The sequence below is a fragment of the Bidens hawaiensis genome, unplaced genomic scaffold (genome assembly GCF_021521415.1).
Source record: "Bidens hawaiensis isolate Kalapana, Puna unplaced genomic scaffold, B.hawaiensis_p1.1 tig00040682_1, whole genome shotgun sequence".
Taxonomy (NCBI): Eukaryota; Viridiplantae; Streptophyta; class Magnoliopsida; order Asterales; family Asteraceae; genus Bidens; species Bidens hawaiensis.
In genome coordinates, this window is record NW_027497196.1 from 46,638 (window position 1) to 118,726 (window position 72,089).

General features: G+C 35.9%; 1 protein-coding gene, 2 non-coding genes and 1 pseudogene across 3 annotated transcripts; 2 read left to right on the forward strand and 2 right to left on the reverse strand.

Annotated features, from left to right (window-relative positions):
• Positions 1 to 2,601: 2,601 nt before the first annotated feature.
• LOC143592309 (transcription factor bHLH148 pseudogene) lies at positions 2,602 to 3,594 on the reverse strand (annotated as a pseudogene).
• A 26,310-nt stretch (positions 3,595 to 29,904) lies between these two features.
• Positions 29,905 to 32,586, reverse strand: LOC143592308 (uncharacterized). Its single transcript, XM_077072258.1, has 4 exons — positions 32,494 to 32,586; positions 32,291 to 32,395; positions 32,096 to 32,182; positions 29,905 to 30,715 (listed from the first exon to the last, which is right to left on the reverse strand). The coding sequence occupies exons 1-4, from the start codon at positions 32,584 to 32,586 to the stop codon at positions 30,251 to 30,253; spliced, it is 750 nt and encodes a 249-aa protein (XP_076928373.1). The 3' UTR covers positions 29,905 to 30,250.
• An 11,549-nt stretch (positions 32,587 to 44,135) lies between these two features.
• On the forward strand, positions 44,136 to 44,223 carry LOC143592313 (small nucleolar RNA snoR118). Its single transcript, XR_013145895.1, has one exon. It is a non-coding gene; the product is annotated as a small nucleolar RNA snoR118 (small nucleolar RNA).
• Positions 44,224 to 44,440: 217 nt separating this feature from the next.
• Positions 44,441 to 44,517, forward strand: LOC143592312 (small nucleolar RNA snoR53Y). Its single transcript, XR_013145894.1, has one exon. It is a non-coding gene; the product is annotated as a small nucleolar RNA snoR53Y (small nucleolar RNA).
• Positions 44,518 to 72,089: the final 27,572 nt, after the last annotated feature.

The following is a 72,089-nucleotide window of genomic DNA, read 5'->3' on the forward strand; positions in this document are numbered from 1 at the left end:
TACCTTTTACAAAATTACTAAAAATTTATAGTAGATATTTGCAAACTGCAATGAAATATTCTAGAAAGAATTTTTTAAATAATGTTTCAATATACCCAACAAATTATTGAAAGATGTCGTTGTCGTTTTAGGTTAAACAAATAAAAACATTTTAACAATGCTCATTCATTATTTTAAAAACAACCGCAGTCCGCAGCCAGCTAATAAAGGATTATATGGACGGTGCAAGTAAATTTGGTCAAATGTCATCTCTCCCTAATGTTTTGGATCAATATTTTGTTACAAAAGCTACCAATCAGATTTTGACTAAACACACTAGCTATAAATTTTGCAAATACAAGTTGCTTTAGAAAAAAGAGCATAGTCAATTCATTATAAATATAATATACTTTAACAAAATCCAAAGATTAAAAGTAAAAATACTGTAAAAAATAAAAGAAAATTCAAAACTTGGGTTAACACGTTTAACCCATTTTCAACAATGAGTTGATGTAATACACTCACATTTTAATCAAGTTTTCAATCTTGGGTGAGTGTGATGTAACTAGCCAACTTCGTAACAAGGGTGGATAAGGCTTGAGACTTGAGCAGATAGCCTAGATGCTAGTGGATGGTGACAATAAATTTTCACATGTACTAAACTGCTATATGTTATGATAACCATATTTCTGGTTCTAAATGTTAGGAAATAGTTCTACCTTTTGTTGCATGTACATGGATACTTGTCTGATATTTCTTAATGACAAACTCACTTACCCTTAAATAAACATTTATTTGTTCACAACAAGACTTGACACCGGTTTAAGAGATACGCCATTTCAACACCTTGATACCATTAGCATACATGTATATATTATTAGAAAAATTGACAGAAACTACACCTCCAACCAAGGATGTGGTTCCACTAACAATTTTGTGTGTATATATAATTGTTATAACCATTTATAGAAAGAAAAGAAAGATAGAGAAAAGAGGACATGGTAATATAGACCCATGAATACCACTACCCATATCTCTGACTATGGAAACTTGGATTCACAGAACATACATTAATGTTTCACTATCTATTCTTTGCTAAAAAACACCATCTGCAACTCCAACTACCTTCCAAAACACAAAACAAAACAACTTTGTTTTGCAGTAATTCCATTAATATCTCTAAGTTTATAATCAGTCCTTCAATAATAACAACTTTTAAATGATTGGGATTCAACATTAATTTCTTTCCATTCAATCTACTATAGCTCATCTAATCATTCCTCATTAACTTCAAAACTATTGATCAAAGATAACATGAAATACGAGCGTATAGTACGATATCCAATAGCCATCAGACGTTTGGTATGGTTGTCAAAGGGTTTTCCCTTAGAGGTTTCCTCTTGTGGTGGTTCTAGATTCGAATCTCTGGAGCATAAATCATAATAATGGATTAATGAAATTTTGTTTTTGGGCTCGAACTCGGGTATTGGTGATTGGTATCTCTATGACTTATCGTGGAGCCGAAACACTATTAAAAAGTATGATAACCAACAAAAAACTACAAGAAATCATGCATACATTATACAAGTGTTGGGATGAGATCAAATACAAGTGAAATTAATCATGTGAAGCATACAAATCGAAGAGAAAAAAAAAACACAATGGCGGTTATCTTACAATTACACCGCAGCTTACAAGTGGCATAATTTTTTTACGCCACAATTTACAATTAGTGTATAATTATTACGCTAGTTGTAAATATGCGCACCATTGTAACTATTACACTAGTTGTGCCAACGCGTCTTTTTCTTCCCTCACTTCACACATTTTACATACCCACCATAACTGATCCAAACACTACAACTGTTTATGTGATTCTCATATTTATCTATTTCTGTTCAGAGTTAAGTGCCATTTTAGTACCTGTGATTTGGCCAACTACGCAACTTTAGTACCTATTCTTTATTTTGTGCAAATGACTACCTCAGCTTTAAAAAACTTGCATTTTTAGTACTTTTTTTCTAACCTCGTCTATTTTTTCCGTTAAGTTAGGGATAATTTGATAACTTCGTTATTTTCTTTGTTTTTTTCTTTTCTTTTTAACGCTTATATCTTGTAAACCCTAAATCCACAAATCATAACATCAAAATCAAAATCAAAATCCTAAATCCTCAAATATCGTCAAAATTCAAACTCTATGATGATATGGAGAAAGGGTTTGTGGATTTAGGATTTGGATTTTGATGTTATGATTTGTGGATTTCGTGTTTACAAGATATATGCGTTTAGAAGAAAAGAAAAAAACAAAGAAAATATCGAAATTACCAAATTATCCCTAACTTAACGGAAAAAATAGACGGGGTTAGAATAAAGTACTAAAAATGCAAGTTTTTTGAAACTGAAGTAGTCATTTGCACAAAATAAAGAGTAGGTACTAAATTTACATAGTTGACCAAACCACGTGTACTAAAATGACACTTAACTCTTTATGTTCATAATAAACTTATCATAACAAAAGAACATATAAATTTCTTGATAATAATGAGATTTGGATGGCTAAATTCTATACTTCCAACCAAAAAATAATAATAATAACAAATAATAAGAGTGGGAGAGAAAATGTATTTTAACAGTGACATAGACAGTAAGAAAAAAAGTAACAAAGACAGTAAAAATAAAAAAATAGAAACACAAAGAGTGTATCAATATTACAAGCGCGGTAGAGGCTGACCCAAATTACCCGAGCCAGACCCAGACCCGGAAGTCGACCCGCCAGACAGAAGCTCAACAAGAGCAGCCATGGCTTTTACCTGCATCTCAAGAGCCGGTATATAATCAATAGTCTCTTCCAACACAACCGGCAGCGGCTGTTTTTGACAACCCGGAACTAACCCACCAAGCACACGAGACTTTCGTTGCACCGCGGGTAAGTTCTTCGTCTGCAACCGCAGTATACTCACTCTTGGTTTCTTCAACCGGCTGTTTCCAGCCGCAGTAGCAACCAATCCCCTCTGTCTTCTGTTATTCTTCGTTAATTTAATCTTAAGTTTATTCTTCAAAATCGCTCGGCTCCACCGCGTGCGTCCTTTGGCTGTTACGGCTAGTATCCGGTCAGCCGCCTCACGGACGTCTCGTTTTTTATTTCCGGACGTTTGGCGGACGTGACGGATAGCTTGTAACAGCTTTGAGCTGTAGATGTTTTGTTGACATTCTGATTTCCAAGGCGTAATTGGATTATTATTATCGTTGCATGAATTATGAGTGTTATTATTGTTGTTACCGATTGATTGCGTTTGAATCTTCTTCCGTTTTCGCCGTTTCGATATGTCGCGTGCTCTGTCTGTTGTGTTTGTTACCGGATTTGTAACCGCCATAACAGAAAACCGTTACGGAATTTGTTATTCAGATCGGATTTAGTTAATCTCGATGACGATGACGATGATAATATTATTAAGTTCCTGTAGATTCAAAGGAACTTGTCATAAACAAAAGTTTTTGGTATCAACAAATTTGTATTCTGTAATATTATCCAAATCGAATATCAACGAAATCGGAAAAATTCAACGATCCATGTCCGATGATGTTTTAATCGGTTTCAAGGAGCAAGATGGTATTCCAGGATTGGTGTCATATGACACCTTAGCACGTTTAAGGTCTGGGTGTCATATGACACCTTAGCACGTCGTAAGACACGTTACACAGATATAAGGTGTGTTACGACAGTGCAGGATACCTTATCACACCACCGTAAGATGTGATAAGGTGTCCGGTCAGAATGAAAATCACAATCAACAAACAAAACCATCAAAACAGAATTAAAAGTAAAAGAGCAGATTGATTATTACCTGTGAACCGAACTGGAATTGGAAAAGATGGATTATGAATAATGATATGATTAATTGGATTGGAAGAGAGATAGAGAAAGGGGTGGTGGGATATAAAGGAAATGAAGGAATCACATGGGAGCACGCCTTGGACAGGTCTTTAAAATTAAAATTAAAATCAAATTTTGTAAATATTATAGTTGAAGCCCTCCCACGTTCATTGCTTTACGGAATGCCCCCCCCCCCCCCCCCCCACCACTTTTGTTTCTTTATAAATTTTGGTAGTGGTGGCATGGGCCCACCTCATTGCCCATTAGGTCGCCTAAACCTCGTGCTCTTCCTACGTTACTTGCCCCGCCCAAACCACCAACATCATCTTTATTATTATTATTATTATTGAAATAACTTATATTTTCAGATGATGATATGTTTAATGGAAAAGAGATTGTTTTAGTGATGATAATTGTGTGGAGTTCTTGATTACAAGTGTGTTCGAATTTTGGGATTCGATAAGTTAGGAAAATAATTCTTGTGCGTGTGAAAGATGGTGACATTTAGGTGAAAAGGATTTTGGTCATGTCATTGTTTATAGGTGAAACTAAGGGAGGTTTAGATGGTATGTTGATCCTATCACTTGCAAAAGTTTCTATCGTCTACTTCTTGTAATGTGACCACCCCCTAAGTTATTTTGTGTATGATAGCTGATTGTATTATAGTTTAAACAAATGTAAAAGAAATCGATAGTAAAATCTAGATGTAAAGGTTTTGTTCCTGAAGAGGGTGTTTATAGATAATTTTGCCGTCTTATGTACTATCATTTATACAAAGAGTATACATAGCTGTTTTTGGTGTGTGTTTTTTCTGATTATTGTAATAGGTCTCATAGTATTGGTTAGTATGTAGTTAAGCTTCCATATGAACTTTGGGGAGTATAGTACTATCGTAGATGCTTGTGAGTTTGTTTTTTCAAGTTTTTTAAACGGTGTCCATTTGATTTTTGATATTTTGGTGAGTTGATAAGCTAGGAAAATAATTTTCAAGCATGCTAAAAAGTGAAAGATGGTGACATTTAGGTAAAGAGGATTTTGAACATGTCATTGTTTATAGCTGAAACTAAAGGGAGGTCTAGATGGTATGTTGATCCCATCACTTGCATAAGTTTGCATATGACGTTGTTCGTTTCTTGTCATCCCCCCCCCCCCCCTTATCGCTCATATGATAGTTGATTTTATTATAGTTTAAATAAATATGCAAGAAATCTATCAAAAAATCTAGATGTAAAGTTCTTGTTCCCCGTGAGAATGTTTACAGATACATTTTGTTTTCTTATGTATTATCACTTATACATGTAGCCATAGTAGTTTTCTACTGATTACCATTTATTCTAATTATTATAAATGTAATAACTTTGTATCATATCTCATTCAACATTGAATTTTACTTTGTCTAATAATAACTTCTTTGTAGAGTTCAAGATATGGACATACATAGATATGGTCACATAATGTGATTTTGCTCAGACCAAAGATACAAGCTCTAATCGTCCTAAATACTAAAGACTAAAATTGTAGCCTTATTTAAAGTAGAAATTGCACAACATGGATATATGCTCGATGTTTAGGATATGAAGAATAAAAGCCAAATAATTACATTATAGGTATATGTTGCTACAAGTTAAATGAGAATCAGAATGTGGTACTCAATATAGGGCCTTCGTTTGGAGAATTGGAGAGTATGGACCTTTTATTTGCTAAGAAAGATTTGGGGTTGTATGGTAACCTCTTTAAGAGATAAGTCTTAAGTCTGAATGGTTAATAGATAACCATCAAAAGGTAGCCTATTAATCATTTAGACTTAAGGTAGCCTCTTAATAAGCATTAAAAGACTACCAAACAACACCTAAAGTCTGTTAGTCTCACCACACGAGGGAACCTCTGACGATCGACATTCGACATGAAATTTAGTGGGGGTTTCTCTTGTGATAAATTATTCAAAGAGAGAAGTAAGAGTAGTACTATAGTAATAAGCTGAGTATGGATGGAATGAATACCTTTGGAGTTCTAGTCACGTATTTATAGGCTGGAGGGCTGAAGGGTGACATCGTCTACCTTCCGAGGATGGTCTGCTTGCCTTAATTGGACGCGGATTCCCTCCTAAAATGTAGTGGCCGTATCTGTATATTTTACTTAAAAATTGACTTTGCCTTCTGTAGGCTTTCTTCAACCTTCCATAGGTCATTGTTCTCCTAAAGTCCGTCTCCTAAAGTCGGTTGCCTTGGTAATTGGATCCTTTTTGTATGTCATAGGTGATTCCTTCTCGACTGAAGAAAAAACTCAATTATAATCTTTGATCGTATCATTTTTTGAAATGAGACCCCATATGCTCAAATTGGGCATCTTCAGGTTAGGTGTGCTTGTTTAAGACGGGAAGACAATATCGACTCCGCTGATGCAAGGTGTGTTTGATCATGCAGGAGGGCCAAATCGACCGTCGGTGGTGCATATTTAGGACTAACCTGTCATCGATATTAATACTTTATTCCAACACCGGGGAAACATGTCATGTGTGATGTGTTTCCACAATATTCAACAAACTAGTATGGTCAAATGAGGGTTATTCATAATTAAATTAGTTGTGACTATAGTTGTGAGAGGCTTTTAAAGATCATCTTCATCTTATCAAAGTTTCACTATTAAATGAATAAGAATACTCTAAAATGAATCAAGAGAGTATGCTCTTGTAAATCAAGTATCTTTGGTACTTTTAGGTGCTGTTTGTTTTTCAAATGTAAAATGTCAGAAGACTGCGAAACCACATCTGCCAACATCTGTAGCAGAAGAGGTGGACCAAAACTCTGCAGTCTGCAACAAGAAGACTGTTTGTTTTTTAACATCTGCAGACTGCTAAAATAAGCTGAAATTTAAATAATTAAAGAAAAATAAGTAGTATAAACGATGATGGTTCGGGTGAAATATATGACTCAAAAATCTTCAAATACCATCATCTATAAATATCAAAAGAAACTAAAACTTGAAATTCATCAATGATTTAATAATCACTATAAAGAGGCTCAGACCTATCGAAACATTGGTGCAAAAGGTTCAAAGTGCCATGGCTGCAAGGGTACCTGCCATCCTGCATTTTTGCCACGCCAGGCACATATCCTGAGCTGATGTTAACTCGAACAACATTAGATCATCACAGCCACAAACCTGATTTCATATTTCAAACAACCATCCAAAAAACCCAAATCAAATGTCAATCGACATCGACAGAGGCGGCAACCGGCGTCAGAAACCGTGGATTTAAAAGCCATCACTTCCCCACACCGGAATACAGCCACCACACCGAATCCGGTAACAATCAGAGGTCATAAACCCTAGATTTAACAACCGTAATTTCCCAACATCGGAGAGCTGCCACCACCACACGATCGCTGCCTAGGGTTCGTAAATCAAACCCGGTAACAATCGGCGATGACGGCGGCAATCGATAGAAAAACACAGCCATAAACAAAGATTAAGGTGACAACAAATGAAAAGAATAAAATGAAGAGTGAAGAATTGCTGGTGGAGTCATCAGTAGCAACTTGGCTCATCACTTCTGGGAGAAGAGGTTAAAGAAGTAATAATACCAACACTTCTGGGAGAAGAGGGCGCGCAGACGTTTTTTAATGAAACGTCTTCGAAAAAACAAACACACTGCAGAGCCCAACGTCTGCGCGCCCTCTTCTCAGTGCAGACAAAAGAGGTGGAGAAGTCCTTCTGAGGAAAAACAAACAGCACCTTAGTGTGAGGGTCTGAGAGGATTACTAACAGTAATTCTTTTATGATTCCATAAATTCATACAATTCAATTAAAAGGTTTGTTTAAATTCAATGAAATTTTATATATTCCCCACCACAACACTTGCAATCATGTGGATTTTCAGTATATTTCTGTCCCCTTATTAAAGATATCTGAAAAATAACAACAAAATTTAAATTTGTTTCTTTCATTTATTTCATATATATATAGGGGAAGGTTTAGGAGAGAAATGAAATTATTTCGAGAAGTGCGAGAAGTGATCTTGAACCTATTTGGTCAAATCAATGATCCAGATTTATAGCGGCAATTGTGTAATAAATTGGAAACTGATATGGAAAGTTTTAATGACGAAGGATATAATGGTAAATTTTTGTTATTTAACCTGCTAAATTTAATTAAACAAACATAATTAGATTAATTAATTAATCTGACACTTTCACAAATTTAGCTTAATTACATAAATAATAATTAAAATTCATATTTTATGTATAAAATATATACAAACTTATGCATGATTAATTGTGTGTAGGTGGAATGTAAGATTGTTTAGATACAAATTTTATTTTTTTACAAGGATTATTAATTTAAGTATGTTACAATCAATCTGTGTAGGGAAATTTTTAGTTGCGTATGTATATGTGTTGTAAATAGAGTTTTGTTACCTATAAAATCATGTTTGACAAAAATGTGAATAATATGTAGGTTAATATGAATAATGTGTTGGTTAATATTATGATTAGTGTAGGTTAATATAATGGTATGTGTAGGTTAATATGAATAATGTGTAGGCTATTATTATGATCGATATAGATTATATTATGATCTGTGTAGATTAATATGAATAATGTGTAGGTTATTATTATGATTGGTGTTAGGCTTTAATTAATGCGAGTTAATTCTTTCCAAATTTTAAAAAATTTGAATGTTTACCATTGTACCCTAGTAATTAATTAAAAGAAAAAAAAGGAAAAATTTTGATTGGTTGAGATAACTTTTCGCACTAATATGATTTCTCTCCTGAACTTAAACATATATATATATATATATATACTAGTTTTTGGCCCCTGTATTACGGGGGGTGTTTTATATTGTTTATTCTAATATTTATTTATTTTTTAAATTTATATTTTTTTATTGTATGAAAGTTAATAATATACTTATGGTTTGATGATAATTTTTTTCACAAATAAATGAGATGTTATAACCCGGTTTAAAAGCTATATGGTTTTGATGAGACCCAAGACCCGTATATTTTTTTTACTATAAAGTTGGTTTTTTTAATTATAAATAATATTTATGATAGCTAATAATATACTTATGGTTTGATCGGACGTTGTTTTATATTGTTTGTTCTAATATTTATTTATTTCTAATTTATATTTTTTTATTGTATGAATATTAATAATATACTTATGGTTTGATGATAAATTGTTTCACAAATAAATGAGATGATATAACTCAGTTTAAAAGCTATATGGTTTTGATGAGACCCAAGACACGTTTATTTTTTTTTTACTATAAAATTGGTTTTTTAATTTAAATAATATATATATATATATCTTTTTTAAAATAAATAAGATATTAATTTTTAGTATATCCTATTTTATAAGATTTTCACATCTATAATTTGGTGAGAATAATTTTTAATTTAATGAGATGTTATAATCCGTTTAAGGAATATCTGGGTTTGGTAAGACCTATACCCATGAATTCGGGTCAAATGAATGAGAAGCCTCCATTTAAAAATCAAGCAAATCTGGTGACTCCAAAAAAAAGGGGGAGCGACCACATCGCGACACATAGGATTTTTATGTTTTCGTTTATATATATATATATATATATATATATATATATTATATATATATATACATATATATACTAGCTTTTATCCCCGTACTACGGGGATTATTTTATATTATTTGTTTCTAGTATATATATATATTTTGAATTTTAATTTTATTTATTGTATGTTAGTTAAGAATATACTTATGGTTTGATGATAAAAGGTTTCACAAATATATAAGATGTTATAACCCGGTTTAAAAGTTATATGAGTTTGGTGAGACCCAAGACCTATTTATTTTTTTTTACCATAAAATTGTTCTTAACTATAATAATATATTTTAAAAATAATCATATATTAATGTTTAATATATCCCTATTTTATAGGATTTTTACATCAAATATTTGGTGAGATTAATTTTTAATTTAATGAGATGTTATAACCCGTTTAAGGAATATCTGGGTTTGGTAAGATCCATACCCGTGAATTCGGGTCAAATGCATAAGAAGCCTCCATTTAAAAATCAAGCAAATCTGGTGACTTCAAAAAAAGGAGGAGCGACCACATCGCGACACATAAAATTTTTATGTTTTGTTTATATATATATGTGTGTATATATATATATATATATATATATATATATTTGTCTGTTATAATTATGTATTATGTTTCTCAATGGAAAATATATTTATATTGTACAATAAATAAAATTGAACAGAAGTAATTAATGATCACTTGATATATTACTCAATTTATCTGGTCATATAACTTAAGAGAAATGTAAAATAGTGTAATTATTTTCTAACAAATGTCACATTCATCTACTTTACACTAATAATATACTATAGTTCAGGTTTAAACTTGAGACCTTTCTAAGAGAAATAGACCTCTACCTAGTGGGTTAGCATAGGGATGAGCTTGGCAAAAAATTAATGAATACCGGTTCCGAACTGTACCAGTACCCTATTGATTACTTTATTTAATCCAATCATAATGTTTCATACGTTGTAGTTGTACATAAACAAAACATTAACATTGAAATGCAGAAAATGAATATCATTCTAGTAATATTTCTAAATGAGTTGCAAATGGATATGACAGTTCACCAATCATTGATGGTTCTAGAACCACTAAGGCTGCATTACATGCAATAATACCTAGAATTACAACCAAGAAAATACATAAAAGATCGTTAGGCCCTTGCGGGCTCGCCATAATAATTATGACCCGTACCTTTAGCCAATTTAGCTCTTAATACAAGACATTTCATTACCGATCCCCAAATCTCAAATAGTTGGTACTGAATCTGTACTGAGGATACTTGTTTCAATACTTGTTCAATATGGTATTATTCATTACTGATACCCGATATCATTTGCTCAACCCTAAGTTAGCCACATTTTAGCCATATAACTTAAAATACATAAAAACATACGTAATATGACATCATCATTTGCTAAAAATGAATAAATGGCACTCTTTTTTATAAGTTACTAAACCCTGTTATTCTGTTAAAATTGATTTTTATTAATGATATAATAATTTTAATTAATGTTAATACACATCTTTTACACATAATGAAGTAAAACATAATAATTCTAACTAATCTCTAAGTCATCACCACTTTTGTGGGTGGGATGGTCAACGAGGTTTTGCCTAAAGGTTTCGAACGTTTCATCCCTTGGGAGGTCACCACTTTTGTGGGTGGGATGGTCAACGAGGCTCTGCTGGGACCTACCTCTTCAAGTCACCCCAGTCCAATGTTCTTCTCATGAATGTTTAATAAAGTGAGGTGAACTTTTGGACTTAAGCAAAGGGTTTTGAAAAGGGTTTAGTTTTAAGGTTTTCCATGGGGATTCTTCCCGCGGAAGTCCTTGTCACTTGCAGAAATTCCCGACTTTCCTGCTTGATCTTTGGGTATGATGCGGGTATGTCTGTAACCTCCTCGCAAGTCAGGAGCGTTGAGTCCCACTTGTGTGGATTCTCCATGAGGTTTTGGTAGTTTTGAACATAGTGATCAATTATGTTAAAACCACCAATTCCATCCTGGAGCTTCAAACAATGTAGTTCTCGACGTTCCCGCTATGCGGGGATGTTATTTCCGTTTCCGCAAGCATTGCCCAGAAGATCCTTCTTTGTTTCAATTCCCTGCGGAGCGCTAGGTATGTGAAGGGTTTTGCCTTAACACTGTACCCGCGTTCGTCTTACGGTTACTTTACTTCCAAGGTATTCCTGGCGTCAATTCCCTGCGGGTGCTAGGTATGTGAAGGGTTTTGCCTTAACACTGTACCCGCACCCGTCTTATAGTTACTTGGTTGCCGAGGTATTCTTGGCTTCAATTCCCTGCGGGTGCTAGGTATGTGAAGGGTTTTGCCTTTACACTGTACCCGCACCCGTCTTATGGTTACTTGGTTGCCAAGGTATTCTTGGCTTCAATTCCCTGCAAGTGCTAAGTATGTGAAGGGTTTTGCCTTAACACTGTACCCGCACCCGTCTTATGGTTACTTGGTTGCCAAGGTAAGGGGTATTTTCCCGCTTACTTTTGAATCTTTTTGAATTTTTGAAATTCGAAAGGTTGGTGAAAGGATAAGAACAGTCCAAACCTCTGAAACGTCGTGCGACGGTTTCTTCTGACTGTGTCAGGACGTGCAGGAAGTTATGGTGACGTGACAGTACATGGTCATTCCAGACGCTTTTTCAGGCGCGTGGGCGCGATTTTTCGGGCGCGTGGCCGCGAAATTAATGGTACGCGTCCTTTCAACAGTTGTTGCCAGCTTGCTTTTTGCCACGTGTCATAGTTTCATTGCACCTTCGATTTCTCTCTCTTCCGCATTAAATTCATCGCATTAATTGCGATTAGTATATAAAGGGGGAGAGGGTTCTTTGTAATCCACACTTTTCACTTTTCTCTTCATCTTCTAAACGATTTCCGGCGAATACTCACCTTTTCAGGCAAGCATTCTCTTGAAATCGTTTTCTTCTTTCATCTGTAAGATGTCTTCTCATGATCTCCAATCTACAGCCGATGACAAGAGTACCGCTGGCGAGTGCCAGTGTGCTCTGCCTGTCGATCTGTATCAGTACGTCGTCAGGAAGTTCATGCTCGAGTCTCTCGAGCCTGAGTTTCTTGAACCCCATCAGACGGTGTACGATGCCCCCAGAGGCAAGATCGGGGTATATGCTGCATTCTTTGTGTATGGGAATCTTAGGTTCCCATTGACAAAGTTTGTTTACCGTGTCCTTGAGAGGCACGGTGTGCACCTAACCGAGGTGCATCCAATGGCGATTGCCAAGATTCGCCACTTCGAGTGGGTGTACCGGATACTGGGCATTGAGCCCTTTGTCGACCGCCTGATGACCTTCTACTCCTGGAGGTGCATCCAGGGGTGGTACACGTTGATAACCCGTATTAAGGGTTTGAAGATTTGCGCAACCGAGCGCAGTCTTCGCTCATGGAAGCGGGAGTTCTTCTTTATCTCCGCTCGCGCCATCCCCTTTGCCATGAAGTTCAAAAATGGGCAAGCACTTCCCAGCCTTCACGCCTCCAACTACCAGGAGGCGGAATGGTTTGCGAAGATATCCCGAGTCCAATCTCCGGTTTACCGGTTTGCGGAGTCCGGGATGGTGATGCTGGGGATGAGCCGGGTGTGGAAGGATGCGGATGCGCAAAAGATCCCAATCGTCCTTGAATACGGTTCGAACTCTGTTCCTTACGGTATGCTCTGTTTCTTTTTGTTAATTTATAATCTCTTCTAACTTCTTTCCTGTTTATTTCAGAGAGGAACGACTTGCAGTCGCTCATGTACCCGCGGGAGGCTGACGGTCCCGCTCGGATGGGTACTCGCGCTCTAGACGAGAACGAGTTGCCCATCCTAGAACAAACGGCGGATCGGTTCGTGGAGGTCTACCCGCTAGGCCACGAGATCCTGAGCGCCAGGCGGCCAGGTAAGGCGCTATTCAACCCTCGACCCCTCAATGTTGAAACCTCGGCTGGAATTCCTCTAATCGTATGTTCTGATGAGGAATCCGCAGATGGTCCTCCGTTGGTGCGGAAGAAGAAGGCTGCCGGCGGGAAGGGGAAAGAGAAGGTGGCCTCCACTGCCGATCCAGTGCCTCGGTCTGACTCAGAGGCCGAGAGCGAGGAGGTGGCGGGGAACCCCGGTGGTGATAAGACCACCGCTCCGGATGCTGCGACTGTCACCTCCGGAGAGCCCCGGATGACGACGATGAGCGGCGCAAAAAGGCCCGCTCCATCTGGTTCGTCCCCGCCTGTCCACACTTTCAGGCTCAAGAAAACCCGTAAGTACAGACTATTTTATCTTTTGACTTCATAGCTTTTTGTCATTAACACTTTATCTTCTCTGTGCAGGCGTGGATGTTGACGCATTCCAGGGTGGAGCGGGGAGGAGTACCCCCCGCCAATGACGGTAGGCCCGGTCAGCCTACCTGAGGCGACGACCCAGGCGGCTGCGCCTGCGCCTGCTTCCACTGGTTCAGTTGCTCATTCCGTTGAGCCGACTGTTCCAGCTGTGATGACGTCACCGCCGGCCGTCAGTGCGATATTTACCGCATCTTTCACTGAGCCGGCGGTTACTTTTGCTGCGGATTCCGCGGCGGCGACCGCGGCGGCTTCTACCATGCCTCCGTCATCGGCAACGACGGCCGATCCGTCAGGTATGCATGGGGCTTTTCGCCAACCTCTGCCTCCTTCCCATCTGCCTGACTTCTTGGATGGATTTCCCTTGGGTTCAGGTGATGGGTTTGGCGGCTATCGGCCTGTTATTGACCCTACAGGTGCGTAGGGTTCTTTTGGCCTATTTTATATATTTTTATCATCTTTTCCTAACTGCTTTATGTTTTTTGCAGTGTCGGATTCCAATGAAGTGTATGTTCCACGATGGAACATCCGCCGAGGAACAACCCTACGCACCCCTGTGGAGTGCGTGGAGTGGGATCGTCACGCTGCTCCCAGTGGTGCGTTGGGGGAAGCCATGGCTAGATACCAGGAGGGTAGGCTAACCAATGAGCTTCGGGTTCTCCTGGCCCGGATGCAACAGCGCGTCGAGCTGCTTTGTCGTGAAAACGACAAGTTAAAAGCAGCTCGCATTAAAGAAGTAGCTCAGGCGCGGGCTGTCCGGGAGGAGAACCAAAGGCTTACCGCAGTGGCTGCGGAAAAGGAACGCGCCCGTAACGAAGCTCAAGCTGCCCTCCAAGAAGCTCTGGTTGCCAAGGAATGGCTTCTTCGAGAAGCGTTGTCTCAGGTATGCTTTTCATTTCTTTACGCTTTTCTTTGTAAATAGAAAAGGTTTTGACACTTGTATATTTTCTTGTAGGTTGTGCATCGAGTCTTTGCTGATACGTCTTATGACGATGCTATGAGCGCATCCCTCAACGCTTCTCACGAGGATGGGGAAAAGGCCGGCTTCCTGCTTGGTCTAGGGTTCGTTGAGAAAGGCATCCCGCCTTCCAACTTCCCTTTGTATAATGTAGATACTGAAGCTGTTTACGACCAAGCAGTGAATCAGTATGCCGCCTTCCCGCATCCGGTGGTGGAGAAGGTGAACCAAGTTGCTGCTGCTGATGATGGGCTAGCTATCCTTAAAGCTTCCCTTGAACCGCCACGTTCTACTGATGGTGCGGGTCCAAGTGGAAGTGGCCCTGAAGCCTGATCCTGAAGATCCATTCCCACTGCTAGGATAGATTTAGCTTGTATAGATTTATTTTCTTGTAGGCGGGTAGTTACCCGGCCATTCTTGTAATGAATCATTGTGAAATATAAATCTTTGTGCGGGTAAGGCCGCTACTTTCTCTGGATTCCTTGCTTTATAAACGTTATGACTTGCATACTTTAGTTTAAATTAGCAATTTTCCAAGTGTAGAATAAGTTAACCTTTGAACGTGGTAGATAATAGGTTGAAGTTTTGCTTCCTCTTTAGTGATTGTGCGGGTAGGACCGTCACTTGCACTTAGTAGGATGGCTAAACTTTACCTACGTCTGACCTGCGTGGAGGTTTTCCTCATCTTTTTGAAATTTCTAAGTGTTTAGGATAAGTTAACCTTTGAACGTGGTAGATAATAGGTTGAAGTTTTGCTTCCTCTTTCGTGATTGTGCGGGTAGGACCGTCACTTGCACTTAGTAGGATGGCTAAACTTTACCTATATCTGACCTGCGTGTAGGTTTTCCTCATCCTTTTGTTAGAAATTCTCTTGAATAAGTTAACCGTTCGACGCGCGGTTGTCAATAGGTTTGGTTTCCTCTCATGATTTGTGCGGTTAGGACCGGCACTTTCATTTAGTTGACCAAAGTTTACATATGACTGACCTGCGTGAAGGTTTGCCATTTTTTGGGTTTATGCGGGTTTTGCCGCCTTCCCCACGCAACGACTTTCCACGTAATTATGCGGTAAAAACCGGCATATCCGTGTTGAATAAATTAACCGTTCGACGCGCGGTTGTTAATAGGTTAGTGTTCAGTTTCCTCTATCATGATTCATGCGGATAGACCGGCACTTTTATTTAGTGGGATGACTGAACTTTTCCCCTTCAACTGACCTGTGTGAAGGTTTGCCGTTTCTTGGGTTTATGCGGGTTTTGCCGCCTTCCCCACGCAACGACTTTCACACATGTATGCGGTGAAAACCGGCATCAGTGTTCATAAAGTATTAAATGTAAAATCATCAGCGTCGATGTTCTAAGGAGAATCATTTCCATTAGAAGTGGCTCTGGGCCTTTTCTTTACAAATTTGGAATTGATCTACATGCAAACTGTGTAATTGATCTCCCTTCCATGTTGGGATGGGAGTGCCATCGAGCCGATATGCACCTGGTTCGGGATCTCGTTGTTTGCGCAGTATGTAGTCTCCAACATTGAAGCTGCAATTTTATTCGTGTTTTCCCCAAGTGGGGTTCTGCACGCATCAGCCTACTCAGCGTTCATTGCGCCACGAGGTGCGCGAGCGTCCCATCTCTGACAAATGTTTCGACCATGTCCTTTACGTCTATGCATTCTTCAGTGTTGTGGCCTTTTGTCCTGTGATAGTCACAGTATTTGCTCCGATCAGCATTGTGACGATGTCGGATTATTGGAAGCTTTGGCCATGGGAGCTCCTCAGTGGCGAATATCTCGGTGACGCTTTTGGTGAGTGGCGTCCATCTGGAGTTCTGGTTTGACTGTACATTATCCCTTCCGCCTAACCGATGTTGCAAGCCGGATGTGGTGTCAAAGTTTACCCTTGACTGCCAAATGCCTAGCTTCCGCTTTTTATTTAATCGGGCGGTAAGGACGTTGTCTTCTCTTGTTCTCTGGGTGTAGAGGTTTGTGCTCTGTGGGAGATCTCTACCCAGTTGCCTCTCAGTTTCCGCAAAGTGTTTTGCTGCTGTCATGATGGCATCCCATGTGGATGGCATGCCATCTTTACCCGTTAAGGTGCGGATAAGCTCTGGGTCGTTCGCGCCCTGAATAAAAGCAGCGCGAACAAGGTCTTCGCTAATGTTACCCAGACTTAGCTTCTTTGAGTTGAAGCGAGTGATGAAGTCTGGCAAAGATTCATCTTCCTCTCGAATGCATTTGAGGATTGTCCATTGCTCCTCGGTATACTTTCGTTGTTGGCTGAAGTGTTGGCTAAACTTCTGTTGGAAGTCTGCCCAGTCGTAGATGTGGTTGACCGGTAGACGATCGAACCACGCTCTAGCTGGCCCAACAAGCGTCATTTGGAACATGTAACACCACGTAGGTTCCGTCCAATTGCTGACGGTTGCCCCCGCTATGAATCTGTTCAAATGATCATCTGGGTCAGATATACCATCATATGTGCCTATGTTGGACATTTGTTTGGCACTTTTTGGGGCAATTGCTTCCGCAATGTCCCTTGCAAATTTGGACGTTCCCGCATTTGCAACAGTTGGTCTAAATGTTTTGGAGAAGTCACGTGGGATTCCACCTGTGTTTTTTGGTTTGAAGGCTTCTCCAAAACGCCTTCTCGGTTGGGAGTCCGTTTCCTTACGCTTCCCTTTTGCCCTATGGCGAGGGTTCGCGTCGGTGTCGGATTCCTCCGAGTCATCGTACAAGTATTCTTCGAATTCGTCAGCCTGTTGGACGGAACGCAAGCGTTCGTCCAACTCAGCTTGGAATTCCCTCTGACGTGCCTCCGCCCATGCCTTAACTTCATCGAGTGTTTGGCGGGGGAGTCTTGTTCGTTTCTCTAACTGGGTATCGGTGAATCCCAGTGAGCGATTATTTACTGCACTTGCCCCAGCTTGGGTAACTGGGGTAGTGTTCGTAAAATTTACTTCACTTGCCCCGGCTTGGGTAACCGGGGTAGTGTTTGTAAAAACTGTGTAGTCGGTATTCCCCCCAGTAGCTGGGGTTGTGGTTACCGGAGTTTCTTTAACCATCTTTCCAGAAGTTTGAAAAAACTGAAAAGAAATGTTCTAGCTTTTATGCACGGATGGCGCCAATGAAGAAACACTAACCGGACCCCGGGCAGATTACGGATAACCTGGGGGTTAGATAGATGTTTCCCACGAGGGGTTAGACCCGGTAAAGATGGTTCTTCTGATAACCTGCAAAACAGACACCGTGAGCTTGTCACTGAGAAGGGGGGTTCCTCCTTGTGACCACCCTCCGGCGTGAGAATCAGACTAGATTGCTCTTTAAATATAAATGTATATTAAGAGATTGCTAGAGCAGATATCAGGTATAATATGATGATAATATGATAAGATCATACCATTTGGGGTATTTATAGCCGAAGGTAGGTTTCCAAGGAGGTGTGGCCGGCTGAATAGTATTCCTGTTCCACCAACTGTGGCCTACGCACGTGCCCTGCTGGTAGTTGGTGGGTAGGCAGCGGCTGACAGTGACATACAGTACAAGAGCATGCTGCTCGCCATACTGTTGTCAATAAGCTGTCGTATCTTTGGTCAGATCTTTTGCCCATACCTCGTCAGGTACAGTACAGAAGATCTTCCCGTATCGTACGGACTGGCTTAGTTGGGCGGGAGTATTCCCCCTCCCGCCTTTGTGCGGGATTGTTCCCGGCTTTGCTCATTCCTTCAGGTGACACTGAGTGATTGAGAGCTAAGTGCCTTGTGCGTGTAGCCTTGCTGCGCGGGTGGCCTTCCCTGATGGCTTGTATCCGCAGCTGCGGGAACAGGCAGATTACTTCACCATTGGGAGGCATTTCCTGCGGGAACAGCTTGCGTACTGCGCGTAAGGACGTCACGTCTCTGAGCATGGTTGGTCCTGCGGATCCAGTTGGTTTCTGCGCAGACGTCCCTCTTCAAGGTGAGTCTTGCGGGTCCAACTGGGCTCTGCTGGGACCTACCTCTTCAATACATGTAACTTTTTACCAGAATAATCTAATATTTTACATAGAAAGTGAACTGGTAGATAATACGTTAAAAGATTGATTATGTTAATTTATTGGAAACTTGCTAGTGGCTATGTAAAGTATGTAATGATGTATTAAAAGCTTATATAGAATAAAAGTCATATTTTCAACATGATACCATAAAAAATTAATCATGGAAGTGGGTTATCAAATATGGATATGATGGAGTGCAGGAATATGAAGTAGTTTTGGTTGATGTTTAATGATCTCAACTTCTCTAAGGCTTCAGAATTTTAAACTATATATGATAACTGCAGGTCTTGTCACCAAAAACATTTCCCCGTTGACAGGACGTTCTGCTACTGACACTTGAAAAAGCTGCTTTCAAGGTCTCGTGGCTTTGGTGAATCACCGTGAGAGAAGCAAGAAGGTCAACCTCTTTCAAATATAAAACATGGATTCTGGCAATGCAATGTAGTTTGAACTCTCATGTTGATCCGGACGAATCATCCTTTCCATGAAGGCAAATCTTCGCCTATATAGAAAATTTAAATTTTTGTTAATTACATAGGCGTACGTATCATGTGATTCATTTTGACGTAACAATCTAACATCTTGATACGTTTTTAGTTTTAGGTTTGAGAGAAACATACTCGAGAAAGGTATTAGATATCTAGAGAATGATATGTGTTCGGTATTTTTATTTCTAATTGTGTTAGGTAACATTTTCAGGTTAAAGTATCTTGTCTTTATTCTAGATCAATAATCGGATAAGACATAAGTGTTAGCAAGAACAAGATATATTGTTATCTGAAAATCGAAGTGTTAATTCGTTTTTTTGAAGAAAAAAAATGATTTCCTTTATATATGGGTCCAAACATCACAATGGTTGGGCGAAACATCGCAACTCTTCGTGAAAGCGAATGATCGTTAGAGTGTGACCGCTACAGTTACATCAATGGATATACTTAACTGAGAACTTCGTTAGAGAATTACCGTTGCTCAAAACTTTTCACTTGATGACTTATTCCTATCATCTCCTATGGCTCAGCAGTAACATACTACAAAGCTTATTTGCTACTAATCAAAGTTACCACTTATGCTAAGTAGTGCCCGTTTGAACTAATCAGGCTCTCAAAAATGTCAGAGTGGAAGATTATATAAGAATCGTATAGGCACAAACGTGGAAACAAAAACTCATGTGTATTTGTATGAAACGCTTTTTTTTTTTTTTTTTTTTGGCATGTTTTATTAGGACGCCCATATTATTCATCTCCCAAATCCCTAAATCTATTTCTTATAAAAGTGTTAGCATAATTAAGTAGAATAAAGTTAGATATATAAATATTAGTTAGTTAGTGGCTTAATATTGGTTACTAGTGATGCTTAACTAGTGTAAATAAGGTGGTATAAGTAGGTGGTGAGTTGTATTAAATCATTATAAGAAAAATGCATATCAATAGTCCATGTTAGTTTAATGAGAAAATCAATGGACCATATTACATGGGCGAGTCATGGTACACATCACATGAGGTGTCTCTTAATAGGTGGATAGATCAATGATCCTTATTTGTCAAAAGTATGATTTGTCGCATACCACAACTTTTGTACTCTTAAGGTCACATATATAGTTGTGGTCATCATATGTCCCTCCATGTCTATCCCATGATGAACATAGTTGTGGCCTTCCTCAATGAATGTTATCATCTATTGAAACCCTAGGTACATGTTATATTACCTAATTACATGTGATTAACACGTAATCTTCAGTTATCGTACAATTATTTAGTTTTTTTTTTCGTTTTCTTTTTATATGTATGTATATATGACTTCTGATAAATAGTATAAACAGTCAGTGAAATATTATTTAAGTTTGAAAACCGTCTTTCTATTATACATACTGGTTATGAATCACTATGCATGGCATACTCTTTTCTTCGATATTTCTTTTACCATAAGTTTCATTTACTTTTTACAAATTTAATTGCTATAAACTTATGAATGATATTGGTGAATGGTGATCCACACAAGACACTTGAGGAAACATGATGGGAACATGTGATAAAGAATAGAATGTTAAAGAAATAAACAAAGCAGTATGATCTGCCAGAGTATTGGCCCCCTATAATGAGACCGCCATGTGAAAGGCTAAAAAACATCAAATAATACAAAAAAGCCTGAACACAAATTGGTGTCATAGTGACTATCAATTAAATTATTATATTATGGGCAGGTAAAACAGGTTAATCGTGTATTTAATAAGTCATTCACGGCGCGATTAACACCCGTGTCAAACATGAATACAACTCGTTTGACCATTGTATATCTCATGTCTATACATGGTGTATGTTTCACATACCAAAAAAAAAATTATGGAGGCTAGCATACTAATTTTAGTTATTTTAGAAAATTATAAAATTACGTAGTGTATTTGTTTTTTCCTTAAACATGTTTAATCATGTTTTAAACAGGTGAAGAATTGCCAGCTGTTGATCATCCTGTCAAACTGCAGCTTTCTCTCGAGCTAAAATTAAGCGAGTCAGCTAGACTTGTAAACATTTTATCTAGCAGAAATTTAAGCTCAATTGGAAAAAGGACTTTTTGTCTACCTTATTTTCTTCATTTTCCTTATAAATAACTCAATCAAAATGCAATTATCTTAACGGAAAGAAAATGTCTATACTTGACTCGAGTTTTGATAAAACACAGTTGATTTGGTTAAAAAAAGATCGGAGAAGGGAAATATTTTCTTTTGGTGTTAGAACAGTGTTGTCGAGGGGGCCATTGTTGTTGTTCTCGGCGTGAGGTGTTTGGTTATGTCACTGTTGCTTAATTAAAATAATGCAACTTGCTTAAATGTTATTTTAGGTCTTAATTTGAATAAGAAAATATGCAAATGGCTTATAGAATTCTAAAAATGTGCGCCAAATAAACACATAATAATATATGCACACATGTATAAAGGTTCTTGACTTCTTGTAAAGACAATTGAATGTTTGCAGTCGTCCTGGATGAATGGTAGTTAAAAATTGATAACTTAACAGCAATAAGTATATATAAAATTATCAATTACATGTAATAACTAGTATGCAAGTAGGTTAGAGAGATGGTAGCGGTTCGAATTTTGACGAGTTTAGTTTCAAGTCCAGTTATAGAGTTATAGAATCGTATCTTATATTTTTCATCTAGTACCCGCTTAGCTACATGTAAGTTTTACAAATTTTCCTGAGTGCATCAACTATTCTCATTTATGGTCTAATGTGATTAATATTACTAGTTGGGACTTCTATTACCTGAAACATGATCTTAAAAACCGCTTTAAATATCAAATATACAATTACAATTCTATCAAGCCTATACAAGTTTTAAGTTTCAAAATACAAGTTATTAAAAGTTTTAATGTGAAATCATATATCTGATCTAATGCCCAAGTATACTCATCTAAAATGTTTATATATAATTTCATGTTTCCCTCAAGTTCGAATTTTTCAACCATCCAATAACTAATGTGTTTATGGTCCAATTTTGACTAAAAGGATTCATTATAATAGAGGTGCTCAGATATTCGTAACCTACCATGTTCTCTCTGTTCATTGATAATGTGTCAAAAATTATATAAGAATACAAAAATTATTATAATTTTAAAAAGAAATAGAAAAAAGTAAAAAGGCTTAAGATGCTTGATGATTTAAATTAAATTAAATAACATCAATAAAGGGTTTATTTAATGAACAAATGGACCCTAAGAATTAAGAAAGACAGGTTTATTTCACAAGTAATCGAATAATTATGCACTAAGGATGATTGATGAAACTTAGATTAGCAGCAAGATAAGGTTCTATAGAGCTTCAAACATAAGCTTCAATTTAACTCACTAAATCATGAATTATCTAACTCACATGTTTTAATTTTAAAGATTCAAAAAATAAAAGCATTCTATATATAAGAAACGTGTAAATTTTCGAGAAAAAAAGACACGTAAATTTACACTACGGAACTATAGGGTGGGTGGGTGTGTGTTGGGGGGGGGGGGCTCGAGTCCCTATATATAAGCTTTGCCCATGTGTAATGCATTCGGATTTGTAATATGTTATTGTATAACTAATTTGGTAGCCTGATATCTGACTCACGTATATATTAACACATCTTGACTTTTTTTAGTTATGAAAATAATCATTTGACTAATCTAACTTTCGTAATTTTCATTGTCAACTAATAACAAGTTATCATTTGTTAATTTGTTAAAAGTTATCCACTAGGATTTCCATACGTGTTTCTTGCTATTAAACTTTTATAATTTTATTATCAAGAAAATTAGAAACATATAGTTTGTATAATGTTAAGACTTATGGGTATTATGGTTAGGTACTTAGGGTAATTGAATATGTGTGGATTTAAGTAATCAACCGAATACCATCCTGTTTCATATACATGAAACTTTTAAAACTAATCACGTGCTCAAGCCCATACAAAATATATGTTCAAAATTTTTCAAGTTTCAAGCTTTTGCTCATCGTGCTCGGTTTCATCTACCATCCGTAGTAATCTATTGTTGTTAAGAGGGTGAAACGATAAATGAAACTATAAATTATTCAGTTTGGGCTAGTGATATGAAACTTGCATTCCTTGTGAAAAATAACCGTTTTTTTTTTGGAAAACAGATCTAGAAAGTAGAACCTAATCATACCGTCTTGAGTATACAATGGGATATTGGGATTGTGAATTGTGAAAATTATACTATCTTGATTGTTAAAAACTAAAATTCAAGGTCCAATGAATCTTAATTCTTGTTGTAGAATGGTTATGGTCTTTTCTTGGACATACCAAAAGTTGCATATATTCACTATTCTACTTTTCCTGGTTTGGGTGTAAAAGGTTTGCAAATCATATGAATCACGACTATTGTCTATTGGGATATTCATATATGTCACTAATATTGTTTTATTTTCATTATAGGCAACACAATTATCAAGAAAATAATGAATCATGAGCGATCGAGATAAAGAACTCGTGTTTGTGGGCTTGACTTTGGTCATGAAAACAATAATTTAACACGAAAATGACAGCTTGTTTAATCATTATTTGTTTATTTTTACGTATCATAATTCCAAAAATTATAATTAAATACAAGTTAATATTTATATATGATTAATGTAGTTAGACTTAAATAGCTACTAGCTCTGTTAGAGAGTGTCAGGTTGGTGACAAATAATAAGGTATTACCAATGAATAATTCTAGTTTTAAAGAGTAAGTATACCACCATAGACAATCTTATCAACAATTCTATCGGATAATCAAAATTAATAGCCTCTCGTGTCAATATATTTCTAGTAATTATTTTGTTAACTGTGTTTGACTTGTAATAAGACTATGTGTTGTGGTTTAGTTAGTTAAAACATTACATCATTGACACACAGATGGTGGGCTTTAACAAAAATGTTGTGGTTTAACTAGATATTAAAAAATAAAAAAAAATATTGGTTGAATTTGGGTGGATCACACCTTTTTTAAGCATTGACTTCTTAGACGGTAGTGGGATGGCAAGCAAGGGACAAAAAGTTTGGTGCGGGGGAGGTTTTGCGGTTTGGTGGCGTAATAGGTGAGGTGGTATGGTTGGCGCCCCCGACTACAATCACAGAGAACAATCTAAAAACCATTAACTCACATTAGCACAATCATAGAGGTTGTTACTTACATTAAGAAAAAGCTAGACATGCTACATACAAAGAAGCAGCAATTGTACGCGTAAAACTTGCATTACTATGCAATTTATCATTATCTTATATTATTATTATTATTATTATTATTATTATTATTATTATAGGCTGTCTTTAATGTAGTCGTTTTTTCGGTTAGGAAGAAGTTGTCAATACTTGTCATACCAAATTGGTTGTCTATTAGATGTCTTCGACCTCTTTGGGTCATCCATTGGATTGAGACATATTTAGTGTTATAAATGCTTAAAATTTAAATACTAAAAATCTAAATTAACTCTAATGATTGTATAATTAATGGTTTTTACAACCAGACCAATTGTTTCATAAGTCCATTGGCCGTTATGTAACTAGTTTTCGGACCGGGCATAAACGAAGTGAGTATAATAGATTAATAGAACATTACGAGTTCAATCCAGAATAGAAATCTGAAATTCATAGCTTGGTAACTTACAATATTATCCTATATTTATTCATCATGTACGAATATTTAAACATATTAAAATGATTAAACACTTATATATCTTTTAAATGTGTTGAATAATGAATATGGAATCCAAACTAGATATTGTTGAGTACGTCTATAAACTGATGACCCTACTATCTTTCGGATTCATGTTCCTTAACAATAAGACTGTTTTCTATGGTGAGGGGCATCAAAGTCTCTTTACAATGACATGTCAGCGCCACGTGAGCATCGGGAACATCGAAGCCCCAACCTATAATGTCCCGCTGTTGTTTAAAGCCCCTTGGGCACCCTATTATATATATACATATATATATATATAAACGAAAACCCCAAAAATTCTAGGTGTCGCGATGTGGTCGCTCCCCCTTTTTTAGGATTCACTAGATTTGCTTGATTTTTAAATAGAGGTTTCTCATGCATTTGACCCGAATTTACGGGTATGAGTGTCATCAAACCCAGATATTTCTTAAACGGGTTATAACATCTCATTAAATTAAAAACTAATCTCACCAAAAATATTTGATATAAAAATCCTATAAATTAGGGATATGCTAAAATTAATATCTGATTTATTTAAAAAATATATATTTTATTATAATTAAAAAACCAATTTTATAATAAAAAATAAACGGGTCTTGGGTCTCATCAAGCCAAGCCCGTATACCTTTTGTGAAACATCTCATTTATTTGTGAAACAATTTATCATCAAACCATAAGTATATTATTACCTTTCATACAATAAAAAATTAAAAATTCAAAAAATAAATAAATATTAAAAACAAATCATATATAAACAACCTCGTAATACGGGGGGATAAAAACCAGTATATACACACACACATATGTATGTATGTGTGTCTAAGAGATGAAGAGAGAGAGGGCCCACCAAAATTACCCAAGCGGGCCCATCGTTGTGACCCCCCCCCCCCCCAACCAAGGCGCCCCATAGCGATCTGTCGAACTAGATATTGATGTTAACGTGTATTTACCAATATATTTTACTTTTGTATTAATGTATTTATTACTAGGAAATACATGTATTCACCTTTGATGTTTACTTGTTGAATATGCAATATATTCGGTGAATACCAACTACATTATAACGCACTAGTTTGAGCCCCGTGTATTACACGAAAAATTGATAAAAAATTTAAATTTAACATTAATTAAAATACAATCGACAATACAATTATCATAGATTATTGATAAATTTACAATTTATATTAAAAATATAGGAATTACTAAAGAAACATTACGCAAATATTTACTAATAAGAAAAAATTTCCTTGTATACTACGTTTGCGGTTGTGTTGGTCAATATACCTAGTTTATTAATAATCAAAAATTTTAGTCAATGTCTACGTGTAAATCTTGACAAAGCGATGTATAGATGCCTGTGTGAAAACATAGGTTCTTTCAATTACAAGCCAAACATAAATAATTAAACAAGATTATGTATTAAATATTAATCTTAAATCTTAAACTTAAATATATATAAACGAGACCTTCTTAAATTTTCTCAAGCAATCAGATTGCTTTATTTTTAAATGAAGGTTTCTCATGCATTTAAACCGAATTCATGGGTATGGGTCTCACAAAACCCAAACAACCTTTTAAACGGGTTATTACATCTCATTATATTAAAAACTAATCTCATCAAATACTTGATATTAAAATCATATAAAATAGAGATATACTAAAAATTAGTATCCAGTTTTTTTAATGTATTATTTATAATTAAGAAACAATTTTATAGTAAGAAAAATGAGTCATTGGTCTCACCAAACCCATATAGCTTTTAAACCGGGTTATAACATCTCATTTATCTGTGAAACCCTTTCATAATTAAATCCTAAGTATATTAATAACTTCCTTATAATAAATAAAATTAAAATAAAAACATATATATATTAATATTATAAATGAATAATATAAAAAACCTCATATTAAAGGGAATAAAAGCTAGTTATTTATAATATATATAAACGAAACCTTTAAAAGCTCTATGGTTGCTCTCTACATTTTTCTCAAGCCACCAGATTGCATTATTTGTAAATTGAGACTTCTCATGCATTTGACTCGAATTCACATGTATGGGTCTCGCCAAACCCATATAGTCCTTATATGGGTTATAACATCTCATTAAATTAAAATTTAATCTCATCAAATATTTGATATGAAAATCCTATAAAATAGGGATATACTAAAATTTAATATCCCATATGTTTTTATAGAAAAAATATTATTTACAATTAAGAAACAATTTTATAGTAAAAAAATAAGCGGGACATGACCAAACCCATTTTAGCTAAGAAAATAACTTCATGATTCTAGCTTTTCAAAATAAACCAAAAGAATTAATTTAAATGATTACTATGTCGATATACAAATTTATGAGAATGTAGTCAAATGCATATAATGAAAATTTATAAGGAAGAAATTATTTTAATTGACTTTTATTTTACATACCTGAAATTACTATAATAATATTAATAATAATAATAATAATAATAATAATAATAAAGCAATGTTCCGCCCACTTCAATCCCATTTGGTATGTTTATTTTCTATAGCTAAATAGTGTCATTTTATTACTTAAGGATAAACATGACGTTAAATATATATAAAAAAATAAGAAATAAATAAACATTAACACACTTGCTTTATATATACATAAGATTAAGACTATTTTGGGTTAGTAATGACCTACATTGGATCCAAATAATGAAATGGGTTTAAAAAATGTGAGGATGATTGAGAGAGTGACAAGTGGCATAAAGTAGTATTCTTTTATTAGAGTAGTAGATTCTTAGGTTGTGTTTGTTTTTGCTTATAAGGTCTGGAAGAAGCCTATGTCGCGTGCGCGCAGACATAAGCTCTTGAAAACTATTTGTTTTTAAAAAAATATAAGATCTGAAAATTGCTTTTATGGTCTTAAAAAATAAGCTTTTTTCACTATCTTCACACTTCTTAACATCATACCAAGTACCAACACCCAATGTCCAACACCACCACCACCCACCATCTACCACCACCACCACCATCCACTGTCCGCCGAAACCACCGCCCACCGTCTGCCGCCACCACCACCGTTCGCCGCCGCCACCGTCCACCGCCCGCCGCCGCCACCGTCCACCGCCCGCCGCCACCACCACCGTCCGCCGCCACCACCGTCCATCGCCACCATTGTACATCACCACCACCACCCACAACCACCGCCCACTACCACCACCACCATCCACCACCACCCACCGTCCGTCGCCACCACCACCCGCCACCGCCACCACCATCTACCACCACCACCCCACCATCACCACCACCACCAGTCACAACCATCCACCACCACCCACCACCCACCGTTCACCGCCTACCACAATCGTCTACCATCACTCACTTCCATAGTTCATACACCACTACCAATTATTTTAGCAGTCTACAAACGTTAAATGACTTTTGTCTACTTTAATATATATGATAGGTAACTCATTTTCAACTTATACAGACGATATCGAGTTTATAAAACAAACAGTATTATATTTTCAGATTGCATACCTTCAGACCACATCTTCAGTTGCAGACATTAAATCAGATGAAATCAGATTGCAGATATTAAATCAGATGAAATCAGATTGCAAACAGTTTTTGTCTTTAAAAACAAACAGCATCTTAATCATGAAAATATATCTACGTAAAAGAGATCTTCATCTCACATATTTGACTGGTAGAAAGTAGTTAATATTTTATCAAATGATTCTTATGGTCATGTATACATGGAGCTCAAATCGAATATAATTGGATTTTTCACGCTAAGCGTAGGTGTGTTGTTAGTCAATGATCAAACTTATTAATAGGTAATAGACAATTACAAGAGTTTTTTATTTATTTACTTACTTTATATATGTAATATTACTTGAGAGTTTTATTCATGTTTGATATGTGTATACAACCAATTAGATATAAATATTACTTGAGAGTTTTTATTCATTTTTTATTCGTTTATATATACACATATAAATAATATAATTCAACCAATTATTGTTGTAGCGTATTCTAGAACAATAAAGTCATCGCCATTAACTAATGGTTTCAAATGTTTATTGAAGATTTGTTGGATTACACCAAGTGATTATCCATAAGTACAGCTAAGTCAGTTCTAAAGTAGATTAAAGTACTTAAGATAATGAAGGTTAGCATGAGATAATGCCATTGGTCATCCAGCCAAAAGAGTGGGTTTACTTAGATCCAAATCAATAATTAGATTAAACTGTGCTCTTGGCCATCATTATTGGTAGGTTAGATTCATTCCAATCAATTTGTTTAAAAATCATTAAAACCCATTGTTTATATTCTTGTGGGTGTATATTTTGTTATACAAGATAAAAAAGACTCACTTGAATTTAAACCATAAAATACGTATATGGGAAACAATTTAAAACGTCAAACTACAAAAAAAGTTAAATACTTTATGTACTCTTCTCAGAAGATTTGTAACCCGTAAAGATAGGGGCTCCCCCTTTAGTTGGATCGATGTCGACCACAAATAGAAAGAAACATGACTACGACAAGTATCTAGAGCGACAAGTTGTTAAAACTTTAGCTTAATCATTTCGGTATAGCTAACTTGACCTAATACAAATCAATCCAAAAGATATTTGATATTTATAAAAGTTAATAGAGAGAACCATTTAAGTTTATAAGCAATTGAATAAAGTTGATGCCATGACACACATAACCAATCTAGTAAAACGCAATTAACATTAGACATGTGACTCTTATGAAGATTAAAGACAGAAAGCTTACTAGAGGGACTCAAATGGAAACATAATGGATCCTAGAATCCAACTTACTTTAAATTAGATAACCATCTATATGTAAATTAGATAACCATATGATTGAATGGGAAAGAAAACATGGGGACATGACATAACAAAAAGACAAAATGAAGTGGATCCCACTACACATTAATGGGACTACACCATTTTATAATAAAGATAAAATGCTATTGGCCAAAGGAAAAAAGATCCCACTAATCACATGGGAAATTATCATTGTATCAATATTATGATCCCCTTTTTAACAAATGCCAGACAATCAAATTAGATGAAATCAATCATACATTCATTTATTCAGGTTCTGTTAGACTTGTGAATGTTGTTGATACTTGTGTAACAACTAACAAGTAACAATATATCATACACATTCTAAATTGAATTTTTAAACATGTGTTGGCCAAAGTATCATCTTATTCTAAGTAGATTATTCATTATTCAATCAATCAGGCTGCTAATTAATATCCATAACAGAATATACTAAAGCAAATAGAATTATGAGAATCTTACATTTTAGGTTGGTGGAGGGCCATGATAGCTGTTTTGTGCATCTGAAAGTAGAAAGAAACCAACAGAACCAAGAAGAAGCATCACTAGAAAATAGCTCAGCAGCACAAGCTTTACTTTCTTTGAAAACCGCTCAACAACCGAACCCTTATCTTCATGTGAAGTACAGAAGTGTTCGATCACTGTCTTGATCAATGCATCCAGAAGGTTCTTGTAATCGGGGTCAATGTCAGATGAATTCAAAACCTGAATTATGGATTCCCTTAGATGATTTACTAATGAGTCTAGCTTGACTGATTTTGATTCTTCTATTGTAGCTTCAGGAATCACAGCATCAGTAGTTATTGTGAATGCTGGTGATGATGGAGTCATTTCAGCAGTTAGGCATGATAGAGCAGCAGGTGACTTGGATGACAATGGAGTCGTGATAAATGATGGTGAAATATGTTGATTTAAAGATGCGATATAGCTCTGAAAAATTGAAGAGTAAATCTAAAGATTTCAAAAGGGGGTTGCGGCGCAGCTTGTTGCCCGTTTGCCTGCCACTTTATTGTAATCGTTTAATAGTAAATTATATAATCTAAATTACTACAGACTGACATACTGTAATAGCAAATATTAGCACATAACATATGGTAAAGATTAGCACATAACATAGCAAAGATTAGCACATAAATTTAGCATGATTAGCCAATTTTAATTTGATAATTTTTTATTTTTATTTTTTTATTAAACTTTTTAATTTATATATAACACAAACCGAGCTACATCTGGATAATTTAAGTTGTCCAATTTCTATCAATGTCATTTATGTGATGAGCTTCATCAGATGATTTACCATGCAAACAATTAAGTTAGTCTTCTTTTAAAGTGTACACTCGTATAACATCTAAGCATGATAATGACATCAGATTGAAAAAATAAGAAATCAGAAACTGTAAATATGAAATAATCACAACATGTAGAAATTGCTCACCTATGCCATTTACAATCTAGCCAATTTTAATTTAAGCGTGTGCTCATATCACATTCTAGGCAGGAACACTAGAGAAATAAGCACTAATAAACAATTAATATGAAAATATCACTAAGTGTAGAAAGTACTGTGTTTGAAACAGATCACCTATGCATTAAATTTCAAATGAACAATTTTCACCTAATAACTATTATTATCACTTGTGTCAACTTCTAAGAAGCAAACATTCAGAATGTTTTCGCTCTAGAATACGTTAATTACTACATAATTAAATCCTATAATAGCATATAAATCAGATCACCTATAGCATTTTCATTGTTTGAGCCCAAATATTCTATTTCTGATGTAAATATGCATGTTTGCACTTTAAATGTTTAGATCCATATCATTTCACTTCTCGATTGATTGATCAGCGTCAATAGTACCGTGTCCGACTCAGATCGCCTATGACACTAAATTTCAAATGAACAACAGTTTGCACCTGATATTGTACTCAGAAGCAAACATTTACAATGTTTTCGCCCTAAATTACTAGATAATTAAATCCTATAATAACAAAATTTAGCATGATTAGCCGATGTTTATTTAAGTTGTCCAATTTCTAATGCCATTCATGTGATAAGCTCTATCAGATGATTTACAGCACAAACAATTAAGTTTCTGGTCTTCTAAGCAGGATAATAACATCATACTGAACAAACTAGAAATCATACAGAGTAAATATAAGCAATCAGATCAGCTATGGGATTTACAATGTTTTTGCCTTAATCTTCTAAACCTAATGTTTACACTCTAAAACACTTAGATCCATATCACTTCACTTCTCCACAACACTAAAAGCGAACCGAAAGCGTAAACCGAAGGGAAAAATATACCTCAATAGATGCTTGATCATCATAAAACACAAACGCCTCCGAAACCGAAGAGCCTCTAGCCGACTCAGTGTCATCGCAAACCGGAGCCTGATCAGAGTTCAGTCACGAAAATAACAAATTCAAATTAAACAGTCGAATACGTAGAATTAGGTTAAATGCAAACAACGATATAAGGATTGAATTCAAATTACATACATCTACTACGATTGATTGATCAGCTTCAGCTAACGAGATCTTCTCAATTGAATCCTCTACAGTAATAGGAGTGAAACCGAAACTCGCGGCATTCTGTTTCGTAGTCTGTTACGTCAGATCGATACGATTTAAAACACGATTGTAAAGGAAACGTGATGATTAGTGATTAATAATAATAATAATATTAATATTGTGTGTGTTACCTTTTGCTGCTGGTGATGCGGCTTCTTCAATGGAGGATTGATCGATTTAAGCTTGCGATTGGGAGTTTGAAGTTCATGAAGTTCGTCTTTCATTTCTCTACGGACAAATTGGGAGTGGTTTTGGCGCCAGAGTTTTCAAGAGTGTTTGTTTATATAAAAAATTAATAATAATTGTGAATGTGAATTGGGCCGAGCTTTTTAAAACAATTCAATGGGCCGAGCTAGTGTGAAACTGTGAACTAAAGGTGTAAAAAAACCGGTTTCGCAAACCGAACCAAACGGCGGTTTGGGTATTTCACAATCAAACCGGTTTTTTTTTGTCTTAAACCGGTTTAAAATTGGTTAAACCAGTTTAAAACTGAACCGGTCCAGATCAGTTCGAGTAGTTTTATACTTAAACCAGTTTCTAAGCTGAACCGGTTTGAGTCAAATTGGTTTCAAACATGGAAAATCCAAACCGGTTCTGTTTGTAAAAAAAACCGCTTTTGTACACCTCTACTATGAGACTTCAGTAATCTTAAATTTTAGTTTCCTGTCTTAGTGACAGTGGCGTAGCTGTGTAGGAACTTACAAAATGGGAAGGTCGAAAATATTAGAAATTTATATTAATTTATTACGCATAAAAAATCAAAATTTTCACCAAATAAAGATGGTAAATCCCAAAAGAAAAAAAGAAACTAGCTTTTTAGTTTGTTCAGTTTGTGCTATCAAAAATCATATATTATCTATTGCTTCTTATTCTCGAAATATTACATTAAATATATGGGCTATATTGAATAAGTTTTGTGCCAAAAAACATGGGGTTGGAAACCCTCTTCATCCCTAAAGAGTTCCGCTAATGGCAGTTGGGTGTGAGGTATTGGTATATTTGTTACTCTATACATCATAAGAACTATAAGTTGAGATTTCAAATATGTTTCTTACTATTCTTGTATTTATGTAAATTTGTTTACCAAAGGAATTAGAAACATAAAATAAAAAATCACTGAATTAGTATATTCTTCTATTATCATTGACAAAGACAATGGGTATGTTTGGCATGAAGCTTTTAGGAGCTACAAGCTTCAAGCTTTTAAGAAAAAACTTCTACTTAATTAAAAGCTTTGTTGGTTCAAGGAGCTTAAAGCTTTTAGGTCAGCAGAAAAAGCTTAAAGCTTAAAGTTTCTACTAGTAGCGTTTAAAAAGAGCTACAAGCTTTTAATATGTTAATTTACTTAAATAACATTCCAAAATAATTACATTTACTATTTTTGTTTATAGTTATTTCCATTTTAGTAATTTTATACATTTTATTAAAAGCTCCAGCTATTCTGCCAAACATCTAAATATGTCTAAAAATCTACAGCTACCAGCTTCCAGCCATCAGCTTCCAGCCACAGCTATCAGCTAGTTTTGCCAAACATACCCAATAAGTATGGAGAAAATTTTTTTATGCATGTATTGTTCAAGTAAATTGGTATGCATCTTTTCAGTAATCTAACCAAAATTCTTCTAATCTCATACATGTCTCATACCTATAAAGATTTTCTAAATTAATCTCCTATCCGGTCTCATACCTAAATGCATGTCCCAAATGTTTCGGGTTTACCTGTCTAGTTCAAGTTATTCGTCATCCATATGTGTAAACGAGTCAAGTTGTTTGTCAGCTGCTCGGAATTAGATCGATAAATTTTGAAACATGTCAAGCTTCATATTTTTTAATAATACGAGCTCAAATAGTGTTAGACTCAGACTCAACTCCAGCTTAATTACACTCTTGGAACATGGAAGCAAATGGGCTCTAGAAATATAGCTGTTATGTCTTATCGGTTTGTTTTTATTTAAATGTAAATACCATTACATAAATCATCTTTTTGTTAAAAGTATAAAACAATATGAAAACCGTTCTCTCGTAGAACTATTTACAGAAATGATTCATATGAAACTATTTTGTTACTGTATACCACCAACTTAAATCCTAGTTAATATAATGCCAAGCTAGTCATCCACCATTAGATCCAATCCCAAAATGGAACTTTAATATTTCTTTAACCTTAATCATAATTACTTTATTTAGTGGATAAAACTATTTAACCTCCACAATACAAATCACTATTAACCAACTACTACCTTTGACATTCATCTATAAATTCAACTCTTAATCTTAAAATTGTACCAAATCAAATACCTTAAAAATTTCAAAGACTATATGTAAGTCATGCTTTGAAGAGAAAAAAAATAATCCTTTTTTTTGTTTTGTTTTGAAACACTTATTTGCTTGTAAATCTATTCTAACCACGTGTTACAAGTATCTTTTTGTTATCTTTTTAGGATAAAAGGGTTGCAACATCATGAAGATCATCTTTGCTATGTTTGTACCAATGGTTGCATTCTATATAATCCTTGAAGCTAACGCAAGTAGGCCTTACACGGAAGAGCGTATGTTGCTAACAAACATGAGAAGCTTATCACCACACGGTCATGGCGTGAATGAGAACTCCATCCCTTTACTCGATGTTAAGGAATCAACAACGACAATGAATACAAAAAGGGCTAGCACTAGTGACGTGACGGGAAGTGATGGACAACAAAAAGATTCATCCACTGACACTCACCATTACTTTTCTTGTGCTAAACAGTCTGATTGTGCCAAATCCATCTCTGAAAAAGAGCCATAGTTTCTCTAGTTGTGATCATTGTGGTTTGTATAATAATGTGTGACGTAGATCGTATAATAGTGTGAGACTTTGAGTGTGTGTACGCGTGTGAGAAAGAAAGAAACAAAGTGGATAAAAAATGTTTGGTTCATTAGCATCAAGGAAGTTTCGAATCTTATGTTTTGTGTGATGAAGACTAAAGAGTGAATCTAGGGTTCTCATTATTGTAAATATATCATGTATGCAATTTTAGAGCTTGAATGTATCGTGTGTAGGAGTGAGCATAACCCAATTTGGACCGTCGGGAAATACCAACCCGGAGCGATTGATTATACTGTGGGTTTAGAATATTTGTATTAACGAATTTCGGTCCTCGTTAGTTTGATACAAAACTAGAATGTGTGTTGTTATGGAAGTTCTATACTCCTTTGTATTAGAATATCTTCAATGAAGGAAACCTTAAGCCAAAAGTGAGGAGGATGAGACATATTCAATCGATGATGAACATTCGTGAGATATGAGAAAAAGATGAGAGTTACAACATCACAACAACAAATTTTTACAAACCGTCACGAACTTCACATCCAATTCCAAACTTCATTTCAAAACACCAATTTTCTTCTACAAGGACAAAACTCCACAAAATCATTACATATTTCTACAATTAATTTATATTTAATCAAATTATTGTTGGAATCGTCAAGTTTTTTGAATTATTGTTTCTTGGGGTTTTGTGGATACCCGAGAAGCTTTTTACGAGTGTGACCTAATTATAAGACTAAACTATTGACCTTATGGTAAATAATTTAAAGGTTACAAAAACTAAACCTATTGCTAAATATACCATACATACATGACTAATTCGCCTCAAAGCGCTTAATGGGTTGCTTTATTATGTAGTTCCCTTGAACCTTTGCAAGTGTTCTTCGAAATCTATTGTTAGACTATGATTTGCTGGTATTATTTCATCTTAGACCGCTTGTTAGACTATGATTTGCCCAATGACTAAATAGTGGGAAGGAGGGTAATATCATCGAGGTATAAGAAAATGATATATGACATCCACATTGTAAAGGTAAACAAAGTTTTAGTACACTTTATTATGATAAGCCCAAGATAAGTGATGTACACAATAAATCTTTGGTATCACACTATGCGAGGCCTCAAAGAATCTTCTTAAGCTAACAAACATGATCTGGAATCGATTAGTGAACATACACATGAATTGTCTCGTGAGCACACCCGTCACATTCACAGAGATAACCATCCTGGAAAACTATTCTGAAATCAAGCTAATTGATATGTCATGCGAGAGTGAAAAATAGCTTAACAATGTGAATATTATAGGATTCAACCACTAAACCGATTGTATCAGTATAATTTATAATCCAATAAGAAGAAACCTTAATCGACCATTGTATCTCAAGGATTATCGTGGCCGTCTAGTTTAAGGTGGAATATAGTTAGTGAATTTGTAAGGACAGGAAATGAAAGAAGTTCCAAATCGTGTATGCGTAGTGTATGTGTGATTGTAAAACAATAATAACCTTTTAGATATTGAGAACTTATATAACAAAAAATGTGTGATACTTTGATTAACTTTATAATATTTAGCTGATAGAAGTTTTGCTAAATCGAGTAATAAGTGATAAATATTTCTGATGATAATATTATAAATCTAGGGTAAAGTTAAAATATAAAGGAAAACAAAAATGAGAATGGTGAGATGGAATCCAGTCCATTGATCTTAGATTTGAATTGGGGTGACAATCTTGACCCATAGGTTGAATTAGTTGTATCAAAATGTATAAGATGGGTCAGAATGAGTCAAACTAAAAAAAGAAAATGATTGAAACGGGTCAAAACGGGTTGACATTTCTCGTTTTTTTATGGAACGAGAAAAACGGAGGAAACTTTTTGGCATTTTTACTTTTTAAGTTTTTGATTTATATTTCGAGTTATAATTTTTTAATTATTTTTTTTGAATATTTTGGTGAGAGCTTTTGAAATGGGTCAAAATGAGTTGAGATTTCAAAACCCATTTCAAAAGCTCTCACCAAAAAATTCAAAAAAAATTATTAAAAAAATTATAACTCGAAATATAAATCAAAAACTTAAAAAGTAAAAATACCAAAAAGTTTCCTCCGTTTTTCTTGTTCCATAAAAAAAACCGAGAAATGTCAACCCGTGTTGACCCGTTTTAATCATTTTCTTTTTTTTGTTTGACCCATTCTGACACATCTTATACATTTTGATACAACTCATTCAACCCATGGGTCATAATTTGCCACCCCTAGATTTGAATGATGAGTTTAATTTAATAAATAAAATTGATGGAAAGGCCGAAAGGGCATGAATGTAATAACCCACATTTGTTGACTTTCTCTCTTCACATGCAAGACACATGTCAATTCCCCAATCATTTTAAAATGTCCATAACTTTTTCATACGACATTATTTTTTTAAAAAAAAATCACCATAGTAATAAGCGTTTCTTTATCTTTAATATGAGTATCATATTGTTATATATAAATAAAAAAAATAATGGGTCTTTTTAATTGTGTTTTTTTGTTTTTCATTGTGTAATATGTTGTTTCCATTGTGTTTTACGTTTCAAATCATTGTGTGATATATATTCACCATTGTATCTTACGTTTTAGGTCATTGTGTTATACGTATTCACCATTGTGTCTTACGTTTTAGGTCATTGTGTTATACGTATTCACCATTGTGTTTTACGTTTCAAGTTATTGTGTAACATGTATGAATCATTGTGTTTTATGTATTAGATAATTTGTTGTTATTTTATCATTATTTTTACATATTATTATTACATAACGTTGTTATTAGTATTTAAAAAAACATAATGATGAGTTGAAAGACACAATGACGAAAAAACACAATGACGAAAAAAGACACAATGATAAGCGAAAAAACACAATGGTGTGCGAAAAGACACAATGACGAAAAAAGACACAATGATAAGCGAAAAGACACAATGGTGTGCGAAAAGACACAATGATAAGCGAAAAGACACAATAGTGTGCGAAAAGACACAATGACGTAATTTTTTTTAATTTTATATAAAAAAAATCATACTCATATTAAAGATAAAAAAACGTTTGTTGTTATGATGAATTTTTTAAATATCATACGAAAAAGTTATAGACGTTCTAAAATGATGAGGGTATTAACATGTGTCTTGCATGTGGAGAGATATAATGTGTATAATTACCTCTATACCCTTTTTCTTTTAGTTCCCACTTGACACATGTCAATTATTTATGGCTTCTTACACTTCTCATTTTTGTTACCATTTGTAGAATAAATTGACCCTATAAATCTATCTATAATATATATAAACGAAAACATAAAAATTATATGTGTCGCAATGTGGTCGCTCCCCATTTTTTGGAGTCATCAGATTTGCTTGATTTTTAAATGGAGGCTTCTCATGCATTTGACCTAAATTCACCGGTGTGAGTCTTACCAAACCCAGATATTCCTTAAATGGGTGATAACATCTCATTAAATTAAAAATTATTCTCACCAAATTATTGATGTGAAAATCCTATAAAATAGGATATACTAAAAATTATTATATGATTTAAAAAAATATTAGTTATAATTAAGAAACAATTTTAGAGTAAAAAAAATAAGCGGGTCTTGGGTCTTACCAAACCTAGATAACTTTTAAACCGGGTTATAACATCTTAGTTATTTGTGAAACCTTTTTATCATCAAACTATAAGTATATTATAAATTTCATTACATTAAATTAAAATAAACCTAAAAAAATATATAAATATTAAAAACGAGTAATGTAAAACAGCCCTCGTAATACGAAGTCACCAGATTTGCTTAATTTTTAAATGGAGGTTTCTCATGCATTTGACCCGAATTCACGGGTGTGGGTCTTATCAAACCCAGATATTTCTTAAACGGGTTATAACATCTCATTAAATTAAAAACTAATCTCACCAAATATTTTATATAAAAATCCTATAAAGTATGGATATACTAAAAATTAATATATGATTTATTTAAAAAAAGATATATATAATTTATAATTAAAAACCAATTTTATAGTAATAAAAATAAACAAGTCTTGGGTCTCATTAAACTCATATAGCTTTTAAACCGGGTTATAACATTTCATTTATTTGAGAAACAATTTATCATCAAATCATAAGTATATTATTAACTTTCATATAATAAAAAAAATAAAAATTCAAAAAACAAATAAATATTAAAAATAAATAATATAAAACAACTCTCATAATATGGGGATAAAAACTAGAGAGTCAAGTTATTCTAAAAAGGGTAATAAAAATGATAAGTGTGAGAAGCCGTAAATAATTACCATGTGTCAAGCAGAGGTGCACAAATCGGGTATTATGAAGAACCGGGTTCGGGTATGGAACCGGGTTCGCGTATGATCGGGTATTAAAAAATCGGGTATTAAAAAATCGGGTATTAATAATAATCGGGTCGGGTTCGGGTAGGGTATTGAACCGGGTCTTCAATACCCGGGTATTTGAAGACCCTATTTTCGGGTATAGAAAAAAACCCGTTTTATAGGTATTGAATACCCTATTTTCCGGGTATTAAAAAAACCCACTTTCTACAGTTTCTTCTATTAACGGGTCTGCTTCATTTTTTATCCTAACTCTATTTTTTTGCATACAAACTTCAAAGTTCATTCAAACATACATAAACAACTAAACAATGATACAAAAAACATATATTTTATGTGTTTTTAGTTGTTGTTTGATATATTAAAAGGTATTACTCTAAACAAGTATTTATATCATATACGTGCTACAAAAAATATCCGTTGGAGAACAACTATTGTGGACAGCCACACAAAAACATGTACACAAACACTAATATCCTAGCATGCAAAAAATCCGGTTCGGGTATGCAAAAAACCCGGGTTTTTGGTATAACTAGAACCGGATTTCGGGTATAGTTTAAACCGAGTTTCGGGTATACCTAGAACCGGGTTTCGGGTATTATCGGGTTTAGATCGAGTACGGATTCGGGTTCGGGTTTCAACATTAAAAGTCATACCATATCCGTACCCTACGGTTAGGGTCGGGTTCGGGTTCCGGTATTAAAAACCCGGGTTTTAGAAAAACCGGTTCCGAGTTTTTTTTTAGGTCCAGTTCCGGGTTCGGGTTTTTTGTACACCTCTAGTGTCAAGTGGGAACCAAGGGAAAAAGGGTATAAAGGTAATTGTATACATTTTCTCTCTCCACATGCAAGGCACATGTTAGTACCTCCATCATTTTAGAACGTTCATAACTTTTTCGTATGATATTTTTAAGTCATCATAATAACAAGCGTTTTTTTTATCTTTAATATGAGTATGATTTTTGTTATATAAAATTTAAAACAAAAATCACGTCATTCTGTCTTATCGCACACCATTGTGTCTTTTCGCTTATCATTGTGTCTTTTTTTCGTCATTGTGTCTTTTTGCACACCACTGTGTCTTTTCGCTTATCATTGTGTCTTTTTTTCGTCATTGTGTCTTTTCGCACACCGTTGTGTCTTTTCACTTATAATTGTGTCTTTTCGCACACCATTGTGTCTTTTCGCTTATCATTGTTTCTTTTTTCGTCATTGTGTCTTTTCGCATACCATTGTGTCTTTTCGCTTATAATTGTGTCTTTTCGCACAACATTGTATCTTTTCACTTATCATTGTGTCTTTTTTCGTCATTGTGTCTTTTCGCTTATCATTGTATTTTTTTTGTCATTGTGTCTTTTCGCACACCATTGTGTCTTTTCGCTTATAAGTGTGTCTTTTTTCGCCATTGTGTCTTTTCGCTTATCATTGTGTATTTTTTCGTCATTGTGTATTTTTTCATCATTGTGTCTTTTTTCGTCATTGTGTCTTTTCGCTTATCATTGTGTCTTTTTGCACACCATTGTGTCTTTTCGCACACCATTGTGTCTTTTTTCGCACACCATTGTGTCTTTTCGCACACCATTGTGTCTTTTTTCGCACACCATTGTGTCTTTTTTCGCACACCATTATGTCTTTTCGCTTATCATTGTGTCTTTTTTCGCCATTGTGTCTTTTCGCACACCATTGTGTCTTTTTTCGCACACCATTGTTTCTTTTCGCACACCATTATGTCTTTTCGCTTATCATTGTGTCTTTTTTCGTCATTGTGTTTTTCAACTCATAATTATGTTTTTTTAAATACTAATGACACCATTGTGTAATAGTAATATGTAAAAATAATGATAAAATAACAACAAATTATCTAATACATAAAACACAATGAGTAATACATGTTACACAATAACTTGAAACGTAAAACAAAATGATGAATACGTATAACACAATGACCTAAAATGCAAGACACAATGGTGAATACGTATTACACAATGACTTGAAACGTAAAACACAATGGAAACAACATATTACACAATGAAACAATGAACAACAAAAAACACAATTAAAAAACTCATTAATTTTTTTTATTTTTATATAACAATATGATAGTCATATTATTATGGTGAATTTTTTTTTTTTAAATAATGTCGTATGAAAAAGTTATGGAAATTTTAAATGATGAAGGGAATTAGCATGTGCCTTACATGTGAAGAAAGAAATTAAACAAATGTGACTTATTACTTTCTTGCTCTTTCAATCAATTTTTATTTATTAAATTAATCTCAGCCATTTAAATTTAAGATCAATGGATTTGATTCCTTTTCACCCTTCTTATTTTTGTTGTCCTTTATATTTTAAATTTACCCTAAAAACTAGTATCATATATAAATAAGTAATATCCAAAAGGCGTATCTGTAATACCTAGTGACCTATTTTGGTGCTTATTTCATTTGATTTTTTTGTTGACTTATGAAAAAAGGCCACTACGAACCCCATTATGGAAAAAAATTAAATTATAAAAAAGATATACAGAAACCTGAGAATCTGAGATGTCCAAAATCCCACTAACCCACACAATGTACAAAGATTTAAATATTTTTATGAAAATATAAGGTTAATTATTAACATGATTCAACTTCAAATTCCATCGATATCTGAATAGTTTTATTTAATAACCATACAATAAATCGTGAATATTTATATTAATAATGGAAGTATATCCTTATAAGTTGCCATTGTAACCTGTAAGAAAAACAAAATTGATAGAAAAAACTAATGAAACACAAAGACAACACCACTTAAGTACATTAGAGTAATAATTTCACATAAGAAAGTAATAACAATAGTGGTAACATTCATTAATGAACCCTAAACATATACTATTATTGAGTAAAATTTCATAATTACACTCAGACTCATAATTACTTCCCTCTATTCATTTTGATTTTTGTAAGTGCTAAACTTTCTTATCCACCCGGCAGCCACTGATATTTATTAATTAATGTCACTAGTGATGGTAGAAAATTAGAAATCTTCACCATATGTAATCAAACTTCATTGAGATCATCTTACAACTAGTTACCTCCCTCCAATAAATAATATATAAGGTAAAGTTTGCTATCTCTGCCTTTTCACCACAATACCAAAACTACTGATTACATTTTTTTCATTGCATTTTTTAACTAGTTCAACACATATATTGATTTAGTTGTTTTTTTTAAATAAAAGCTCGTTGGTAACTTCATGTCGATGACGATGAAGAAGATTTGGCTTGCGATATTTGTAGCCCTAGTGTTGGGGTTTGGAACCGCTAAAGCAGAAGTAGAACTTGGGTGAAGAGTTGGGTTTAGACGAACAAAGTATCATAGCGATGATGATGATGAATATATTGATGCAGAAGTGGATAAACAACGTTCAAGTTTTCCGTAAACCGATAAATAGTTACTCAAGCAAACTCTTATGTCATCTTACGTACACGAGGTAGGTTATTGATGATGTTATAAATGAATATTACCAATCCGCTAAGATCAACCCAAATCTACATATGGTGCAAGTTTCATTTTGGTTTGTTTTTGTATGATAAATGACAAACACGTACGTACATGTTATATGTGTAAGTTTGTTAGTATTTCAAGCCACAATTTAAATATGCAATGCTATCATGGGCTACATCCATTCATAAGGAAAAATTACATTAAGCAAATATAAGCTTATGCATATTGCTTTATTATTGTTACATAACATAATTTTCTCTTCTTCCCCCACCCCCTTTTTCCTCTCTCCTATTTCATTTGATTATTCTTTTTTATATACTAAGTACTAATGATTGAATGAGGTAAAAACACCTTAAATTCATCTCAATAAACAAAAGAAATACGTTTAATCAACCATTTTTTAAACTAAAATTTATGCACTTTAAGGTAGAGGTGCAAATACTAGTTAACCAAGAAAATTGATTACCAACAATAATATATTACTAGTTAAACGGTCAAAACAGTTTATGGTTCCTAATGGTTTTGTAGGGGCAAAGCCCTAACCTATGTAACCAGTTCATTTCGCTTATTACCAGTTAACCTAATGAATTAAACCTATTACCGGTTCCTTTGTAAAAATCCCTGATCGGTCCCTAACCTATTGTTAATACAGGTTATTTGCTTTCAGTTTGGTTAACCGGTTAGGAATAGTATTTACACTTGTGCTTTGAGGCCCACAAAATGTAAGAAATAGAATGGGCTAGAAGTATATAAAGCTGGGCTTTGATACAATGAATGCTCCAATCCACATATTATCACTTGAAAAACCCTAATCCCCAAATTCATAAAACCAAACATTCATCCATCCATCAACTCCCTTATCCATACCCTATATGGCTGTATGCATCTTTCGTACTTGAATTTGTTTTTAATTTTAATAAAAGTTTTGAATTTTTTTTATGGATCCGATGATGGCATGATGATATCTTTGAGACCTGATAATGTTATTATTTACATTTTGATGATACCGGCCTATAAGCATTTACGCTTTTCATATTATTTAGTTAGTTTCTTTTGTTTGAGTTTTGTCTTATAGTTATGATATTGTTGAGCATTTATATTTTGAGATGATCAAGTTTGCACTGGGCTCTGAGAGCAATTGCTTGATTTGATGCATAATAATAATGCAGCCTAGAAAGCTAGTCTGATCATATATATATATATATATAGCGATGAAAATTGAAGTTGCATCCCAGCTCACTCTGAGACCTTAATATGTTTGAGGTTATGGATTATACTCGCTTCATATCCATCTGAGCTTTCAACATTCTTTATTATTTGCTTTGCGTTTTATGATATTTATTTGAGTTTTTTTAATACATTTTGTTTTCTTTATAAAACTTAAAGCCTCTTTTAACAAAGAGGCATGTTCCCTATGATGTACAAATTTGACCATGCTAATTCTGATATTGATGAATCATTTTTCAGTCATTTCTGAGGGAACACCTAAAATTCATCGTGTTTGTTAATTGATTTTCACTGATCGGTTTTTCTTACACTTGAGAGTAAATGGCTTAAAGTTTCTTCAAATTATAATTTGGTATGGTTTTTTAGAACTAAATAATGGTTTCACTTTTGTATTGATTAATTTTCATTAACCCGCTTCTTGACATCTTCTAAAATGTTTTAACAAGTTTTGTTTTAAATTTACTTGATGCCTGGTTTTTTAAATATATCCAGATCTTAAATTGTTCAGCATGTCAATTGTTTTGCTTATGTTTTAGATGATGGGTTTGAAGATGGATGCAATTATTGTGTGATGATGGCGATGTAGAGTTGTAAAATTAAAAGTGTTTATGGATCTTGAATCAGAGACCTAGGTGTTTCTTGATCTTTTTAGTGTGTAGATAATTCTGGATTGGATGTATTACAGCATTGGGCTTGTTTTCTGGTCATAAATCCAGATATGGCCTAGGAGTTTAATTTGCGTTTTCAAAATCACGAGCTACAATTTGATAATAATAGGCAGATGATCCTTTGGAAATGTTAAGTTCCGTTTACCCTCATACAGTTAAGCCAGTGGAATGAATTACCTTCGGTAGAGAAAAAGATGACTGCTTTATTGGGATGCAATACAATTCAAAGTTGCGTAAATGAGACGGGCGTTCTTAGATTGTGCTAGAGTGTGAAGACTTCGGATGTCGGTTAAATCTCTTTGTATTTGTGGTATAATGCAGTGTGTGGTCCGGTCGGTCCATAGGAGATCCTTTTTCATTTCATCCTTTTTGGACCTCCTTTTATTTTGTGTCATGTTATTTTTCTTGTTTTTTTTATCTTTTAGTCCACATGTTTTTGTAAGTCTTTTGTAATGGGTCGTGTTCCGTCCTCTGTAGTTTCTTACGGGTGAAGGTTTTTTAATATAATTCTTGCCATTAAAAAACAATGTTGCTTCCTCACACTTTGAGCCATCAGAGTGCATACATGATACATATCACAAAAAACATTTTTGCCTTAATTTTCATGTCTCTCTCTACCAAGGTGTTGAGAGGGTTGGTGACTGCACGTAACCTCCATTTGATCATGACTTTTAAAGTCACACACATTTAAATAGTATAATTATAGAGTAAATTACGAATGTTCATGTAGCATATCGAAATCTCACTTGTAAAAACGACTATTTTATCCTTAAAAAATAAAATTTTAAAAACTCACCATCCCATTTTTTATGAAGCATTGATGATGTGTACTTGTATGTGATGTATGTGAAGGACAATGTGTTTGGGTTCTGGTGAGGGAGAAGAAGAGAGAAAGTGAAAAGTGATAACCATGGGCGGATCCACCATTCAAATGGATGGTTTGTAGTTGTATGTGATGTATGTGAAGGACAATGTGTTTAGGTTATGGTGAGGGGGAAGAAGAGAGAAAGTGAAAAGTGATAACCATGGGCGGATCCACCATTCAAATGGGTGGTTTCCACAAACCACCCGAGTTTCGAAATAATGGTGTATTGGTATATAGAAAATAATAGAGTGAACCATCTTATAAATTAGAAAGAAACCACATTGATTACAATATGAGGAGTTGGTTTGATGGAGAACTCTTTAAGTTTGTAAACCAAATGTCGCGGGTTCAAATCTGTTTTACACTATTTTTTTTAAATTTTTTTATGCAGTCTTTTAGAGTTTCATAAACCAAAACTTTTAAACAAAGATACAATTACAAACGCCGCTCTTCGCCTTTCTCCCCTCTCCACCACGATTACATTCCACACCTCCTTCCTCCGGTAGTCCGGGCATCTGGTCGACCACATACCACCGTCTTCTTTCGCGGGCTCGTGCCTTTCTCCGGCCGCCTTCCTCTAGTCTTGCTAGTTGCTACTCTTCCTCGAATCCTTCGACCGTGACGATGAGTTAAGATTCATTTGTTAATTTTTCTTGATATTATTAATTGTTTAGATTCATTTGTTAATTGTTAAGGTATTCGTTAAATTTTATATTACAATTAGCAGATTAAACCGATGGTAAAACATTATTACGTAATGAACTGACCCGAATTGTCGAACCGAACCAAACCGTCAAACTGCCCAAAATTTTTATATCCGATTCCATGAAACTGACGCATTTAAAACTAGTGCACCACTTAAAAAAATTTTTTAGATTCGCCACTGGACTGATAACGTTATATTTTTTATAAAAGGAGAAGAGAGAAAGGGTTGAGGCAGCATTTAAGATGCTAATATGAAACGGGCAGGGTTGTAAATGCGTCTCACCCGCTGCTAATGGTCTAACACCTTTTTTTTCCCTTAACCACCCCTCTTATCCGTGAACAATACACCAAGAACCTCCTTCAACCGCCTCCATCAAATGACTCAGGTAACTACACGAGATCAGCTCGCATAAAAGCTCGAATCGAGCGAGCTTAAAGGCGTAAAAATAAGCTTGTTAAATAAATGGACCTGAACCCGATCTTTAGTTATTGAGCTCAAGCCGGATCGCAAGCCTATTACTTACGTAACTTTCATTTAATATAATGTATTGAATAATTATTATGCATAAAAGTATGAGAAAAATAAGTAAAAACATATATTATGTTAAAACTATAATTAAATATATAAATAAAAAATCAAACTTTTAATAGCTGAGCTCGAGCTTGAAAAACTACTCATTAGACACCCTCGAGCACGAGCTTGAGCTCGAGCTCGGCTCTTTTACCTAGCCGCATTGATAATATTAAAGTCAAATTGCTAATACGTTCAAAGTTATTGTGATTTTAAAATGTAGTTTAACCTAGCTAATATAGAGACATTGCACTCCAAATTCATGACAGATTAAGCATATTATATAGTTATTGACTAACGGAACCGGTATATTAATCCAGATTAAAAATGCAGTTTCAAGAGACTAATTAGATGTGGAATTGTGGATTGATAGATGATGTAATCAAAGTAATAAGGATCAAACTGAATTCGATCATGCATGCATACATACATACATAGAAGTTACCGTCAGATTAAACTAATTATGAATCGTTAATTGTTTGTTTGTTTACCTCAGCGCGAAAATGAAGCATTCTACGAACATAGGATCAAACGCTTTCTTTAACATCTTGAAACACACTGTGATGCCATTGATGCTGCTGGTGACCTGGATCTCGTTTGTAAGCTTGAGGTGTAACGGATTCTGAAGGTTTAAGTGAAATGATTATTACACATAACAAGTAGATGCTGCCAATTGACGCCATTTTAGAACATGAAGCTTTCTTTCTTAAAACCCTAATAATAATAATTTACTTTCTTCTTCTTCTTCTTCTTCTTCTTCGGTTTTTCAATTCTGCGTTTACCGGAGAAGACCGGGTGTTTGGATTCTTTATTTTTACATCCTTAGATCATTCTCATCCCTTCCCCTTTAATTATGTAATCATGTGTGTAATTATGCGAGAGAGCAAATCATACAGGGTGAGGTTATCCGTGGTGGTTGTGAATGTAAATTATAGGGTGGACAGGGAAATATAGTGATTTTTTGTAAATTTGGGGAAATATTGTTTACCACTATTTATTTTTTTAAATTTTTTGGATTGGTTGTGAGTAGATGAGAGAGAAACCTGTAATGATAAAATATAAAAATATTAATTAAATAGAAGAGATAAATGTAGTGTTATTTAGTGTAATTATAAAGATAGGGATGGAGAACGGGTTGAGAATGCTCTTAGAGCATTCCCAATGGGTTCTCTATCTCATCTTTAAAATTCAACTAAAAAACATAATTTCTTTAAATTATACATCATTTTCTAATTACCTTCCCCAACCCATTCTCCATTACCACCTCTATATTCTTTGTTATCTTTTTTTCATTTATAATCTTAACTCCTAAGTATTTTGTTTTATTATCATTTTCAATATAAATGGATTTCTAATATATATTTATAGAAGGGTAATTGAAAATAAAGTATTGTGCCAGCACTCTAAATTTGAAGGCTTCCTATATCATTTCATTTAAATTTTGAGATGAAGTTTGGAGATAGAGAATGAGTTGGAGTGATTATTTAGATGTTTTTTTTCTAAATTTTCGAAATGAAGATGGGTATGGTAATGCTCTTATGACTTATAACTTATGATAATAAGTTAAAAAAATTATTTAAATTTCCTTGTTACTTAAGGGGAAAGGTTGATAAGTTACACATTTGTAACTTCAGATTTCTCCTTATAAGTTATAAGGAGGTAAAAAATAAGGAATCCCAAACATCCCCTAACTTATTTTACCATTTAACTATGCCTTAAAAATGGGTTAAACCGGTTAATGTGTGGGTGGGTCGACATGTTTGATTATAAATGTTGTTAAGTCAGCTTGTTTATCTAAACAGATTAAACACATTATCTGAACTTGACTAGTTGAAAGAAAACAAGCCATATTGAACACACACACACACACACACATATATATATATTTATGGTAAGTATATACTAGAAACCCCTTCTAGTGGCGAAAACCCCACAAACTCCAATGTATGGTTGTTGTGCAACATATTCAGGTTTTAGTTTAATGGTTTATTTAATATAAAGGATAGTATTGTCATTTAATCCACCCGTCCTTTTCCTATCATCTTCCCATCATCTTCTCCGTCATCTTCAACATTTCAACTGTCACACCTCAACTTAGGGCCTAGGAGTGTGACCAATAGTTGGTACCTGTTTTGTAAATATATCAGAGTTTAAGGTTGTAAAGCGGAAGTTTTAATTAAAATATTAATATATTTCAAAAGTCTGGAATTAAACACCCGATAGTTGGTACAAAGTCTTTGAAACATAAAAACCATATTTTACATTATTTTAATAATAAAAACTCCATCTGAGCCATCAGATCGTCTAATGGCTATTCTTTATCTCCAAACACCTAATCTCGATTACCTGAAAAACAGTTATAAAATACGTCAGCAACGCACGCTGGTGAATATGTTGACACAACATATTTTGATACTTAATTATCCCCTCGAGACATTGTAGGCCTCGGCCCAACGTGGCTTAGGAAATAATCAAGTTCTGAAAGTCTGAGTACTATTACAAACTCTAGCTCAACTCGAAACCACTCAGTTTACACCGCAGCGTTCGAGATCGTAGCCACTACCTATATACACAAGATTATCCCCACTCGAACATCGTAGGTCCGGCCCAACGTGACGGAGGCATAATCAAGCGTGGTGCGGTGTGCCCACCGTCTACCCACATATGAAAGGATCCAGACAAACGTATACGATAGCCTGAGGGACAACGATTACCTTTGTTTATAACGTTTTAGGGATACGCAATCCCATGTAATCATTTATAAGACTTGATATATAAAGTTGTAAAGAGTTTGGACGTATTCACCTTTTTTATGATCAGTTTAACCCACTGATGTAATCTTCTTGTTACCGCGGACCTATAGTACGAGAATAACCTTTTATAAATACTAGATCAGTGATCTAGCTTTAGACCTTTAGTCTATTTTCATAATCATTATCTTGATAGCCATTTCTCTTTTATAAAATACTTGGACCTTTAGTCCAAGAATTTTTATCATTTAAACACTACGTTTCTTCTTCATGAAGAAACGTATATACCAAGTTTCTTATTTCTTAAGAAACATAATAAAATCTTTATAATTATAAAGAAATAATATATAATCTATACCCTCATCTTATAAAAACTATATTTTACCTTTTATATAATCAAGGCATAGACTATACCCTCGACTAGGGTCTAAGCCATATATAATAAATAATCGGGCAGATCCCTATAACATTCGTTAATTTTCGGACCCGAAAACCCGACTCGTTTAATTTTTTTTTTTTTTATTATAGTTGTAAGATTGTACAAAACAACCCTTAGCCAACTTTGATTAACTCTTGCACCAACATCATAGACCAAGGACCATTATGCAAACTATAAATATTATTTATTTATTTATTTATTTTCTTTTTCTCTTTCCCTCCTCCTTCCCCGTCGATGGCAGACTCCCCCTTTTCTTGAACCATAATTTTAGGGCTAAATCAAGCAAATTGATCTTACCAAATCACCTAACAACCTAAAACGCGTCTGCCGACAGTCTATACATGGTAATTGATTAACTAGGACAGCTATGACTCGTTAATAAGGAACCGCGGCTAACAAACTCCTAAAACACTATATAAAACACCATCAAAATGTAATTAAATCATACCACATCATCCTCTCACCAGCGCGAACCTAAGCCCTAACCAAATCGCATCATACATTTTCGTTAAGACCAAGAATCGACCTAGTTTGAGCCGCTAACCCTAATTAGCCATTCTCCCTCAATCCGTTATCATACAAGTTAATTGATAGGTGCATTCTGTTCGTTTTCCAGTGGTTAACATTAACCCTAAATCAATTTTTACAAACCTCGAACGAATTGGACGTTTTGATTTCTAGGGTTTATGAATAAGAATTGGGTTTTATGAACTTCTGGTTTTATTTAAACATACTAGCTCAAGTAACAAATTACCACACCAGCCCCAATGGCTGGTGCGTGGGTTGTTAACACACTGGAACCGATCCAGGCGCGGGTTCGAGCCCCCCTGGACTCGGTTTTTGTTATTTAATTTTTTAAAGACTGTTAATCAATTTCTTGTATATTATTAACATTTAATAAACGTAAATATAATATACCAAACCTCTAGACTTGTCGCTTTTCTTATATATATATATATATATATATATATATATATATATATGTAGTGATAACTCGTTTAATAATGCAAATTGTTTTCATTTTAAATATTCATGTATGTATTAACTTTTCCAACTTTTATATCACTTTATGGAAGATCTAAAACATAAATAATAATAATAATAATAATAATAATAATAATAATAATAATAATAGTTTAAACCCTAAAACACTCCGAAATTCTTTTAAACCGATTTGTAACCATAAGGTCATGTCGTATTATTTTATAGTTTATACCCCCAGTTCATATTATTTACAAATTTGGATAATTAACCTAATGATATTTTAAATAACAATTGTACTTAAGACCCAATCAAATCCCATTCTTTATAAGTTTTGTTGATACTTTGTTATAATAAATTAATACTATCTTTAAACAACTAGGAGCTTTCGTTGACGTATCCCAAGGATCTCGACCGTTTCTACCTAAATTTTTATCGCCATCTCATATTCGTTAATCCACTCGTTAAGGTGAGTTTGCATACACCTTTTTCCTCCTTTTATATTTTAGGGGTAGCATGTATACCATATTCAAGTTTACTTATGTTTTATTCCCACACCTATTCAAAACACAATTCAATATATGTTTATGTGTGATTATTTCATGCTCTATGATAATGCTTTATGTGCTTAATTGTTTATTTTATTTTTGGTGGTTGGTATCTCATCATCATATATCCTCATCTAGTATGATCATACATTTACCCAAGTACTTTGATTTCGTATCAATAAGAACGGGTCCACACCTATTTAGGTGTTTACATTTTCATAATAATTGTAATACTCATCATTTACATATGAATTATGGTTTTTATCTATATATGTATCTCAACTAAAACTTATGTATTCTCACCAACATTCTTGTTGACAAACTCTATTTTTATACATTCTACAGGTACAAGTAATTTACATTGATCAAGATTGAAGATATTAGTTTTTACTTTAGGATATTTATTCTAAACCCAAAAAGCATGACGTATTTATTCTGTATATTGAATTTGTGTACTTGTTTTAATGTTAATGAAATTAAATAATTTTTGTTGCTTTAATTAGTGTCTTTTGAGCTACTGTCCAATCAATACGTTACGCCCCGGCATGTTCCGCCTTTGGTCGGGGTGTGACAATCCCCTACCTTGTATGGCTTGTATTTCTAGAAATGCCTAAGCTTGACGTGGGCAGCACTCCTATTTTTTGTCGGTATCGAGGGAATGATCTATCAACACTTCTACGCCTTGCACGTTTTTCTAGAATGGATTCGTAGGGAAAATAGGGCCGAAGCAAGAATTTCGAGGGTAGTGAATATAAATTTCTGGTTTGGGATGCATGATGAAGAGCCTGACACCCTTATTTATAGGGCTGGAATTGTGACCCATCGCGATACGTGATGGGTCAAAAAGGGATCCATCGCGTATCGCGGTAGATCTGTTAACCGCCTCTAAATCTTATATTCCATCGCGTATCGCGATGGAATTTTAGGTTCGGCCATCGCGTATCGTGACGCCGCCCACTAGGCTTGATTGGCTACCTAGTAGACCTGACACGTGTGGACACGTGTCACGATTGGTTCACCTGGTCATCGCGTATCGCGATGACCCAATAGGTTGGGCGATCGCGTATGCACTGTGATATACCCATCGTGTATCGCGATGGGTCTTGAAATCAGAATTTTCACTTTAGCCCTCGTACTTTTATCTATTGTCCTTTCCTTGTCTTTCTTCCACTTTCCAAAAACAATAATGTGGCTCTCAAGCAGGGCCATCAAAGCGCTACATTGCGCCCAACGCCCTTTGCCATCGCCTTCGCCTTCGCCATCTCCCTCGCCCGAGCTCCGCTAGGACCACTTGGTGCATGCTATGCATAAAAGAATATTACTATTGAAATTACATCTCTTATAAAGAGCTTATAATTTTATCCCACTTTCCATGTGGGATGAAATTTATCTTCCTTATTTATACCATTAGAAAGGAATTCCATTTTCTTCCTACTTTCCATCTAGGATGGAATCCTTTCACCATTTCTTTAATATGAATTCTTTTAACTTATTATATTCCATATATATATATATATATATATATATTAGAGTTAAGTGCCATTTTAGTACCTGTGGTTTGGAAAACTACGCAACTTTAGTACATATTCTTTATTTTGTGCAAATGGCTACCCCAGTTTCAAAAAACTTGCATTTTTAGTACTTTTTTTGTAACTCTGTCCATTTTTTCCGTTAAGTCAGAGAAAATTTGGTAACTTCATTATTTTCTTTGTTTTTTTATTTCCATTTAAACGTTATATCTTGTAAACCCTAAATCCCCAATCATAACATCAAAATCCAAATCCTAAATCCCCAAATGTCTTACGACGAACATCAGCATAACTCTTTAGTCAATCTCTAGCCGTCTTAAGTCGTTCACGTATTTGTAATACTTTATCCGTGGTTTCTTGGACTATCTCGGGTCCAGACATTTGGTTATTTCCAATTTCAGACCAACATACCAGTGTTCTACATTTTCAGCCATACAAAGCTTCGAACGGCGCGGTTTGAATACTTGTGTCATAACTATTGTTATACGAGATTCCATTAAGGGAAGATGATCATCCCAACTTCCTCATAAGTCGATCACACAAGCTCGGAGCATATGTTCAAGCGTTTGAATTAATCTTTCACTCTGCCCATCAATTTGAGGATGATAAGCAGTGCTAAGATTTAATTGAGTTCCTAACGCCTTTTGAAAACTATACCAAAAATGAGATGTAAATCTACTATCTCGATCATATATGATAGATAATGGCACACCATGTAATGATACAATGTTATTAACATATATTTGTGTCAATCTCTCCATAGAGTAAGACTCGTTGATAGGTAAGAAATGAGCGGATTTGGTTAACCTATCGATTATAACCCAGATTGCATTATGTTGACGAGTGGTCTTAGGAAGTTTTGTTATAAAATCCATGGTTATCATTTCCCATTTCCAACCGCGAAGTTCGGGTTGCTGAAGCAAACCCTGTGGCTTTGATGCTCAGCTTTTACTTGTAAGCATGTTAGACACTTAGCAACATGCAGAGCAATGTTTTTCTACATTCCATTCCACCAGTAGTTAGCGTTGAGATTTTGATACATTTTGTCGCTACCGGAGTGCATCATGTATTTGGATTTATGGGATTCGCTCATTATCTTTTCACGTAATTCTCCAATGATCGGTACCCAAATCATGTTTTCAAGTCTGAGTATACCGTCATCACCTATGACTAACGAGTCAATGGTACCATTACGCTTTTCTTCGGAGATGTTGTTTTCTTTGATAGCTTGTTCTTGAGCTTTCTTAATCTGCTTGATTAGATCTATTTGAAGTTCTAATCTTAAAGCCCGAACCCTCTTGGGTTTCTCATGTTCCTTTCGGCTTAATGTGTCAGCCATCACATTGGCTTTACCCTCATGATAGATGATTTCGCAATCATAATCATTTAAGGTTTACATACATATTCTTTGACGCATGTTAAGCTCTTTCTGATCAAAGATGTGCTTTAAACTTTTATGATCAGTGTACACGATAAATTTAACTCCATAGAGATAGTGCCTCCATAGTTTTAAGGCGAAAATTATGGCACCTAACTCTAGATCGTGAGTCGTATAATTCTTTTCGTGTAATTTCAACTGACGAGAAGCATAAGCTATTACTTTCTTTCTTTGCATTAATACGCAACCCAAACCCGAATGAAATGCGTCACTAAATACAACGAAATCTTCTGTACCTTCTGGCAAGGCAGTACAGGTGCATTCGTAAGCTTTTGTTTGAGCTAGTCAAATGCTTCTTGTTGTTTAGTTCCCCAATAATACTTGGCGTTCGTTCGAGTTAATGAAGTTAAAGGAACGGCTATTCGTGAGAAATTTTCAATGAATCTTCGATAATATCCCACCAAACCTGAGAAATTTCGGATTTCGGTTGGCGATTTTGGAACTTCCCACTTAGCTATCGCTTTGATTTTGGAAGGGTCGACTTGAATTCCTTTGGCATTAACCACATGACCAAGAAATTGTACTTCGTGAAGCCTGAATTCGCACTTTGAAACTTAGTGTATAATTTCTCGTTCCTAAGTATTTCAAGTAGAATCCTAAGATGCACTTTGTGATCTTCTTTCGATTTAGAGTATATAAGTATATCGTCAATGAATATGATTACAAATTTATCTAAATATGATTTGCAAATTCTGTTCATCATGTCCATGAAAGCGGCTGGGGCATTAGTGAGTCCAAATGGCATTACGGTGAACTCATAATGCCCATACCTTGTGCAAAACCATGTCTTCGGAATGTCTTCATCTTGTACCTTCAATTGATGATACCCTGAACGTAAATCTATTTTGGAAAAGTAACTCGCTCCTTGCAATTGATCGAATAGGTCATCAATTCCAGGTAGCGGATATCGATTCTTAATAGTTACTTTGTTCAAGGCTCTATAATCGATACACATTCTCATGGATCCGTACTTCTTTTTGACGAATAATATTGGAGCTCCCCAAGGCGATGAACTTGGACGAATGAATCATTTCTCTAGAAGTTCATCCAATTGTTTCTTCAACACTTTCATTTCTGTCGGAGCTAAGCGATATGGGGCTTTGGCTATTGGTGCAGTCCCAGGAATTAAGTCTATCCTAAATTCGACTTCTCGGTTAGGTGGAATACCTGGTAACTCATTTGGAAAGACGTCTGAAAATTCAACAACTATAGGTACATCTTTTATCTCTTTTGGTTTTGGTTCTTTGGTAACATATGCCATATATGCTAAAAAAACCTTGGTTTAGACATTTGTTAGCTTTAATCATGGAATTTAGGCTAACTTGACCAGCATCTTTGTCACCGGAAATTTGTATTGTTCGTTTATTAGGAGCTTGTAGTTCAATAGTTTTCTTATTGCAGATGATACGGGCATGGTTATCGGATAACCAGTCCATACCTAGAACTACGTCAAAGCCGGATAATGTCATAGGTAATAATTGAACAGGAATGACATAACCTGCTAATAAGATCTTTCCATTTTCTAAGGTTTCAGAAATCTTAATTACCTCACCATTGGCTGTCTCAACGTTTAAATTTTTATTTAATTTCATTAAACGTTCGTTTAATAGACTACAAAGTTATAATCTATAAAACTTTGATTTGCTCCTGAATCAAATAAAACTTTAGCATAAACGTTATTAACTAAGAACGTACCGGTGATGGTGTTCGGTATGTCTGCAGCCTTCTTGGTGTCGAGTACAAAGACTCTAGCATTTCCTTTCTTCGAATCATTTTTGGTGCCGCTTCCTCCAGCAACAACATTTTTCTTTTTGGGGCATTCAAAATTGAGATGCCCAGTTTCCTTGCAGTGAAAGCAAGTCATAGATTTCTTCCAGCAGTCAGCTGCAACATGTCCAGGTTTGTTGCACGAATCCCAAACTGCAGAAGTAGATGCTGCAAATCTACATTGACCGAAGTGATGCCTCCTACATATCTTACACAATGGGATATTAGAATTAAAGCCCCCTCTTCTTTTATCAGTCTCCTTCCCCTCAAAACGAGTATTCCATTTTTCTATCTTAACACTGGTTGTGTCAACTTTCTTATCGTCTTCCTTATTTCAGATAAGACCATTCATCAAATATCCTGCCAATTCCATGGCAGAATCAGCAGTTTGTGGTAAGTGAGACCTCACCATGTCTCGTATTTCCGTAGGTAAACCCCAAATTTAGCGGTTACCTTGTTCGATTCTGGTGTTACTAACTGAGGTACGAGTCTACAATACTCTTAAAACTTAGTATTGTAGTCTTTCATGTTAGTCCCAACCACTTGGTGGTTAAGGAACTTAGTTTGGATCATGTTCGTCTCATGTATCGGACAAAATTTCCGAAACACCACTTCCTTGAACTCTGCCCACGTCAATTGGTACATGGTTCTCTTCCTTTAGACGTGATTAGAGTGTTCCACCACTCTAACGCTTCCCCCTTAAACATTTGAGAAATATACTGAATCTTCTCCTTCTCAGTACAATTGCTGATTATCACTATTGATTCCATTTCTTCTAACCATCTTAAAGTAGAAATGGCGCCCTTGTCGCCATGAAATCCTTTTGGACCATAAGTCTTGAAATCTTTAAAAAGACAAACTTCGATCCTAAGTTTCTTTTTAAAGTTTAGGTTAAAGTTATCACCAGCATTAGACTCCTGGTCACTTCCTTCATCTTGATGGGTAGGGTTAGGATGTGTCTTGGATTTTATGGGTTGTACGGTTTTGTGGGATTGTCGAGTTTCACTTTTGCGAACTGAACCATCTTTCATAGCTTGAATCAAAGGATTCATAGCTTGTGTTATCAATTCTTGAATTCTTATTATTAGATTCTCGGGAATCTCTTGAGCCGGTTCGGTTCTCGCTCGATTGTTTTTTTGCGTTAGAAACTTCTTGGTTTTGTGAAGGATTATTTTGGTTCGACATCTGAAATTATAAGGAACAGATTTAGAACCAAAGTTTTTTATTTATATATTGATGGGTGGAATATCTTACAAACACAACTTAAAGTATCATACAAACGATTACGAATCCTAAGGATATAGTATATTACAAAGACTGACACTGAAACACACGATACAAACACCAACAAGCGGAATTCCTAATCTTTCATGTAATCCCTAAATATCTTTTTTCAGCTTACTACATTTTTGAAGTAATTTATTTCCCACTTTCTTCTTTTTGCCTCAACTAGTAGCAATCTTCTATCTCAAATCATCGGTTTCATGCAAGGTCTATTAAGATGTTCTTCTTGTGACTGTGGCATAACATTTGGGTAACCATATTGTGGTGGTGGATCAAGGTATCCCATCATAACAATGTCATAGTGATTCTTTGGGTATGGTGATGGGGGACTTGCTTCAAATAGTAAGTGATGTGCTATGAAATACACACATATTCGAGCTTGTTTTGTCATAATTTTCATTGTGTTTTAGCATTTGTTTATCCGTTTTCGATGGTGTTTACATTTTTATGTTTGATATAGGATCATGGGTAAAGAGAACATGGAAAAGAAGTCAAAGTGAAGGATATCATTCACCCGAGGATTGGATCGAAGATGATGCGCGTATACGAGTTTTAACGAGTAAAATAAGCGAATAACAAAAAACGATGACCCGAAGGCCTGGCCGCGCTACGCTACCAGGTGGGCCTTTCTAGTCGCTCTACACGGCGTCCCAAATGTCCCCAAGGCTGCCAAGAATGTTCAGGAATCAGCGACCCCGTCTATTTTGTCTTCTAGTGAGCTTGTGGGCTTGTTTTAACCTATTTTATATTAGGAAGGAGGTGTTTAAACATCTATATATGGAGAATAAACCCTATGAACGATTTTTAGACCATTCCAGCCATCCAATACCTGTTCCAGACGAAATTACAAGGAGGAGGAGCAGTCGGTTCGTTATTTCATCACACGGTTGTCGGTTTTGAGTATTTTAACGATTGTGAGTTCGTTTTTGAGTTTTAGACATTCAAACAAGTTGTAATCAGATTCTAATGAACATCTTTATCATATTTATTTATTTTATCTGTTGCTCATTCATTATGCTTGGCTAAACTTGTTTGAATCACCTAGGTTTGATGTTTAACGGTTAATTTATCACTTTTCGGTGCTAATTACGTGTTTGATTGTTTAGTTATTGTAAAGTTCACAATTTGTGATATTATTCCATGAACCTTGCTGCCATTAGATGTATTCTAGGTTACATGAGCCCTGATAAGTTGATTATTGCATGAATTTGTTTCGTGTAGTCGTTAGTTGCTAGTTCGATTAATACTGAGTGTGTTGATTGATTGTGGTAGACGCGTGCCATAGGGTTTAAGTTTCTTGAATCATTTAGGTCAGTAGGATCATCCTCTTTGAGTTGGACCAAAACCTCAAGGGTTAGCTTATCTCTCTGCTTTAGTTGATTTAGGTGTTGTTTGTTTTTTAAGACAAAAATTATCTGCAATCTGATTTCATCTGATTTATTGTCAGCAACTGAAGATGTGGTCTGAAGATTTGCAATCTGAAAGTATAATATTGTTTGTTTTATAAACTGTATATCGACTGCATAAGCTGAAAATTAGCTACCTATCATATATATTAGAGTAGATAAAAGTCATTTAACGTTTGTAGACTACTAAAATAATTGGTAGTGGTATACGAACTATGGAAGTGGGTGGTGGTAGACGATTGTGGTAGGCGGTGAATGGTGGGTGGAGGTGATGGACGGTTGTGGTGGTGGGTGGTAGACGGTGATGGTGGCCGAAAATGGGTGGTGGTGGAGATGAACGGTGGTGGACTATGGTGGCGGTGGATGGTGTGGGTGGTGGTGGCGGCAGACGGTGGGTGGTGGTGGCGGGGTGGTGGTGGATGGTGGTGGTGGCGGGTGGTGATGGATGGTGGTTGCGACGGACGATGGGTGGTGGTGGTAGTGGACGGTGGTTGTGGCCGATGGGGGTGGTGGTGGGTGGTTGACGGTGGTGAGTGGTTGACGGTGGTGGTGGCAGACGGTGGGTGGTGGTGGTGGACGGTGGTGGTGGCGGACGGTGGGTGGTGGTGGACGGTGGTGGTGGACGGTGGTGGTGGTGCCGGAAGGTGGATGGTGGTGGTGGTGGCGGACGGTGGGTGGTGCTGGTGTTGGACATTGGGTGTTGGTATGACGTTAAGAAGTGTGAAGAAGTGTGAAAATGGTGATATTAGCTTGTTTTTGAAGACCATAAAAGCAGTTTTCAGATCTTAATTTTTAAATAACAAACAGTCTTCAAGAGCTTATGTCTGCGCGCTCGCAGACATAGGCTCCTTGCAGACCTTATAAGCAAAAACAAACATAACCTTAGTTACCCGTTGCGAGACCACGTGCGGTTTCTAGCTATTGACTAGGTTAGTTTGTAAGTTGAGTTATTTTATCCTTATTATTGAATTACCCCTTTCTTCCTAGGTTTGTAATTAACTCGAGCCTTAGTGAGGATTGTGATTTTGATATGGACCAAGTAATAAATCATTAGGGTACGTAAATAAACAACTGTAAATTAAAAGCTAAATAGACGTTGTTAGGGGTTTCTGGTAAAACTGACCGTAGGGACCCAGTTGCCTTGATTACATCTATCTTAGTTCATCTTTAGAAGCCAGTTTCAAACACATTTTAGCACCTGAGCCATCCTATACCCGTAAGTCATCTTACCTAGGTGATTCGTTTTCTTATTATCGTTAAATCCCATTAAGTTTACAGTTAGTTTCGTTACACCGTTAGTTAAGTTAAGTTAGTTTAGATATATAAGTTAAAACAAATATATTATTTAGGCATGGCTTGAGCAGGGTTAGTAACCTGAGCCACCTCATGTGTCTTTGTGTTCGATACTCGGACTTCCTTAGTCTTTACTACATACGATCGGTACAATTGGCGGTTGTGTGAACTTAAGTTAGGATATTCCGTTTTAATTTAAAGCTTAGTTATGAGTCGTAGTTTTCGTAGATACATTTTCGCTTGTATTTTTATCCTTTCTTGAGGATCTTCTTCTGACTCTTCTTCTGTCCATATATCTTCATCATCTTTGTTCAAATCCACTTGTATTTTTATCCTTTCTTTAGGTTGCATCACTCTCATTTTAGGTCTCCTTGATGGACCTGCTAAAGTTTGGTTGGTTATAAGTTGGATTCCAAAACACCATCTTCTTTGATCGGAATGACACTGCATCCAACTGGATATGTCTTGCTCGGTTTCGGATTTGATATGCTTATCCACTTGCATTTCATTGGAAGGGTGATAGTCCGGAATATCATACGGATGACACTCGGGAGTTGGTGGATCACTTGGTATGTGAATTGGCATTTGCTCCGTGCTAGGAAAATGGATGGGTTGACTTCCGTATGGAACAACACGTATGATTGGACGGTCTTGATTAAAGAAATCTTCATAATAATATTCATTCTTGTTGTCCTCCGGAAGTATTGGCTCGCGGATGCCAGCTCTTCTTGCATCGCGCATAAAGCCTTCCATCACTTTCTTGAACGACATCTATGATTAAAATTTTAGAACGATGAGGGATAGGAAAAAATACCAACCTATCTTATCCCTATAATAAAATATAGTTAAATATTGAAACTTATCCCATGATAAAAGCTTAGGTATGATTAAATACCTAATTCGCTAAGATCGATTGCTCTGATACCAACCTGTCACACCCCAACTTAGGGCCTAGGAGTGTGACCAATAGTTGGTACCTGTTGTGTAAATATATCAGAGTTTAAGGTTGTAAAACGGAGGTTTTAATTAAAATATTAATATATTTCAAAAGTCGGGGATTAAACACCGGATAGTTGGTACAAAGTCTTTGAAACATAAAAACCATAATTTACATTATTTTAATAATAAAAACTCCATCTGAGCCATCAGATCATCTATTGGATATTCTTCATCTCCAAACACCTAATCCTGATTACCTGAAAAACAGTTATAAAATACATCAGCAACGCATGCTGGTGAATATGTTGACACAACATATTTTGATACTTAATTATCCCCTCGAGACATTGTAGGCCTCGGCCCAACGTGGCTTAGGAAACAATCATGTTCTGAAAGTGTGAGTACTATTACAAACTCCAGCTCAACTCGAAACCACTCAGCGAACACCACAGCGTTCGAGATCCTAGCCACTACCTATATACACAAGATTATCCCCACTCGAGCACCGTAGGTCCGGCCCAACGCGGCGGAGGCATAATCAAGCGTGGTGTGGTGTGCACCGTCTACCCACATATGAAAGGATCCAGAAAAATGTATATGATAGCCAGAGGGCCAGCGATTATCTTTGTTTATAAATTTTTAGGGATACGTAATCCCATGTAATCATTTATAAGACTCGATATATAAAGTTGTAAAGAGTTTGGGCGTATTCACCTTTGTTATGATCTGTTTAACCCACTGATGTAATCTTCTTGTTACCTCAGACCTATAGTACGAGAATAACCTTTTATAAATACTAGATCAGTGATCTAGCTTTAGACCTTTAGTCTATTTGCATAATCATTACCTTGATAGCCATTTTTCTTTTATAAATACTTGGACCTTTAGTCCAAGAAGTTTTATCATTTAAACACTACGTTTTCTCTTCTTCATGAAGAAACGTATATATCAAGTTTCTTATTTCTTAAGAAAAATTATAAAATCTTTATAATTATAAAGAAATAATATATAATCTATACCCTCGTCTTATAAAAACTATATCTTACTTTTTATATAATCAAGGCATAGACTATACCCTCAACTAGGGTCTAAGCCATATATAATAAATAATCGGGTAGATCCCCTACCTTTGTATGGATTGTATTTCTAGAAATGCCTAAGCTTGACGCGGGCAGCACTCCTACTTGTCTTCGGTATCGAGGGGATGATCTATCAACACTTATACGCCTTGCACGTTTTTCGATAATGGATTAGTCGGGAAAACGGGATCGAAGCACGAATTTCTAGGGTAGTGAATATGAATTTCTGGTTTGGGATGCATGAGGAAGAGCCCGACACCCCTATTTATAGGGTTAGGATTATCGCGATACATGATGGGTCAAAAAGGGATCCATCGCGTAGGGCGATGGATCTGTTAACTTCCTCTGAATATTATATTCCATCGCGTTTCGTGATGGAATTTTAGGTTCGGCTAACGCGTATCGCGACGCCGCTCACTAGGCTTGATTGGTCACCTAGTAGACCTGCCACGTGTGGACACGTGGCACCACGTGGCTGGACACATGTCACGATTGCTTCTCCTGTATCGCGATGACCCAATAGGTTGCGCGATCGCTATCGCGATGGGTCTTGAAATCAGAATTTTCACATTAGCCCTTATACTTTTATCTCTTGTCCTTTCCTAGTATTTCTTCCACTTTCCAAAAACAATAAGGCGGCTTTCAAGCGGGTGAAATGCAAAGTGCACCATCAAAGCGCCACATTGCGCCTAACGCCCTTCGCCGTCGCCTTCTCTCGCGTCCTCGTCCTCGCCCAAGCCCGTGCCCGTGCGCGTCGGGTGCTGCGCACCCTCCGTTAGAACCACTTGGTGCATGCTATGCATAAAAGAATATTACTATAGAAATTTCATCTCTTATAAAGAGCTTCCAATTTTATCTCACTTTCCATGTGGGATGGACTTTATCTTCCTTATTTATACCATTGGAAATGAATTCTATTTTCTTCCTACTTTCCATCTGGGATGGAATCCTTTCATCATATCCTTAATATGAATTCTGTTAACTTATTATATTCCATATATATATATATATAAAATTTCTTTACCATATTTATTATTAAATTATTTTTTGGTCTTTCTATTTTCAAAGTTTGAAATATTAACCCAAAAATAAATATGGTATTTATCAAGATGTTACATCAACTTTTCCATCATATCTAACTAAATTCAAGATAATGTCTTCATTTCTCTCTCTTCTCAATATCTGTAAGGCCCCGTTACCGGTGCCTCACATTGGGCGTTGGATTTACTCATTAACATAGTTCTAAATATCAGAGTTAATAAAAACATTCGTGAAATATTAAAACATTGAAACCAATATATAACATAACCATGAATTCTTGTCTTAAAGAGCATTAGAATCGTTTAAACATAAAACATTGTCTTTTAAATAACATAACATTTCATTGAGACGCCAGTGTCTTCAAGTTCATACCATTTGCTTCCCCTCAAGCGAGCTGCCTCATTCTACTCACCTGCGTGCATACTAAAAGTTTGCTACGCTGAGTGAGTTCTAGATAATCATACAACATACAATCAGTTCAGATACTTGCACACATGACCGAAGGGTTGTACATTATTCGTACTTTACATTACATGCATAACTAACCATACTACTTAAAGAGCCTTCCGCCCTAGAACCTCATAGATATTATAAAGGTTTGGTCCCCAACATCACAGATATTATTAGGGTCTGGTCCCCAACATCACATATATTATTAGGGTCTGGTCCCTATCCTCATAGATATGATTAGGGTCTGGTCCCTATCCACACAGATATTAGTAGGATCTGGTTCCTATCCTCACAGATATTATTTGGGTCTGGTCGCTATCCTCACAGATATTATTAGGGTCTGGTCCTTTTGTTTCGTGCAACTGTACCATACCTGTCTCCACGTACTTTCCTTAACAATACGTGCAATATCCGAAAATCGTTAACGTACTATCAACATAACATACATACATCATTCATACATCATATATATAAATAAATTAATCATATCATTAACTACCACCCGGCGGTACATGCAATATCCGAAGATCGTTCACGCACCGTCAAGCATTCATCATAACAAATCATACAAAGCATTCACTTTAAGGTAAGTGTATTAAATATCACATCGAGTATGCACACAGCCTCGAAAACATAACAAAGAAGTGGGGCTATAAACTCACATGAACGCGAGTACGTTCACCGTTTATGGTTATTCCTTTCTTGAGCTGTGCATGACTAACTGTATAATCATTACATATATTAAACACGGCTCTAGTTCTTCTTATCGGTTACTTAATTAACCTTAAGCGTCTAGGCTGGTTTTACTTCATTGGACCTTTACTGGTTAGTTAATTGTTACTTGTTAACTTTTAAAGGTATCTTTCATAATTTATCAAAGTTCAAGGGCTATTATGTAATTATTTCATTCTTTCCAAGTCCAGTGACTGTTCTGTCATTTTATCAAACTTCTAGTTCGTTACTTGATTCTTAACGAATTGGCTTCATAACGAATGAACCATTCGTTACTTTATAACAAACCGGTCCTTGTAACGAATTGGACTTATAACGAACTGATCCTTTGATGAATTGAAATTCATAGCGTATGACCCCTCTATAACAAATTGAACCTTTTAGTTCGTTTTCTCCTTTTAACGAATAGTCATAACGAATTGGGGGCTAATTCGTCATCTTTCCCTTAACGAATTTGGATACGAACTAAGGCTAGTTCGTTAAGCTTCCATTAACAAATCACCTGACGAATTACCTCCAGTTCGTCAACTCCCCGTTAACGAATTAGGGTTAGGTCAGAGAATGTCAGAAACATTCTCTGACATATCAACCTCGTACCCGCCGCCTTTCCGAGGCCGTCGTCGCCGGAAAACCGCGGCTTCACTGGAAAAACAAGATCTGACCCATTTTCCATCGTTTTTCACCGTTTTTCGTCCCGTTCGATCTAGATCTGAGCTAGGGTGACCCCTAGGCTCATCTTATGCTCGGTTCATACCCGATTCCACCCGGATCTCGCGACTTTAACGGTTTAAGGGTGTCGGCTCATCGTTTCGTGACTAAATCTAACGGGTTTGAGTTCGTACAATATCATACTATCATTACCTTGGATCGGGATCGGTTCTCCTTCTTGTTTCGGCTAGAAAAAGAGAGAAACTAGAGAGAGAGCTTAAGTGTGTGTTTTGGTGGTGTATGGAATATGTGTAAATGAATGAATTAAATGGGTAATTAAGGTTTATATAATTATGGATCATGGGCTTAAGCCCTTGGTCTTTTTCTTCTTTCCTTCTTATTCCAAGTCCATAACCCATATCCATTTAACCCAACACTAGCCGACTCATAACAACTCATGTTTTCATTTTATTAACCGAAACGAGAAAACGGGATGTTACAAGTCTTCCCCCCTTAAAGAGGTTTCGTCCCCGAAACCTAACTATTACATAAACAAATTCGGATACAACTTGCGCATCTCATCCTAGGCTTCCCATGTAGAGTCTGATCCCTTGCGATGCTTCCATATCACTTTCACTAAGTGTATAACCTTGCGTTGGAGTTGCTTTTCCTCTCGATCAACTATCTCGACTGGTTGCTCAATGTAGTTTAACTGTTCATCAACCTCAATGTCCATTAATGGCACATGAGACGTGTCATCAGCTAGACATTTTCTCAGATGAGAAACATGAAAAGTAGAATGAATTCCTTCCAACTCTTCTGGCAACTCTAGTTTGTAAGCTACTTCGCCCACACGTTCCACAATCTTAAACGGTCCAATGTATCTCAGACTCAACTTTCCTCTCTTCTTGAAACTAATGATTCCTTTCCAAGGCAAGACCTTGAGCATCACATTATCACCAGCGTTAAACTCGATTGGTCGTCGCCGCTTATCAGCATACGACTTCTGTCTGTCTTGAGCAGCTTTCATTCTTGCTTTGATCTGATCGAAATTTGAAGAAGTTTCTTGCACAACTTCTAAATTTCCCATATCTTTCTGACCAATCTCTCCCCAACATACCGGGGTTCTACATCATCTACCGTAAAGCATCTCAAACGGTGGCATATCAATACTTGAATGGTAGCTGTTGTTACAAGAGAATTCTGCCAGATGCGGATGATCATCCCAACTTCCTCCAAAATCTAGAACACAAGCACGTAGAATGTCCTCAAGGGTTTGGATCGTCCTTTCAGATTGTCCATATGTTTGAGGATGATACGCGGTACTGATGTTCAATCTTGTTCCCATAGCTTCATGGAATTTCTTCCAGAACCTCTAAGTAAACCGAGTATCTCTAGCGGATATGATCGATAACGGTACTCCATGCTTAGATACAACCTCTTTAATGAACAAGCTTGCTAACGTTTCTGACGAGATAGTCTCTCGTATAGGCCAAAAGTGAGCACTCTTGGTCAAACGGTCCACAATCACCCAGATGGTATCATGATGCTTAGCTGTACGAGGTAGCTTAGTTATGAAATCCATAGTGATGTGTTCCCATTTCCACTCTGGTACCTCCAAGGGTTGCATCTTTCCATAAGGTTTCTGATGCTCTGCCTTAACTTGTAAACAAGTTAAGCACTTACTGACATAATATATCACATCATTCTTCATTCCTGGCGACCAGTAGTCTCTTTTCAAATCCTGATACATCTTAGTAGCTCCTGGATGAATTGAATACTTTGACTTATGGGCCTCATCTAAGATTCGACCTCTGAGATTTCCATGGCGTGGAATTCACATACGGTCAAACCTAGTCTTAACACCATGAGTGCTTTCCATCAACTCGCTCTGCTGACCGAAAATCCTTTCTTTCTTCACTAGCCCTTCATCTACTAGCACTTCTGACTGCAGTTTGATGGTATCTTTAAATAGACTTGAGTTCATAATCATCTGGTATGACTTCACTGTTGCAATGACTTCCTCATTCTTACGGCTTAGCGCATCGGCGACCACATTAGCTTTATCAGGGTAGTACTTAATATCGCAGTCGTAGTCCTTTATCAATTCTAACCACCTTCTCTGCCTCATGTTCAGCTCTTTCTATTCGAAGAAGTATTTTAAACTCTTATGATCTGTGTAAATAGTACACTTAGTACCATACAGATAATGTCTCCATATCTTGAGAGCATGCACTACTGCTGCTAGCTCTAAATCATGCGTTGGATAACTACTCTCGTGGACCTTCAACTATCTGGACGCATAAGCTATAACCTTTCCTCGTTGCATCAATACGCAACCTAACCCACGATGCGAAGCATCAGTATAAACAACCAAATCCTCGTCACCATCGGTCAAAGCAAGGATTGGAGCTTACGTGAATCTTTTCTTTAATTCCTCAAAAGCTTCTTCTTGAAACTTACCCCAACTGAATACTATCGACTTTCGGGTCATACGGTTAACGGTGCGGCTATCTTGGAGAAACCTTCGATGAATATCCTATAGTAGCCAGCTAACCCTAAGAAGCTTCGTATATCAGTCGGATTCTGTGGAGTCTTCCAATATGTTATTGCCTCTATCTTAGCTGGGTCCACTGAAATCCCTTCAGGATTTATCACGTGACCTAGAAATTGCACTTCTCGCAACCAGAACGCGCAATTTGAAAACTTAGCGTACAACTTCTCTTCCTTCAGAACTTCCAACACTTCCCTCAACTGCTCGGCATGCTCAGGCTCACTCTTTGAATAAATCAATATGTCGTCTATGAAAATGATAACTGACTTATCCAACATCGGCCGACACACCCTATTCATCATATCCATAAATGCTGCAGGGGCATTTGTTAGACCGAATGACATCACGAGGAACTCGTAATGTCCATACCATGTCCGAAACGCTGTCTTAGGGATGTCTGCTTCTTTCACTTTCAACTGATGATACCCTGATCTAAAATCTATTCGTGAGAACCAACTTGAACCTTGCAGTTGGTCGAACAGGTCATCAATCCCTTGCAAAGGATATCTATTCTTTAGCGTAAGCTTGTTCAACTCGCGATAGTCTATGCACATTCTCATACTTCCATCATTCTTCTTCACGAACAACACTGGCGTGCCCCAAGGGGAAATACTTGGTCTTATGAAACCTTTGTCGAGGAGTTCTTGCAGTTGGGACATCAGTTCTTTCATCTCGGATGGCGCTAGACGGTAAGGCGCTTTCGCGACGGGCTGGGCTCCTGGTATTAAATCTATCTGGAATTATATTTCTCGCTCCGGTGGCAACCCCTGAAGATCCTCAGGAAAAACTTCAGGTAGTCACGCACGATAGGAACATCTTTCATTTCTTTCGTCTCGGTCGTAGCGTTGACAACATACGCCAGGTAAGCGCCACACCCTCGTCTTAATAACCCTTCGGCTTTTATCATCGAAATGACGTTAAGCCCTGAACTTTCCTTATCACCGTAAACCGTCACCGCACTACCATCCAAGGACTTTAGTTTTATTATCCTACTCTTACACACTATCTGAGCTTCATACTTAGATATCCAATCCATTCCCAAAACCACATCGAACCCTCCTAAGGTCATAACGTAGAAAGTAACAGGGAACTCAAGTCCCTCTAATTCTATCTTACAGTTCTTAACCATTTTCATTATTTTCACCGAGGTGTCACTAGCGGTTTCTACTATAAAGGTTTCAGACACTCGGGAACATTTCATTTTAGCTAATTTACTAAATGATGTAGCTACGAAACTTTAATTCGCACCCGAATCAAATAATATGGAAGCAGAAATACCGTTTACTAAGAACGTACCAGTCATAACATCAGGAATCTGTCTGGCTTACTCATGGGTCAGCATGTAGGCTATAGTCCTTGGCCTTGCTTGATCAGCGTCTTTCTTTCCACTTCCTCCGGTCTCACCATCGGTGCAATTCCTTGCCATTTGGCCTGTCTTGCACATTTGTAACATGCTGGCTTTGCACTGCACTTAATGGCATAATGCACTACCTTCCCACACTTATAACACACATTAGACCCAAGCCTGAATTCACCACCATGAGCCTTCCCACATTTGTGACAAACGTCAGAACTCCTACCCCACTTGCACTCACCACCGTGCATATTTCCGCAGGTCTTACACGACCTCTTCTACCAAACTCTCGGCTGCTAGTTCTTGGGGCTCCACAACTGAGTACCAGGTCGTTTAGCAGGAGCAACACACTTCTTATCCTTCTTCTCCTCCACCACCACGTCATCTGCCGTCATGTCGTCGTAAACCATTTCGGCCAGCCCTACAGCAGAATCAAAAGTACCCGGTCTACTAGCCTTGACTAAGACGCGAACATTCTGCGGCAGTCCTCTAAGGTAATGCTTGATCCGCTTGGCCTCAGTGTACACCATGTCTGGCACCAACCTTGACATGCGGTTGAATTCAGTGGTGTATTCGCTGTGTGTCATTTTACCTGCCTTCAGACTCAATAATTTCATTTCCACCTTCTCAACCTCCGCATCCGCACAAAACCTCTTCATCACCAATTCCTTCAAATCATCCCACCTCATCGTCTTTATCTCCTCCCGACTCTTTCTCTACTCAATCGACTCACACCAGTACATTGCCTCATCGCCAAACGATTGGGTAGCATAACCCACGGCTTGGTCTAGACGGAACTCGCTAATGCGGATAACCTTATCCATAGTGGTTATCCGTTGGAGAGTAGCGATCGCGTCTCCCAACCTGGTTAGCTTCGGTGGGTCACAACCATTGAAGGACTTATATTTTCACCCACCTCGGCCCTTTTTCCTATCATCAACGTTCACTGACTTTACCACACTAGAGTCCTCCCTCTCCCTTTCATCATCTTTCTTACCAACTCCTTCCGCCCTTTCAGCGGTTCTTTCACAGCCTCCAGCAGACCCTTCAGGATTAAAGTTCTTCACAGCAGCTGCTACTGCTTGAGCAATGGCAGCTTGAACAGCGGGGTCAAATGGAAACCCTTCATTATTTCTTGGGGTTTCGTCCAACAGCGTTTCCTTCATCCCTTGTATTAGAAGCTGTTTCTACCGAAGGTTGTTGGACACAATGAGGCCTGCCACGTCGTCCAGTGCGGCCTCCTGCTCTAACAACTGCCCTAGATCCAGCCATCGTATTCTGGAAGGGAAAACACAAACGTCATCACTCAAGAAACTATTTAGTACAAGGATAGTAAGGCTAACAGGTAATAACAGTGGCCAGCTGTGATTAGCTGATCATGTTACTTTCCGTGTCCTAGACACTTCCTCTTGCGAGTCTATTTGTACTAATTCTACTCTTAAACAGTTAATCAATCAAACAATCAAGAAATCATATACCTACATACACATATCCTTTCTTTAGCAGTTAAGCTAACATTAACATTCATTATTTAACTATACACTTTACCGTTAGTTTTAAATTTATAACCTAACCTAGACACTCTAGTTTTAAATTTATAAACCTAGACTCTCCTAATGCTAGACCACTAGACAGGCAAGTGTACCTATAGACTATAGTAAAGCCTAATGAAGTCCGGATGTCGAACCCAAAGGACACTAGAAACACCTAAACTAGACTCTGACTAATAACTTAAATAAAATGATTTTATTGATTTTTGTCTTTTTTAATTATTAATTATAAATAAAATAATACTTAAACTAAAATTGACACGGAAAAATCGGACTAGAACTCAATAGGGGGAACAACTACCTAGGCAAAGAATCCTACTAGTCAACTCGTAAAGTCTCGGAATTGGATTTATGATTGGTACCGTATTCTAAAAATATGAAATTTAAGGAATAACTAAAGTATGCTAGATCTCCTCCCGGTCTCACCAACAATACCTAAGAACCTTAAATATCATGTAAGCTCAACGGTTTAATGGTTCGGATTACCTCCCGGTCTCACCTTATCTAACTATGCTAAGGTACCCAAAGATTAAATTACCTCCCAGTCTCTCTAATCACAATATACCCTAACGCTTAAGGGGTATTTTTATTAAATTCGGTTATAATTCGGATATGTAAGAATCTCAAGGAATCTAGGGTAACTCACTCCTGTGCAATCACTACCCAAACCCGCAAAAGACCAAGACAAGCGCCACTTAATTACCTCCCGGTCTCTCAAGTGACAGAATAAAAGGTATCTCTAAACTCTCAATTACCATTCCTATGAAATACGTTAACAATAAACCATAAACTAGTTGTAAACACACAGTAAACAACCTAATATGCATCCATACATGAAAGACATTCACAAAGACGCATATGGAACAAAAATTGATTATAAATTAATACCAAATACGCATATGCATCACAACCAAAAACAATAAAAGCATTACTAAAACATGAACCATTAAAAAATAATCCAAAACCTAAAATAAAACGAGTCTATAAAGTAATCATCCAAACCCAGGCAGTATAAAAGTTTAGCCAATCATAATAGTCGATGAAACAAAGATATAACAAATAATACGGTTCATCGTAAAAAGAAATAAAATTAATTGAGCTGCTAGCCTGTGAGCTTAAATTATTGAGTTGCGTGCCTGGTAGCTTAAATTAATTCAGCAGCCTGGTAGCGTGCTTCTTTCTTTTTGAGCCGTGAGATTTTGACCAGCTTGCTTGGGAGCTTGTTTCCTTGATCGGCC

Bases quoted from the DNA above. Each gene is read 5' to 3' on its own strand.
- LOC143592308 (XM_077072258.1), bottom strand. From the start codon at position 32,586: ATGAAAGACGAACTTCATGAACTTCAAACTCCCAATCGCAAGCTTAAA. The intron at 32,396-32,493 runs GTAACACACACA...CTGACGTAACAG, and splicing joins CGCATCACCAGCAGCAAAAG to ACTACGAAACAGAATGCCGC. The intron at 32,183-32,290 runs GTATGTAATTTG...AACTCTGATCAG, and splicing joins ATCAATCAATCGTAGTAGAT to GCTCCGGTTTGCGATGACAC.